The sequence below is a fragment of the Hemitrygon akajei genome, unplaced genomic scaffold, assembly GCF_048418815.1.
Source record: "Hemitrygon akajei unplaced genomic scaffold, sHemAka1.3 Scf000166, whole genome shotgun sequence".
NCBI classification, from domain to species: domain Eukaryota; kingdom Metazoa; phylum Chordata; class Chondrichthyes; order Myliobatiformes; family Dasyatidae; genus Hemitrygon; species Hemitrygon akajei.
In genome coordinates, this window is record NW_027332052.1 from 1 (window position 1) to 72089 (window position 72089).

The 72089-nt window shown below is 45.0% G+C and overlaps 1 protein-coding gene, 1 non-coding gene and 1 pseudogene across 3 annotated transcripts; 2 read left to right on the forward strand and 1 right to left on the reverse strand.

Moving 5' to 3' along the window:
• The first annotated feature begins 208 nt into the window (after positions 1 to 208).
• Positions 209 to 27177, forward strand: LOC140724135 (uncharacterized; annotated as a pseudogene).
• A 9686-nt stretch (positions 27178 to 36863) lies between these two features.
• On the reverse strand, positions 36864 to 36977 carry trnal-caa (transfer RNA leucine (anticodon CAA)). Its single transcript has 2 exons — positions 36940 to 36977; positions 36864 to 36898 (listed from the first exon to the last, which is right to left on the reverse strand). It is a non-coding gene; the product is annotated as a tRNA-Leu (tRNA).
• Positions 36978 to 50299: 13322 nt separating this feature from the next.
• On the forward strand, positions 50300 to 69973 carry LOC140724136 (NACHT, LRR and PYD domains-containing protein 3-like). Of its 2 annotated transcripts, none has more exons than XM_073038612.1 (12): positions 50300 to 50641; positions 51326 to 51515; positions 56468 to 56550; positions 56903 to 57069; positions 62279 to 62450; positions 62550 to 62615; positions 64173 to 65940; positions 68026 to 68112; positions 68268 to 68438; positions 68592 to 68762; positions 68917 to 69084; positions 69260 to 69973. In XM_073038612.1, the coding sequence occupies exons 3-12, from the start codon at positions 56541 to 56543 to the stop codon at positions 69360 to 69362; spliced, it is 2883 nt and encodes a 960-aa protein (XP_072894713.1). In that variant the 5' UTR covers positions 50300 to 50641; positions 51326 to 51515; positions 56468 to 56540; the 3' UTR covers positions 69363 to 69973. The 2 variants fall into 2 exon arrangements, with proteins under 2 accessions (XP_072894713.1, XP_072894714.1); XM_073038613.1 differs by having other exon boundaries at positions 51329 to 51515.
• The last annotated feature ends 2116 nt before the right edge of the window (positions 69974 to 72089 follow it).

Here is a 72089-nt window from a genome sequence, read left to right on the forward strand (position 1 = left end):
GGTCACGTGAGGCTGTGCGCCGCAGATCTGCCCCGCCCTCCGCTTTGTGACAGACGATCACGTGGTGTGTTGCTAACAAGGTTTACAAGAATAATCTCAGGAATGATCGGCTTTATGTTTGAGGAGTATTTGATGGTTCTGGACCTGTGCTCAATGGAGTTCAGAGGGACGGAGGGGGTGGTGGAGGGATGTATGGTTAAGTAAACCTACCGAATGCTGAAAAGCCTGGATACAGTGGACATGGAGAGGATGTTTCCATTAGACAGAGAGTCTGTGATCTGACAGCACTGTCTCAGAATAAAGATGCTTCCCTTTAAAATTGAGGTGAGAAAATTTCTTCAGCCAAAGGATGTCTGATCTGTGGAATTTGTTGCCGCAGAGGGTGGTTGAGGCTGCCATTTGAGTATGTTTATGGCAGATTAATATATTGATGATTGCTAAATCGCTTCAGGGTTACTGGAGGAAGGCAGGAATATGGTGTTGGAATAAAAAATCAGCCATGGTTGAGTGGTGGGGCAGACCAGATTGATCGAATCACCTAATTCTGTTCCTGTGTCTTATGTCTTACCATACTGAATGATGGCTCCTTCGTATCCCATATCGTTTTGTGATGTGTGAGGGACAATAAAAGATTGTTCACTGAGATCATTATATCTGCCTCTAACATTTAAATTTCAGTGAGTTTTGCTCTTAGTAACATTAAGCAGAAATGTTTGGTTCTCCTTTCTATTGTCAATGTGCTTCATTATCTTTCATGTTAAAGTTCGACCTGCGGTGAGAGATTTATTGGAAGAAAAACCCAACTGGAAGCAAACCACAACTGAAGACAGTGGAACATCAACAAGTGAACCTGCCCGAGGATTGAGAGCATCAACTGGAGAGAACCCATCTGACTCAGAGAATCCAGTGATTCAGTCAGGAGAAAGTTTGGTGAGTCTCATTTACTGAAACACTGGTCCTTTAGACATTACATACCTGTAAAAGGAAGGTAGGAAATAGTTGGAGTGAGACTGAATGTGCCCAGAGGAACCAGTTATGCCTCTGTCAGATCCAGTTGCAATCACTCCAGGTCTGGTAATGTGCTTCCAGCAGCCCAGCCCTTTAAAACCTCTCCCATTCTGTGGAAGTCGAATCTGGAAAAAGTCACTCAGAGACCATATAAATACAAACTCTTTATTCCAAGCGCCCGGGGCTTACTCAGTTAGTCGCTCAAACAGGAACAGTCTATGACTGTTCCCGCCCAATCCACTAACTGATTAACAATTCCCCTTACACCACAGATATATCTGTCCAGATACCCACCACACAAGGCAGGCTGGAGCCAAAGTTATTTGCTATATTACAGCCCCTTAAGATAAATTACAAAATAGTCATAATGGCTTACACACAAAGAACAGACTGAAGCTGTCCTATCTCTACGCATGAGAGCACAATTCAGATAAACATCCAGAAACCCTAGCTAGCTACCCTCAAGAAGAAATATGCCTCAGCATGGCTTAGTACATTGGCTGATCATCAGCAATTTCTTTCAGAAGAACAGGCGGCTATTGTTTAAGGAAGTGTTAACCCTTTTACATACTTTACCACTCCCTCCTTTTGATCATTACATGATCAACAAAGCAGTAATTTTTGAAAGCAACCGTGTACAGCATTTCTCTCCTATGGAGTAGCCAGGAATCCACCAGAGATAATCAATTTGGCTACAGCACTTGAGGAGCTGGCCACAATACTGCAGGGGCCCTGACAGAAACAAAGGCCCAAGTAACAGAAATCCACTGAATAACCTGTACCCGATCTGAGATGTCTCGGGCACCGGCACCAGGGAAGCAACATACCATCCGAGACTCCCGATCTTCCCCACAAAATCTCCTGTCCACCCCCCTGACTATAGAATCCCCTATCATTACTGCTCTCTTCTCTTCCCTCCTCCCCTTCCTAGTCGCGGGTCCAACCTCAGTGCCAGAGACAGGACCACTGCAGCTTGTTCCTGGTAGGACATCCCCACCAACAGTATCCAAAACGGTATACTTATTTCTGATGGGAATGGCCACTGGGGTGCTCTTCACTCTCTGTCTGCTCCCCCTGCCTCTCTTGACTGTCACCCATTTGCCTACCTCCTGTCCTTTTGGTGTGACTGCCTCCCGATAACTCTTATCTATCTCTGCCTCTGCCTCCCGAATGATCCGTAGTTCATCCAGCTCCTGCTCCAATTCCCTAACTCGATCTGATAGGAGCTGCAGCTGGATGCACCTATTGCAGGTGTGGTCATCAGGGACAACTGTGTTGACCCTGACCTCCCACATACTGCATACGGAGCACACCACTGCTCGAACCGTCTCCCCCATTACCTGATCCCAGATTAGTCAGAATAAATGAAGAGCAGGCTTCTTGCCAAAGTCCTCTTGTGCCGAAGCCCGCTGAGCCAAAGCCCAGCACTCTGCTCCTGCGCACTCCGCTGCCCGCTTCTGAAAGTGGGTCGCTTTTTAAAGCCCGCGCTCGCGCAACTTTACCTTCCTCCTCAGGTATTTTCCAGGTATTTGCTGGATCAATAATCAACCCACCCTTGTGGGCACAGGAGAGTTCAAACACCGAACTTCGGCAACTAGGTCCTTTGTTTCGAACCTTCCATCTTCTTTCTTTCTCTCCATCTGACTGTCTGTCTCTGACTGTCCTTGCTTAAATAAAGCAAACTGTGAGCTATGTAAACACAAGCTGTGAGCAAGTGTAAGCAAATAGTTCCACCCCTCCCTCTCTCTCAGTAAGAATCAAACAGGAGCCGAGAAAGCCAGCGGCTGACGTCACTCAGGCACTCTCTCTTAAAATGACAGTCCATGGCAAGAAACCTAGAGGTTTGTCACACCACTATCAACCAATACTTTTTCCTTTCGTTTGAGAGAGTCCTTCTACTCAGTTACTTCAGTAACACGTTTGTAGTCTGTTCGATGTATCCACCGAGATTGCCCCTTCAGTCTCAGAGCCGTGGGAGTGGTCAGTAACACCTAATATGGTCCTCTCCACCAAGGTCTGAGTTTCCCTCAATCCCAGTTCTTGGTCAGGACAAAATTCCCAGGTTCTAGGGTGGGATAGTCACTCCTCTCTGTGGGGTGGTTCTCTTCCTTGTAAGCCTGTCGTACCTGTGAATGTAATGCTTGGAGAATTTTGGTTGGCTGGCATATATATTTCCCCATCACTTCCCCTAGGGTATGCAAATCCAATTTTGCTGGTAGACTTTCTGGGAGCAATGGTACACAAGTCCCCAGGGTGTCCTCATGTGCCATCAATACATGATTTCAGCTGGTGACAGCCCTCTTTTCCCCTGTGGGGTAACCCTCATGTAGAATAGGCTAGCAATACGACCTTCAACCGAGTGAGTCCAGTCTCCGCTGTTAGTTTGGCCAATTTACTCTTCAGAGTGCCATTGACACGTTCCACTAAGCCAGCGGCCCGTGGGTGGTATACACAATGGAATTGTTGCTTGATAGCTAGTTTGTTACACACCCCTTCGCTTGCTTTTGCCACAAAGTGTGGGCCATTGTCAGAGCTCAGCATCTCTGGCAGGCTGTACCTGGGAATTATATCCCGTAATAATACCTTCACAACAGTAATAACAGTATTATTGGTAGTTGGAATAGCTTCAATCCATCTATTAAATGCATCTATAATAACTAAGCAGTATCTATAGCAATGTACTCTAGGCAATTCAGTAACATCAAATTGTAGACACGAAAATGGTCAAGGGAGTCGTACCCGGTGTGCAGGTTAACAACCATTCCCTCCTTTTCCAGGTGTGTGCATAATTGACCAATATAGGTAAAAACTGTGTAGGAACACAAACCTGTCCCGCTGGGGTGATCCAAAAACCTAGGTCGGGGTCTTTCTGGCACCCCATCTGGAACTACAGCTTGCACTCCTCCTCAGAGGCGTCCCCCTGAAAAGTACGTACCTCCCACATGTCTGGCAAACTCGTTCTGCTTGAGTCATGGAGGATTGCTTGATGGGAACCCGAGGAGACTACAACTATCGAGGATTGTGCAGCACTTTTCGCTGTCTAATCTGCTGAAGCATTGAGTTTAGTGACCTGGTTAGCCATGCGGGTGTGGGCCGCACATTTAATAATAGCCAAAACTCGAGGTAGCTGTTGAGCGGTGAGTAAGTTGTTTACAAAGGAGGCATTACTAATGGGGTGGCCAGAGGAAGTCAGGAATCCCCATGTTCCCAGAGAGCCCGGTAGTCATGTACAACTCCAAATGCATAACGGGAGTCCGTGTAATTGTTCGCACTTTTAACTGTTGCTAGGATACAGGCACAAGTCAGAGCAAACAGCTCAGCCTTCTGGACGAGACAGCTGCTTCAAAAGAGGCCTGCTCAATTACTTCACTGTCCGTTACTATCGCATCGCCAGAATATTGTTTCCCTGCTGGATCCACAAAAGGGCTTCCATTCTCATAAAACATTGCCTCGGGCTTGAGGGGATATTGCAGAGTGGATGGGAATGTCTGTCCTTCTTTCATGGTGATCCAGGCGGGGAGCAGTTTTAGAAATTAACAAGCAAGGCCAATTTCATGGCCTGAAATTGCCCAGAGATGGGGTACAGCCTCTTGGGTTCGGTCAATATTAAAAGAGTGTCTTACCAGATGTCCTGTCTTCACCTGAGTCCTTCCAGTATCAGAGTTGGCATGCGGCCAAGTCTGGCCAGCCTCCCTTGGTGCTGGAGGCTTGTTTCATCAGGGTGTAGGCAAGGAACCCTAGGCTCTTTGGCTTGAACCCAAGGCAAACCCTCACGGTGGTATGGGGAACCACCTGTCCTGTCTGTCGCCAAAGGAAATCCGGAACTTCGGCCAGTAATGCACTGTTCTCTCTTCCTTTAACCTCTCTAATGTGACTGGGAACTTTGTCCCTAGAGGGGTGCGTAATACTGGCTTCTCAATCCCCCTGGAATTGCACCTGTAGTGGCTGTGTATGTGGATACGTGCGTTCTGTGCCTTCGAACCCAGACAGAGTGATTGTAGTGTTTGATAGCTGGAATCCATTTTCCGATATAATTTCCTGATTGAGAGTGGTTGTGGTTGCTGGCATATCAATCATAAATGGAATTGGAATTCCAGCAACTTGCAATGTTCCATTGGGCTCTTCCTGAGGGGTGGTACTCACGGCAGGAAGCATCCTTGCTTGTTAATTTGAAAACGGGTTGTTGTCCCCACCTGTCCTTTGGTAGGTTTTTGTTCCCATCTCTGATCCCCAGATATCGCCCTCTTGCGTCCTTCTTCCCACTGAACATCTTCACCTTTAATATTAATTCCCTTCAGGGTTGATTGGGATTTGAAAGTCAGGTCCCAACAATATGTCAAAGCTTGTCACATTCGATTTTGGTCATTGTTAGGCCAATCCATATTATTTGTTTTAATCATGTTGGCTAATTTAGTTGGTAAGTATTGGAGCAGTAGGGAGTTAAACTGGGGGGACAGATTCCCATCTTTACAGGCTTGGTCAGAAGTTGTTCAGACCTCAGATGGGGTCAGCAATCAAATGGCTGAGCATGGTGCGATGAATGTGCTGAGCTGTGTATATCACAATGCAAGAAGCATCGTAGGAAAGCCAGATGAGCTCAGGGCAGGGAATTATGATATTGTAGCCATGATTGGGACTTTGTTGCACCCAACAGTCTGAGGGATTGAGAGGAACAAATTTGTAGAGAGATCGCAGACCATGCCAAGAAACAAAACTTGATGCAGTAAGTGATTTTAACTTTCCATATATTGACTGGGACTCCCATAATGTAAAAGGACTAAATGGGGTAAAGTTTGTCAAATGTGCCCTTAATCAGTGCGTAGGAATCCCGACGTAGAAGTGTGCAATAAGCTGTTAGGAAATTATCCAGGGCTGATGACAGAAATTAGTGATCATAATGCCATGAGATTCAAAAGTAAATATGGAAAAAGAGAGGTCTGGACCACGGGTTGATATTCTCAATTGGAGAAAGGTCAATTTTGATGTTATCAGAAAGGATCTGACAAGTGTGGTTTGCGACAGGCTGTTTTCTGGCCAAGGAGTACTTGGTAAGTGTGAGGCCTTCAGAAGTGAAATTTTGAGGGTGTTGAGTTTGTATGTGCCTGTAAAAATAAAAGTTGAAAGGTAAATGGTGCAGGGAACCTTGGTTCTCAAGAGATATTGAGGCCCCGGATATTTTATTCTTCTGAATGCCTCAGACAGTTGGGTGCTACCAAGACTCATTAATGACTACAAATCATAAATCCATGCGAGCTCATCTGACTTTTTTTTTGTCATCTTCTGTTGGTTTCTAAAAGCTTCCCAATAGTTTTTGCTCTTTTGTTTGCTCTCTCTTTGGTCTTTATGTTGGTTTTGGCTTCTCATTTCAGCCATGGTTGTGTCATTCTGCCTTTCCAATGCTTCCGCTTCTTTGGGATGTATCGATCACTCAGCTCCCGAATTGCTCCCAGAAACTCCAGCCATTGCTGCTCCGTTGTCACTCCTACCTTTCCCCTTACAAGTTTGGCCAGCTTCTCTGTCATAGAAACATGGAGAAGTTCAGTACAGAAACAGGCTGTTTAGCCCACCTAGAACACATTTAAGCTGTCTAATGCAACTACTTGCACTTGGTCAATCACCCTTCATGGCCCTACCATCCAAGTACCTATCAAACTTCTCTTATTGTTGAAACTGGGCTTATATTCACCACTTTTGCTGGCATCTCATTCCACACTCTCACGACCATTTCATTAAAGAGCTTTCCCAAATGTTCCCATTAAATTTTCACCTTCCCTACTTACCCATGACCTCTGGTTGTCATCCTACCCAACCTCAGTGGAAAAAGCTGTTTGCATTTACCCTATCTATACCCTCATAATTCTAACAGATCCTCAAAGCAATGTATAATTTACTTTCTGATGTTTAGACCCTTTTTTAGGGCTATAAAGTGATGAGGGGCATTGATCGTGTGGATAGCCAGAGGTTTTACCCTCAGGGTTGAAATGACTAACACGAGGGGGCATAGTTTTAAGGTGCTTGGAAATAGTTACCGAGGGGTTGGCAAGGGTAAGTTTTTTACTTAGAAAATAGTGTGTGTGTGCAAACCACTGCCAGCAGTGGTGGTTGAGGCAGATACAATAGGGTTTTTTAACAGCCTCTTACATAGGCACATGGAGCTTAGAGAAATAGAGGGCTATGTGCTAGGGAAATTCTAGGCACTTTCTGGAGTAAGTTACGTGGTTGGCACAACATTGTAGGCTGAATGGCCTGGAATATGATGTAGATTTCTATGCTCAATGTTCTATGTTGAACAGTGAAATAACATCTCTTCTTTAATCTGTACAGGGTCCACGATTTTAATGTGGCTTTTTCACACTCCAATAGAACCTTTGTCCATCTCCTGAGTAAATAGAGATGAAAACATATTTAAGATCTCCCCCATCTGCTTTGGTTCCATACGTGGATTGCCATTCTGGCCTTACAGAGAACCAACTTTGTGCCTTAAAATCCTTTTGCTCTTAATATATCTCTGGAATCCCTGATGATTAATCTTTTCTGCAATGGCAACCTCATGCCTGCTTTTAGCCATCTTGATTTATCTCTTATGTGTTCTCTTGTATATTTTATACTTCATAAGAACCTGCCTGCCTATCCCTGTTATGAAACTCCATTTTGTTCTTCACCAGGGTCTCAATATCTCTTGAAATCCAAGGTTCCCTACAGTTTCTATCTTTACCTTTTATTCTGACAAGCACATACCCGCTTTGTACTTTCAAAATTTCGCTTTGAAGGCCTCCCACTTACCAAGCACACCTTTGCCATAAAGCAGCCTGTCCCAATCCACAGTTGACAGATCCTAGTATCTTAATTCCAGGTGTTGATCCATTCCCTGAACACGTCCACCTTTCTTATCATGTTCCTTGCATTGAGATATACAGGGCTCAGCATATACACTGCACCATGCTCAACGTTTTTCATTCCTGACCTTGTCTGAGGTCTGAACAACACCTGTCTCCACAACACCTCCACTATCTGTTCTGTTATTCAGGCATCCATTCCCCCTGAGACGTTAGTTTAACCCCCCCCTTACCACCACCCCCCACCATGCAGCTCTATCACCCCTTTAGTTTTCATCTCCCAGATCAATAAAAAGGAGGTGCATACAGGCAGATAGGAACAAATGGGCTACTTATGAGATACAGGAAATTCAAGTGAACACTGATGAAAGAAGGCATGAGGTTGCCCCAGCAGACAAGGTGAAGGAGAATCCTCATGGATTCTGCAGATATGTTAAGTGCAAAAAGATTGCAAGGGAAAAAATTAATCCTTTACAAAATCAGAATGGTAATCTGTATGAGGAGACAAAATAGATGGGGGAGATTTTTTCTGCATTCGTATTTACTCAGGAGGTGGACACAGAGTCTATAGAAGTGAGGCAAAGCGGCATCAACTTCATGGACACTGTACATGGAGGTGGAGGTGTTTGCCGTCTGAAGGCAAATCGCCATGGATAAATCCCCAGGGCCTGACAAATTGTTCCCTCGGACCCTTTGGAAGACAAGTGCAGAAGTTGTCGGGGCCCAAGCACAGATGTTTAAATCATCCTTAGTGACAGGTGAGGTACTGGAGGATTGGAGGACAACCAATGTTGTTCTGCTGTTCAAGAAAGGCTCTAAAAATAAACTAAGAAATTGTACATTGGTGTGCTTGACATCAGTAGGGGGAAAGTTATTGGAACTTATGTGCAGGAACTGGATATATAAGTATTTGGATAGATGTGAATTGATTAAGGATAGACAACATGACTTTGTGCTTGGTAGTTCATGGCTCACCAATCTTATAGAGTTTCTCGAGGAAGTTATCAGGAAATTGGACGAAGGCAAGGCAGTGGATGTTGTCTACATGGACTTCAGCAAGGCACTTGACAAAGTCTCATATGGGAGGTGGGTCAAGAAGGTTCAGTCACTCAGCATTCAAGATGAGGTAGTAAATGGGATGAGACACTGGCTTTGGGAGAAGCCAGAGTGTGGTAGCAGATGGTTGCCTCTCTGACTGGAGGCCTGTGACTAGTTGTGTGTCATACGGATCAGTGCTTGACCTGTTGTTGTTAGTCATCTATATCAGTAGTCTGGATGATAGTGTGGTTAACTGGATCAGTAAATTTGTGGATGACACCAAGATTGGGGTGTAGTGGACAGCGAGGAAGACTATCATGGCTTACAGTGCGATCCGGACCAGCTGGAAAAATGGTTTGAGAAATGGAAAATGGAATTTAATGCAGACAAGTGTGAGGTGTTGCACTTTGGTAGGACCTACCAGTGTAGGTCTTATACAGTGACTGGTTGGGCACTGAGGAGTGTTGTAGAGGAAAGGGACCTGGGAATACAAGTCTGTAATTCACTGAAAGTGGTATCACAGTTAGGTAGAGATGGAAAGAAAGATTTCAGCCCATTGGCCTTCATGAACCAAAGCACTGACAACAGTAGATAGATGAAAGTTGTAAAAGAGGTTCCGAGAGTTCAGAGAAAATTCACAAGGATTTTGCCAGGTCTGGAGGACTTGGGTTACAAGGAAAAATTGAACAGGTTAGGACTTTATTCCTTGGAATGTAGAAGATTGAGGGGAGATTTGATTGTGATAGAGGGGCATAGATAAAATGCAAGCTGGCTTTTACCACGGAGATGGTGTGGAACTACAACCAGAGGCCATGGGTTAAGGGTGAAAGGTGAAATGTTAAGAGGAACATGAGGGGAAACTTCTTCACACAGATGGTCATCTGGGTGCGGAATGAGCAGCCAACACAAATGGTGAATGCGAGCTGGATTTCAACATTTAAGGAGTTTTGTTTAGGTACCTGAATGGTAGGGGTGTGGGAGTGGGGAGTTTAAATAGTTTAGCACAAGCTAGATAGCCCAAAGGGCCTGTTTCTTTGTTGGTACTTTTCTGCAAGAGCCTTTAACAGCTTTGCGGACCAACCATTGATCTCAGCAAGAAATTTTTATAAGGCATTAAAACTGTGGCACTTTAAGTTAATAATACATATAAGAAAATCCCAGCGGCACATCAAGAAAGACTATTTGTGTGAGAATTTTTCAGTTACTGTGTGGCCAGGCACCCATGCAGCTCAGCAGGAACAGGGAATAATACAAATGGAGGGAGCCAAACTGAGCCAAGGCACAAATTGGAGACTGCAGAAATGCCCCATTCCTATAGAAACAAGAAGAGCATCAGGGAATTGATGGTTATTTCAGATACCAGCACTGTGCCCAGTTAGAAGATGATTTCTCGTGCAACTTGGGTGGAACCTCACTGTAACAGTATGATGCTGGATCAGACCTTGGCAACTCAAGTAATCTCATCCGAAGTGTTGTCCTACACCCAGTGATGGATTTTGTAAATCTTTTTACAGGTTAAAAACGAAAAGGAATTTGTCTCCCGGAAGCTCAGACATGGCACACCAGTTTTGCTGTCTCTGTCTAGATAATTAAGAAGTGAAGCAAGGGATTCAATCGACCATCCTACCTGATCAGACTACGGGGCAGGATTCACTCAGTCATTTGACCAACTGGCACGCCCGTCATTTTACACAGGGGAGAGCCCATTCTTCTGCTCAGACATTGGGAATGGATTCAGTCAGTCATCTCAACTGAAGGTACATCAGCAAGTTCACACTGGGCAAGGTCATTCACCTGTTCTGTGTGTAAGAAAGCACTTAGTCTGTCAACCCACCTGTGGACACACCAGTCAGAAGCTGGTCATCTGCTGAATTTCTGGGAAAGGATTCACTCGGTCATCTGACCTGATGGCACACCAGCGAGTACAGACCGGGGTGCGGCCATTCACTTGCTCGGACTGTGGGATGAGATTCACTCGGTCATCCACCCTACAGAGTCACCAGCGAGTTCACACTGGGGAGAAGCCATTCACCTGCTCAGACTGTGGGAAGGGATTCACACAGTCATCCCACCTACAGATACATCAGCGAGTTCACACTGGGGAGAAGCCGTTCACCTGCTCGGTCTGTGGGAAGGGATTCATTGATTCATCCACCCTACAGAGACACCAGCAAGTTCACACTGGAGAGAGGCCGTTCACCTGCTCAGTCTGTGGGATCGGATTCACTCAGTCATCCAACCTGAAGAGTCATCAGCGAGTTCACACTGGGGAGAAGCCATTCATCTGCTCAGACTGTGGGAAGAAATTCACTCGGTTATCCAGCCTGCAGAGTCATCAGCATGTTCACACTGGGGAGAAGCTGTTCATCTGCTCAGACTGTGGGAAGGGATTCACTCGGTCATTTGACCTAATGGCTCACCAGCGAGTTCACACCGGGGAGCGGCCGTTTATCTGCTCAGACTGTGGGAAGGGATTCCCTTTGGCATCGAAACTAGTGAGACACCAGCGAGTTCACACTGGGGAGAAGCCATTCAACTGCTCAGTCTGTGAGAAGAGATTCATCAACTCTTCCAGCCTACTGACACACCAGCGAGTTCACACTGGGGAGAAGCCATTCACCTGCTCAGTCTGCGGGAAGGGATTTACTCAGTCATCCCACCTACAGAGACACCAGCATGTTCACACTGGAGAGAAGCCATTCACCTGCTCAGAATGTGGGAAGAGATTCACTGATTCATCCACCCTACAGAGTCACCAGAAAGTTCACACTGGGGAGAAGCCATTCACCTGCTCAGAATGTGGGAAGAGATTCACTGATTCATCCACCCTACAGAGTCACCAGAAAGTTCACACTGGGGAGAAGCCATTCACCTGCTCAGTCTGTGGGAAGGGATTCACTCGGTCATTTCACCTACTGACACACCAGCGAGTTCACACTGGGGAGAAGCCATTCACCTGCTCAGTCTGTGGGAAGAGATTCACTGATTCATCCAACCTGCAGAGACATCAGTCAGTTCACACCGGGGAGAAACCGTTCACCTGCTCAGTCTGTGGGAAGGGATTCACTTTCTCATCTAAACTGAAGGTACATCAGGTGGTTCACACTGGGGAGTGGCCATTCACCTGCTCAGTCTGTGGGAAGGGATTCACTCAGTCATTTCACCTACTGACACACCAGCGAGTTCACACTGGGGAGAAGCCATTCACCTGCTCAGAATGTGGGAAGAGATTCACTGATTCATCCAACCTGCAGAGACATCAGTCAGTTCACACCGGGGAGAAACCGTTCACCTGCTCAGTCTGTGGGAAGGGATTCACTCAATCATCTAAGCTGAAGGTACATCAGCGAGTTCACACTGGGGAGAAACTGTTCACCTGCTCAGTCTGTGGGAAGGGATTCACTCAATCATCTAAACTGAAGGTACATCAGCGAGTTCACACTGGGGAGAAACCGTTCACCTGCTCAGTCTGTGGGAAGGGATTCACTCAGTCCTCCACCCTACAGAAACACCAGTCAGTTCACACATTTTGAACTATTCACCTGCTCAGAATGTTGGAAAGGATTCATTCAGTCATCCCAACTACTGGCACACCAGTCAGTTCACATTCTTATTAATTCCTTGCTTTTGCTTGCTGAGGACATTCATTTTAAGAGAGAGAGTGATTAAGAAGGCAAATCAGTCAGGCTTGCAGCTTGTTTACATCGCTCACAGTTTGTTTAGTTTTAACCGAGGACTCAGACACTCAGAGTCAGACGGAGATGAAGGAGGAAAAATGGAAGGATCGAAACCAGGGAACTAGTGGCCAAGGGTCACTGTTTAGAGCTTTCCTATGCCCACAAGGGTGGGTTAAGTGTTGATTCACCATACATCGAATGTGTGGTTATCACCTCATTTGATCCATAGGTGTGGATCGGATTTGGGGTATCCTGTGAAGACTACTTATGTGTTAACGCTTGGCTGGGTGTGGTGTGATAATTCACTTGAAGGCGATACCCTTTGTGACAAGTCACTTTCGGTGATAATTCGTATGTGGATTTGAAACAATGAAGCATAAAATCTACAGCAACTGTTCTCTTGTTTCACCACAATGGAACCTTTGGAAATCGACGTAATTGCCTTCTCTCGACATTTACCCTGGATTACAAATATCTCTCTCTCATCACCTATTCCGTGGATGAACTGAACTTCCATACTTTACCATCTCAAGACTCTAAGCCTTGTTTCCCCCGAGCTCCATAGTTTGGGAGTTATATTTTGTTACGCCTGTGCCCCAACTCTGAGGGGCTGAAGGGTACAAAGTAGCCCCCTCCTTTTTGAGAATCGCAAGATCGCTATTAATTCAGGTCAGGAGACGCAGGAAATGAGAGAAAGACATGCAGAATTCACATGGGGTTTGGAATGTCCTGGCCCCTCAGCGATACAAAGCCACGGGAAACGGCCATTGTCTCTTGGAGACGGAATTGTGTATTGAGTACTGTACTATTTATTTGAAGCCCTCAGGGAATGAGCCGAGGGGGCTGGCTGAGGTATTGCATCATCCCAACCTGATTGACATCTGAGACCCCGTGAGTAAGGATAAAAGAGGGTCTGGGGAACAACCCCTTTAGACGCACCAGGAGAAACGATAGAAATTCCGTAACAGCATTTAATAGCGACTGCCGGTGGTGACTTGTGCGTGTGTCCATCCTTGCTCGGATGACGAGTTTTCCACGGAACGGCTTAGCTAAAGGACCGACTACAAAAACGGAACTCTCGAAGGATCGACATCATAAAAAGGAAAGCAGGCAAGTTTAAAACATCTGTCTCTCTTGACTCCAACAAAAGGCTGCAGCCTGCATGAACTTGAGTGACTTTTATATTTCCATCGGACAATACATTATCCCCTACACAACGATAGAGTTATTTCTTATTGATTATTATTATACCCGCGCTTTTAGATTTAGTATTGACGATGTATATTATCTGTATGTTTGCATTGATATTATTTTTGTGTATTTTTATCAATAAATACTGTTAAAAATAGTACCATCAGACTTCAATGGACCTCTCTATCTTTGCTGGTAAGTGACCCAGTTATGGGGTACGTAACAATTTACACACATATATACACATAACACTGTTAACTTTTGTTTATCTTGCTTAATTTACTTTATTATAAGTAGATACTAATAAAGATAGTGGTTTTAACATTAAAACTAGACTCCAGGAGTAGTCTATTGTTGCTGGTTAATTTCTAAAGCTTTAGTTTCTAAATATTTGTTCATAACAAAATTGGGGCCTGCATCTGGGATATGAACAAATTTGAGGGCGTGTTGATTAATTAATTATTGATTTCATTGGGGAAATCCCTTTTGATTTATTTGTGTGTGCAAAATCAGCAGCAATGGATGTTGATAAATCTCTGGAAGCACCAACCTCTGAGGCATTAGAGGACGCCAGAAGGATCGTGTTGTTGTGTATTGTGAAAAGGTTTAAACTTGCTAAGGTGAAATTGACAATGAGGAAGGCACAGATGCAGAGGATTATAGCTGAACATCATGTATCTGAGGTGTGTTTAAAGTGGAGGAGTTGGAGGTGTTTCCTGAAAGTAAACCTAGTGAGCTTGAGCTCCATTACAAGTTAGAAAAGTTAAAGATGGAGGCTGCGGAAAGGCAGAGGCAGTTTGAGGCTAGAGAGGCAGAAAAACAGAGGGAGGAAGCAGAAAGACAGAGGGTGTTCGAGCTGGAAAAGATAGAGAGATTGCAGCAAAGGGGTCTAGCGTTAGACTCTGGTGATAAGTTTGAGGACAGTTGGGAAGTTAAATTGGTACCTCCACTTGACGAGGCAGAGGTTGATAAATACTTTCAGTATTTTGAGATGGTTGCTCGGAGTTTAAAGTGGCCAGAAAAGGGTTGGCCTATTCTCTTACAATGTCTAATTAACGGGAAGGATCAGCAAGCATATTCTGCTTTGACAGTTGATGAAGCAGCTGATTATGACATAGTGAAACAGGCTGTGCTCAAAGCTTACGAGTTGGTCCCAGAATCGTACAGGCAAAAGTTTAGAAATTCAAGGAAATCTGTGAACCAGACTTATATGGAATTTTCTTGTGAGCAGTTTGTGTTTTGGCTGGTGCACATATAAAAATATAAATGTTGATTTTAACAGCTTGAAAGAGTTGGTTGTAATTGAAGAATTCAAAAGGTGCGTCCCTGATGACATAAAGACGTATTTAGATGAAAAGGATGCTGCTACATTGCAGGAGTCTGCTAGATTAGCAGATGAGTTCGCTTTAACTCATAATGTTAAATTTACCCAGAATAAGAGCTTCCAAAAGAGTAGCAGGGATCACCAGGGTAAACCAGAAATTAAAGCTGGGACTAGTGACACGAGTAAGAATGAAGGGAAGCAGTTGAAGGAGAAATATTCTGGTCTGTCTTGTTACTATTGTAAGAAGCTGCTCATATGATGGCTAACTGTTCTATCCTGAATAAGAAAAAGAAAAAGAAGGCAGTCCCAAATGCCTGTGTACAATATGTTGAAGCACCTATAAACCCACAGGGTTCTGAACATTCTGTTGAAGCTCAGTTAAGAACTGAGAGGACTGACCAAGTTAAGAAGGGATTCAATCATTTTATGTTAGATGGGTTTGTATAAGTAAAGGAACGGTCAACCCCAGTACCGGTGAAAATCTTTGAGATACTGGGGCTTCTCTGTCACTTATATTAGCGTTCTAAAGTTTGGTGATGAGACTAACACTGGTGAGGTAAATCTTATTAAAGGCATTGGGAGCGGCATTTTATTAAAGGCATTGGGGCTTCTGTGCCGTTGCACAAGGTAACTGTACAGTCAGGGTTGGTTTCCAGACCTGTTAAGATTGGATTGTGCTCCAGTTTACCAGTGGAAGATGTTACTTTGCTGTTAGGGAATGACCTGGCAGATGGTAAAGTAGTTCCGGCAGTGCAGTTGACAACTAAGCCAACCACTGGTGACCGACAGATGGATTTTAACATTTATCCTTCTTGTGCAGTAACTCCCAAGTGTGGCTAAAAAGTCTGCCGACGCAGATGGTTCTGTGCAGCATGATTCTGATACCCATGATAGCCAAAATCGGGATTCAGGTAATGCTGACCTGTCAGGGACTTTTCTGCCTTCAATGTTTCAACAGGATTCAGGTAGCAAGTCTGATGAGAAAGACTTATCCCTGTCTAGGAAGCAGTTTATAGCAGAACAGAACCGAGACACTGAGATTGAAGTTTTAAAAGAAACCACTCTTTGAGATGATGAGATTAAGAAAATGCAAGTCGGGTATTATCTCAAGGATGGAGTGTTAATCAGGAAGTGGAGGCCACCTGCTATACCTGTGAGTGAGGAACGGACAGTTGTTCACCGAATTGTAGTTCCTAAAGTTTATAGGATAAAAATGTTAACTTTGGCCCACAGTATGCCCTTAGGTGGCCATTTTGGAGTGAGTAAAACTAAACAGGATTATGAAGGAATTTTACTGCCTAATTTGAGGAAAGATGTTATGACCTTTTGCAGAACCTGTCACACTTGTCAAGTTGTGGATAAACCTAATCAGGTCACACCAGTGGCCCCACTCCAGCTTATACCTGCATTCAGTGAACCCTTTTCCAAAGTTATAGTGGATTGTATTGGCCCATTGCCAAAGACTAAAGCTGGCCATCGGTATTTGCTAACTATTATGAGTACCTCATCCAGATTCCCAGAGGCAATACCTCTCAGGAATATTAAAGCTCAAACTGTGACGAAGGCTCTTACCAAGTTTTTTACTCTATTTGGTTTGCCTAAAGCAATCCAGTCTGATCAAGGAAGTAATTTTACATCTGGTTTATTCCAGCAGGTGGTTTATGAACTGGGAGCTAAATGAATTACATCATCTGCATACCATCCGGAATCACAAGGGGCTTTGGATAGATTTCATTCTACCCTCAAAACAATGAATAAGACATACTGTGTTGAAAATGGAAAATACTGGGATGAAGGAATATATTTTTTTTGTTCACAGTAAGAGAGTCAGTAGAGGAATCACTGGGCTTTAGTCCATTTAAATTTGTATTTGGTCACTGCGTGAGGGGACCTTTGACCTTGTTAAAGGAACAGTGGATTGATGGGATGTACATGTTAACTTCTTAGACTATGTTTTGAAGTTCAAAAACAAACTACACTAGTCCTGTAGCCTAGCAAGACAAAACTTATAGATTTCTCAAAGCAAAATGAAGTTTTGGTTTGATAAGCAGGCTTGTGAAAGAAAATACCAGGTGGGGGGTAAGGTGCTTGCCTTATTTCCAATGTGGATGAATCCAGTTAAGGCGAAATTCAGTGGACCGTATGAAATAGTCTCTCAAGTTAATGACGTGAATTATGTTACTAAGACACCCGACCGACACAAACCAACACAGCTCGTACACATAAATACGATACAGACTTATTTTGACAAGCAGGCACCATCTGTGGGTGTTGTTATCAAATCATATGAATCTGGCAACCCTGAGAATGAAACAATTGACTCATCTGAGACTTTTCACAAGCTAAATATGGTCCCAGTTAGGCTAATGAACTCGGTTGTTCAAGAAAACATTGATAACAAGTTGGCTCATCTGCAGCCAAAGCAACAGTGGTACCGTTTCCTGGATGGTAGCAGCAGGATCAGTTTGTGGTTGTGGTGAATTGGGTCCTCAATATCCTCCGGGCCCTTTTATCACACCTGCCTCTGCAAATGTCCTGAATAGTGGGAAGTTCACATCTTGAGATGTGCTGGGCTGTGTGCACCCCTCTCTGTAGGTTCCTGCAATTAAGGAAAGTGCAGTTTACCAGGCAGTGATTCAGCCAGTCAGGATGCTCTCATTTGTGTTCCTGTAGAAAGTCCTTAGGATTTGGGTCCCCATCCCAAACTTCAACCGTCTGAGGTGAAAGAGGTGCTGTTGTGTTTTTATCACAACACAGCTAGTATATACAGACCATGTCAGATCCTTGGTGACCCTCTCAACCCCAGATCCATTGATGCTAATAGGGGTTAGCCTGTCTCCATTCCTTTTGTTATCGACAATTAGCTCCTTTGGTTTTGTGACAATGATTGAGAGGTTGTTTTCTGGACACCAGTCAGATGTTGTTCATACCTCAGATAGAGTCAGCAATCAAATGGTTGAGCATGGTGCGATGAAAGTGCTGAGCTGTGTATATCACAATGCAAGAAGCATCGTAGGAAAGCCAGATGAGCTCAGGACAGGGAATTATGATGTTGTAGCCATCACTGGAACTTGGTTACACCCAACAGTCTGAGAGATTTAGAGGAACAAATTTGTAGAGAGATCACAGACCATGCCAAGAAACAAAGGTTGATTCAGTTGGTGATTTTAACTTCCCAGATATTGACTGGGATTCCCACACTGTGAAAGGACTGGATGGGGTAGAGTTTGTCAAATGTCCCCATAATCAGGACGTAGAATTCCTGATGTAAAGTGTGCAATAAGCTGTTAGGAAATGATCCAGGGCTGATGACAGAAATTAGTGATCATAATGCCATGAGATTCAAAAGTAAATATGGAAAAAAAGAGGTCTGGACCACGGGTTGATATTCTCAATTGGAGAAAGGTGAATGTTGATGGTATCAGAAAGGATCTGACAAGTGTGGTTTGGGACAGGCTGTTTTCTGGCAAAGGAGTACTTGATAAGTGGGAGGCCTTTAGAAGTGAAATTTTGAGGGTGTGGAGTTTGTATGTGCCAGTCAAAATAAAAGTTGGAAGGTAACTGGTGCAGGGAACCTTGGTTCTCAAGAGATATTGAGGCCCCGGATATTTTGTTCCTCTAAATGCCTCAGACTGTTGGGTGCTGCCAAGACTCATTAACGACTGACTCATTAATCATCATTCCAATTCCTGAGCTCATCTGACTTTTTTTTTAGTTGTCTTCTGTTGGTTCCTAAAAGCTTCCCAATAGTTTTTGCTCTTTTGTTTGCCCTCTCTTTGGCTTCTCATTTCAGCCATGGTTGTGTCCTCCTGCCTTTCCAATGCTTCCACTTCTTTCGTAAGTATCGATCACTCAACTCCCGAGTTGCTTCCAGAAACTCCAGCCATTGCTGTTCCATTGTCACTCCTACTGGTTTTCCCTTCGAAGCAAGTTAGACCAGCTTCTCCATCATAGAAACGTGGAGAAGTTCAGCACAGAAACAGGCTATTTGGCCCATATAGTCAATGCCAAAAAAAACATTTAAGCTGTCTAATGCATCCACCTGCACTGGGACCATTGTCCTCCATACTCCTACCATCCAGGCTCCCATCCAAACTTCTTTTAAATGGTGAAACCGAGCTCACATTCATCACTTGTGCTGGCATCTCATTCCACACTCTTGCGACCATTTCAGTGAACGTCTTTTCCACATGTTCCTGTTAAATTTTCACCTTCCCCACTGACCCACGAGCTCTGGTTGTCGTCCCACACAACCTCAGTGGAAAGAGCTGCTGGCATTTAACCTATCATTTTCCTCAAAGTTTTGTACACTTCTAATAAATCCTCAAAGCAATGTATAATTTCCTTGTTTATGTTTAGAGCCTCTTTTTTAGGTGGATAAGATGATGAGGGGCATTGATCATGTGGATAGTCAGAGGTTTCTTTCCCAGGGCTGAAATGGCTAACACAAGAGGGCAGAGTTTAATGGTGCTTTGAAATAGATACCGAGGGGATGTCAGGGGTAAGTATTTTTACACAGAGAGTGGTGGGTGCGTAGAGAGTGTTTCAGTTCCTGTGGGACCAGGCATCCATGCAGCTCATTGGGAACAGGGAATAATACCAATGGAGAGAGACAACTGAGCCAGATCACAGGTTGGAGATGGCAGAACTGCCCCTATGTTATAGAGACAGGAAGAGCATCAGAGAGTCTGATTGACATTCCAGATACCAGCACTGTGCCCAGTTAGAAGATGATTTCTCTCTCCAACTTGGGTTGAACTTCACTGTAACAGTGTGATGTCAGCTCACACCTTGCCAACTCAAGTGATCTCATCTGAAATGTCCCACACCTATTGATTGATTTTGTAAATCTTTTTACAGGTTAAATATGACAAGGAATTTGTCTATGGGAATCTCGAACACAACACACCAGTTTTGCTGTCTCTGTCCAGATATTTAAGAAGAGGAGCAAGGGATTCACTCGGTCATCAGACCAACTGGCGTGCCCGTCATTTTACACGGGGGGAACGCATTCACCTGCTCAGACAGTGGGAACGGATTCACTCGGTCATTTCAACTGAAGGTACATCAGCAAGTTCACACTGGACAAGGCCATTCACCTGTTGTAAGTGTGAGAAGGGATTCGGTCAGTTATCCCACTTGTGGACACACCAGTCAGTTCACACTGTGCAGAGGCTGGTCATTTGCTGAATTTGTGGGGAAGGATTCACTCGATCATCTGACCGAATGGCACACCAGCAAGCTCACAGTGGAGAGAGGCTGTTCACCTGCTCAGACTGTGGGAAGGGATTCACTCGCTCATCTAAACTGAAGGTACATCAGCGAGTTCACACTGGGGAGAGACCGTTTACCTGCTCAGACTGTGGGAAGGGATTCACTGGATCATCCCACCTACAGTTGCACAGGTCTGTTCACACTGGGGAGAGGCCGTTCACTTGCTCAGACTGTGGGAAGGGATTCACGTTTTTATCCCAACTGAAGGTACATCAGCGAGTTCACACTGGAGAGAGGCCATTCACCTGCTCAGACTTTGGGAAGGGATTCACTCAGTCATCTGAACTGAAGGTACATCAGCGAGTTCACACTGGGGAGAGGCCGTTCATCTGCTCGGACTGTGGGAAGGGATACACTTCTTCGTACCAACTGAAGGTACATCAGCGAGTTCACACTGGAGAGAGGCCATTCACCTGCTCAGTGTGTGGGAAGGGTTTCACTCAGTCATCTGTACTGAAGGTACATCAGCGAGTTCACACTGGAGAGAGGCCATTCACCTGCTCAGTGTGTGGGAAGGGATTCACTCAGTCATCTGAACTGAAGGTACATCAGAGAGTTCACACTGGGGAGAGGCCGTTCACCTGCTCAGTCTGTGGGAAGGGATTCACACAGTCATCTGTACTGAAGGTACATCAGCGAGTTCACACCGGAGAGAGGCCGTTCACCTGCTCAGACTGTGGGAAGGGATTCACTTGCTCATCTAAACTGACGGTACATCAGCTAGTTCACACTGGAGAGAGGCCATTCACCTGCTCAGTGTGTGGGAAGGGATTCACTCAGTCATCTGAACTGAAGGTACATCAGCGAGTCCACACCGGGGAGAGGCCATTCACCTGCTCAGACTGCGGGAAGGGATTCACTCGCTCATCTGATCTGAAGGCACACCAGCGAGTTCACACTGGGGAGAGGCCGTTCAGCTGCTCAGACTGTGGGAAGGGATTCACTTGCTCATCCCAACTGAGGGTACATCAGCGAGTTCACACTGGAGAGAGGCCGTTCACCTGCTCAGTGTGTGGGAAGGGATTCACTCAGTCATCTCAGCTGATGATGCACCAGTCAGTTCACACTGGCGAGAGGCCATTCGCTTGCTCAGACTGTGGGAAGCTATTCACTTCTTCGTCCCAACTGAAGGTACATCAGCGAGTTCACAGTGGGGAGAGGCCATTCACTTGCTCAGACTGTGGGAAGGGATTCACTTCTTCGTCCCAACTGAAGGTACATCAGCGAGTTCACACTGGTGAGTGGCCGTTCACCTGCTCAGACTGTGGGAAGGGATTTGCTCTGTCATCTCACCTACTAACACATCGGAGAGTTCACACTAGGGAGAAGCCGTTCACCTGCTCAGACTGTGGGAAGGGATTTTCTCAGTCATCTAAACTGAAGGTACATCAGCGAGTTCACACTGGGGAGAGACCGTTCACCTGCTCATATTGTGGGAAGGGATTCACTCAGTCATCCATCCTAATGACACACCAGCAAGTTCACAGTGGCGAGCGGCCATTCACCTGCTCAAACTGTGGGAAGGGATTCACTCGGTCATCTCATCTACAGAGTCATCAGTCAGTTCACACTGGGGAGTGGCCCTTCACCTGCTCAGACTGTGGGAAGGGATTCACTTGCTCATCTAAACTGAAGGTACATCAGCGAGTTCACACTGGGGAGAGACCGTTCACCTGCTCATATTGTGGGAAGGGATTCACTCAGTCATCCATCCTAATGACACACCAGCAAGTTCACAGTGGCGAGCGGCCCTTCACCTGCTCAGACTGTGGGAAGGGATTCACTTGCTCATCTAAACTGAAGGTACATCAGCGAGTTCACACTGGAGAGAGGCCGTTTACCTGCTCAGTGTGTGGGTAGGGATTGACTCAGTCATCTCATCTACAGACACACAGGCGAGTTCACAAAGGAGAGAGGCCGATCAGCTGCTGAGACTTTGGGAAGTAATTCTGTCAGCAAAATCAACCAAATGTGCATCATTGAGTTCACAGTGGGGAGAGGCCGTTCACCTGCTGTGAATGTGGGGAGCGATTCACTCAGGTCATTTAACCTTATGTAACTCTTGCTTCAGCTAGCAACTTAATATAGGGGGTGATAGCCCCTGAGCTTGGCCAAACCTAAGAAATCTCATTTGTGTGAATGCTGCATGATGTGTCCCCTGTTACAAATCAGTACCCCAAAAATAACAAATGGTACACAATATGCGATTAAACAATTGAGCTATTTAATTCTTACTTTGACTATAGGATTAGTAAAGGAAACAAAAAAATAGAAAACGGGCCCTTTCTCTTTACTCATGTCTTCTCATCTCTCCCTGACAAAAGACCGTGAAAATCTACCTTCCAGACTCACAGGAAAGAACAATATCTCTCTCATTGGGTAGCTAGGCACTCCAAAACCCTGTTATTTCTAGTCATAAGCTAAACATTGCTGCTGCAGAGAATCCATTAGCTCAGCAGTGAAACATAACAGAGAGACCATTACGTTAGCAGTGAAATCTCACACTTGTGACACACTACCGGGTTCACACAGGGGAGAAAGTTTCAATAAGTTGCATCTGAATATTTGTCCATCACTGTTGCTAAAGCTATTTTGAGAGTGACTATCGGTGCTGAACTCTGCAATTATTGCTGCTGCTCACCACATCCAGTTCTGGGCATGGGAGGAGTTTCTTCTACTGCATATTCACCTTTAATGGGACTGGAGTTTAATATTGACTGGGGTGGAGTGTGGCCAGTGAAGAAGTGGAGCTTTGAGGCTTTGGCTAAAGTAGTTTTGGCAGATGGATTGTGCAATCAAGTCAATCAAGATTTGAATAGCTCCTGGAGGCTGCGCCTCTCTGTGAATGGAGTTACAGCAGTTTCTGAGCTGCTCCTAGTTTTGTCCCTTTCCCCCTAGTTTAAACCAAATTTAATATCTTCAGTTGCTGATTCTTGAAGGGGAACAATATATCTTTGAGGAGTGGGAAATACTTGTCTGAACCTAGTGATAAAGGCAACAGGAAAGGAAAGATGCAAAAGGAAGGATCTGATGAAATGCCATTGTGGGCTGAAGATATGGCTTGGACAGTTCATTTAAAGACTAACTTGAAAAGAATAGTAATGAAATGATGTCATTTCTGGGGAAACTTAAGGATCTGGAAGCTCAAGTCACTACACACAAAGAGGAATTGAAGATAATTAAGCAAAAATTGCTTGAAAGTAAAATAAAGTAAAACTCGTTTGGAATTATATCAAAATAAGATTATAGACCTGGAAACTAGGTCTCGCCGAAGGAATATACAAATTGTTGGGCTGCAGGAAGGAGTTGAAAATGGAGATTTAACTGCTTACATGGGTAAGCTTTTTCATACCTTATTTCCTTCTATATTATCACAGCCGCCTACTGTAGAAAGAGCAGACAGAACTTTTACTTCGAGATCCAAATAAACCAAGGGCTGTTCTGGTTTGTTCTCATTATTTTAGGATTAAAGGTCAAATAATGCGACAGGCAAGAAAACAGAGTTTTTAGATTTGAGACATCTGAGCTCGGTTTTTATGAAGATTTTTCTAAGGAGGTAATGGAACAAAGATTAAAATTTGCTCTGGTAATGAAACAGGCATATGATAAGAAATTGTTTCCTTCCTTGCATCACCCAACAAGGATTAAAGTTTTTCCTCCTGATTCTCCTCCTCGTACATTTTGTGATCCTAAAGTTGCACTGGCATTTGTTTAAACTATACCTGCTGTGACTGCGGATTGAACTGTTTGGCATATTATCTGCATAATAGCATTTCAGAAAGAAGATTTATGAAGGCTACTTGGACATTTCATTGAGAGACTATTAAAAGAACATTAGGGGACTTGTTTATTATTGCATATCATTGTTGTTTTTGGTAAGAAGATTTATGGTTCAAGTATGACTGTTTAAATGGTTATTTTGACATTCAATGGAGAAAAAGAACATAAAAGGACTTACTCCTTTAACCTAATATCTGGTTTGATATTGTTTGAGTTTTTTTCTTAATTAACTAACTGGTAGTTCTTCCAACTAATGGGGCTATTTCCTTCTCTTATATATACTTAGCGGAGGTTTCAATTATTTGTATAATATTAGTTTTAAAGATTGTGTTGATCTGTTATTAAACACTATGCTTAGTTTCTCTAGGTAATATGTTTTAGATTTTAATAACTGCTTATTTTTTAAATTCTTTTCAATATATTAATATGTTTTTAATATAATGAATATTATTGCATCTTATAGCTGAATTTAAAGCTTTTTTCGAGGATTTAATATTAAGTTTAAGATGGAGCTGTTTTTTACTTTTTAAGAGATAACAATTTTTTGGATTCCTCTTTGTTTTAAAAAAGATTAAATATAAACATGGGATAGTTTGTAGATGCTGGAATGTAAACATTTTCCTTTGTTGAGACTTTGTCGTTCCTCTTACAAGGTCAGTGGGTTTCATTTTTTAACTGGGGAGGGATAGAGAACCTTTTTTAATCTTTTTTTTCGGACAGACAGAGCAGTCTTGGCTGTGTTTTCTATCATAGGGTGCCTGCTTTTTCTGGGCTGTGGGGGGAGTGGGATGGAGTTAGAATGAGGGTTTTTTTCCCATTTGGTGGTTCTGGAGCATGTGTGTTTTCTGTGTGGTTGTATTCTCCATCGCCACCATTTTTGATCATCCCATATTGGTATGTGCTCGGCACATGTGTAAAGTAGAATAAAATTATAGTATGGAATCTAAACAGATTAATGTAATAAGTTAGAATGTACATGGTTGGAATCATCCTATCAAATGAAAAAAGACTTTTAAAATCATGAATCGATTTCAAACTGATACAGTTTTTGCCCAGTAGACGCATATCAAGGAGGGAGATCAAAATAGGTTTTTTGGATCGTGGAAGAGTTTGCAATTTCACTTCACTTCTCAAAGTAAAACTAAAGGAGTGTCTATTTTTATTAAATCCAGTATTTTGTTCATTCAAGAGGATATTAAGTCAGATTCTTTAGTGGATTTGCTGTACTGCCTCATTTAAATGAATATATGTTGATAATGGGCGGGGATTTAAACTGTTGTTTAAATCCTTTGATTGACAGGAGCTCAACCAACCAGCAACTTCCAAATCACTCCGCATTACTTATTAATTCCTTTTTGACTGATTTTTGGATTGATGGGATTATGCAGATATTTACACCCTGATGATAGAGAATATTCTTTTTTGTCACATGTTTATAGAAAATATTCAAGGATCGATTATATTATAGTTGACCCTTACTTCTTGCCTCGTGTTAAATTGTGAATATGACACTATCGCTGTATCTGCTCATGCAGCTTTCAGTTTGTCTTTCGAATTTGAAGATGCCATCCTTGCCCACCCACCTTGGCGCCTGTCTCAGACGTCATTGCAGAATTCAGACTTTGTTAGCTTCATTGAAAACCAGGTAAAATATGTTTTTTCTTTTTAATGTTATAGGGGGTACATCTAAATGAATCAAATGGGATACATTTAGAGCATTTTAAAGTGCTCAGATCATTTCTTATTCTGCTAACCTGAAAAAACAGACTAAAGTAGAATTAGATAAGATTACCAAACAAGTTAAAGACTTCAATAATATGTATGCGATTTCCCCTAATATTGACTTATTTAAACAAGGATGGAACTTCAATCACAATATAATTTATTATTAACTCATCCTATTGAAGGCTATTTGCTTAAGCTAAAAAGTCAACTTTATATGTCTTGAGATAAAAATAACAAACTGCTTGCATCTCAATTAAAAACGGCCAGAGCCAAAAGGCAAATTTTGAAAATCTGTAGGAAAGATGGTACCCTGACTTGGGAATATGAAGATATTAATAAGATTTTTCAAGATTTTTATACTGAACTTTTATGAATCTAAATTTCCAGTAGATTCTTCTAAAATGATTTTTTTTTACGAGAGATTGTTTTTCCTCGAATTTCTTTTAAGGATCAAAAAACTCTTGATGCCCTAATTACCAAAGCCAAAATTCATAAAGCTATTTTTTCAATGCCATCTGGTAAGGCCCCTGGACTTGATGGGTACCCTGTAGAATTTTATTAAAAAATTGGAAAATTGCTGTCTCAGTATATGTAGGAAATGTTTAAGGACTCTTTTGTGAAAGGCGATTTACACTTTACTTTTTAATACACTTCTATTGCTTTAATTCTTAAAAAGAATAAAGGTCCTTCTGATTGTGCCTCATATAGACCTATTTCATTATTGAATGTTGATACTCAGATCCTGTCAAAGATAACGGCCAATTGGTTGGGAAATTTTTGGGTAAAGTTATTTTTAAAGATCAAACAGGCTTTATAAACGGCCGTTATTCCTTTTCAAATGTTTGGAGATTATTTAACATTATATACCCATCTTCTTTTAAAACTCTATAATGTGTCATCTCTTTCGATGCTGAAAAAGCGTTCGATCGCTTATTGCATGGAAATACTTATTTAATGTTTTAGAGAAATTTGGTTTTGGTGTTAATTTAAATAATTGGATTAGAATGATATATAAAACTCCTATTGCCTTTGTTATTACTAATAATTGTAGATCTCTCTTTTCAGCTTTCACGGAGGACAAGACAAGGTTGTCTATTAAGTCCTTTGGTATTTAACTTAAAATTAGAATCCCTTGGTATCACTCTTCATGAAGCTAAAGATATTCATGGGATTCTTGTGAATGAGATTTCTCTACGCTGACGATTTTCTGGTTTATGTATCCAATCCCGAGGAATCTCCCTGCCTTGCTAAATTTATTTCATGAATTTGGAGATTTTTCAGGATATAAAATAAATTTTAATAAAAATGAATTGTTTCCTTTAAATGAATCTGTTTCTATATTTGGTAATACTCCTTTCAACATTACGGATTCTTTTAGATATTTATGTGTTATAATCTCTAAAAGAAAAAGGATCTTTACAAAGCTAATTTTGTTCCCTGAGTAGATTCTATGAAGTATTTATTTAGTGGATGGATCCCACTTACATTTTCACTTGTTGGTCACATCCATATAGTCAAAATGCTGATTTTACCAAAATTGTTATATTTATTTCAGAGTATCCCTGTTTTTTTAACGAAGATGTGTTTTTGATCGGATTGATTCTATTATCTCATCTTTTATATGGAATGATAAAAGACCAAGAATGAGTAAATGTCACTTACAAAAATTGAAAAAGGATGGAGGTCTTACTTCGCCTAATTTAAGAATGTATTACTGGGCTGTTAATGTGCAATATATGTCCTTTTGGTTACACTGGGTTGATAAGAACGAACGGCTAATTTGGGTCGATTTGGAATTGAAAGCTGTGAAACAGTTTTATTTAACCTCGTTATTGGGATCTGCTTTACAATTAGCTAAAGTTGCTAATTTAAATTGATACCCTGTGATTAAGTATTCTTTACAAATTTGGCTCCAGTTCTGTAATTTTTTAATATTAAAAAAATTAAATTTTGTAGTTTAATTTATTATATTTTTTAAGCATTATTTGAATGATCCAATATTTTTACTTTGGAAAATAAAGGTATCAATTCTTTTTTGGATCTATTTAAAGAAGATAGACTGATTCCTTTTGAACAAGTCGTTGATAACTATTCTTTTTCGTACTCACACTTTTTACAATACCTTCAAGTTAGACATTTCTTACAAAAACATTTAACTAATTTTCCTTACATATTGAATGCTGGCTTGTTAGGTATTCCATTGGAAGAATTTATAAATTACTATCACAATGGGATAAGTGTCCTTTATTTAACATTAAACAAGATTGGAACTTAATTTGACTTTTATGACGGAGGACTGGACACAGATTCTGAAGTTGGTTAACTCTTCTTCGATTTGTGCTAGTCACGCACTGATTCCATTTAAAGTTGTACATCATTACTATTTGATGAAGGAGAGATTGTCTAAAATGTTTCCTGATGTTGATAGTTATTCTGATAGATGTAAAACTGAGACAGCTACACTGACACACATGTTTTGGCCTTGTTCTACACTGGAACAGTTCTGGAAGTCAGTTTTTTTTCTACAATTTCTAAAGCACTTAAAATTAATTTACAACCTAACAAATTAGCTGTACTTTTTGGAATAATTCCTCAAAATATCCAAGCTATTTCTTTGTCTGACCAACATGCTATTGTGTTTGTTACATTGATAGCTAGGAGGGCAATTCTGTTGAAGTGGAAAGATACGTCGGCCCCACTCTGTTACAATGGTTCTTCCAAGTGATGCTATGTCTTAGTTTGGAGAAAATTAGAAGTTGAACCTTTGAAACTGTGTTTGATTTTGAGAAAAGAAGGGGTTCATTTTCTCGTTATTACCATTTGAGTTAATTGATAATTTTCTCCACGATCTAATTGTATTTTTTTTTCTTTGCTGGCGGTTTGATGGTTATCTTTAGAAGCTTTTTGTATGACGCATGGCTCCGGGGTTGAGTTCTTAATTTTTTTTTCCTCACTTTTCTTTGCTTTAGTTTTTTTTTTTCCTTTTTTTGTGTTACCATATTTTTCAATCTTTAAAACAATGTTTTTTTTCCCTTGACACATTGTAAGTGTTATTTACTTCGATGTACTCTTGTTATTTTGGACAATAATAATGAAAAGATTTGAATAGATCAGACTCAGCAGAAAGCAGCTGATTGGGCAATCGAGGTCAGGTGACCAAGCAGTCTGATTGGGCAATCGGAAATTGAATAGCTCAACAAACAAATAAAAAGAGGGGTAGCTCAAGCGGAGCGGCCAGTGAGTGAGTGGGGCCAGAGCAGCAGTGGAGCTTTGAGGCTTTGACTCGAGAGGTTTTGGCGAGCAGAGGCGGAGGACAAACTTGCTCCCAGTGGGTAAGGCCGGGTAAGGTTCTTTAATTAATTTAATTAACTTAGGAGTTGGTGATGGCGGCAGTAGATAGGGCAGTCCAGTGCTCCAATTGTAGGATGTAGAAGTCAGGGACAGCACAATTGTCTCTGATGACTACACCAACAAGAGAAGCATCCAGTTTCAGCTCTTGTCAAACCGAGTTAGGGAACTGGAGCTGGATGAACTTCGGATCATTCGGGAAGCAGAGGCAGTAATAGATCGAAGTTTCAGGGAGGCAGTCTCCCCTAAAAGTCAGGAGACAGGTAACTAACTGGGTGACTGTCCGGAGAGGGAGGGGGAATAGACAGAGAGAGCAGAGCACCCCTGTGGCCGTTCCCATCAACAATAAGTTTACTGTTTTGGATATTGTTGGTGGGGATGACCTACCTGGGACAAGTTGTAGTGGTCGTGTCTCTGGCACAGTGACTGGCCCCTTTGCTGAGAAAGGAAGGAGGGAAAAGAGGAGAGCAGTAGTGATTGGAGATTCGATAGTTAGGGGGACAGATAAGAGGTTCTGTGGGAAAGATCGAGATTCCTGGATGGTGTGTTGCCTCCCTGGTGCCAGGGTCCGTGATATCTTGGATCGAGTTCTTGGTATTCTCAGGAAAGAGGGTGAGCAGTCAGCTGTGGTCCAAGTGGGGACCAATGACATAGATAGGAGTAGGGATGAGGTCCTGAAGAAGGAATATAGAGAGTTAATATTAAAGTTAAAAAGCAAGGGTGGGAATCTCAGGATTGCTGCCTGTGCCACGAGGCAGAGAGGGGAGGAACTGGAAGTCTTGTCAGTTGAATGGGTGGCTGAAGAGTTAGTGCAGGGGACAGGGGTTCAGACTTCTGGAACATTGGGATCTCTTCTGGGAAAGGTCTGACCTGCACAAAGTGGACCGGCTGCACCTGAACTGGAAAGGGACCAATATCCTGGCGGCCAGGTTTGTTAGAGCTGTTGGAGAGGGTTTAAATTAGTTTGGCAGGGGGTGGGAGTCAGAATGTGAGAGCAGAGATTAGGGTACAAGGACAAGGGCATGATGCTATGTGTTCTGAGATGGTGAGGAAGGACAGGCAGGCGATAAAACATAAATGTAGCCACAAAGAGGTTGAAATGTGTCTATTTCAATGCTAAGAGTATTAGGAATAAAGTGGATGAACTTAGAGCATGGATCAGTATGTAGAGTTATGATACTGGCCGTTACTGAAACCTGGCTGGAGGAAGGACAGCATTGGCTGATGGAGGTACCGAGGTTGAGGTGTTTTAAAAGGAATAGGATGGGAGGTAGAAAGGGGGGGGGGAGAGTAGCATTACTGGTCAGGGATAGTTTCACGTCTATAGAAAAGGGAGGACACTGCAGAGGGAGTGTCCATTGAGTCGGTGTGTGTTTAAGTCAGAAATAGGAAGGGAACAATCGCGTGTGCTGGGAGTAGTCTATATGCCCCCAAATAGCCCTCGGGACACCGAAGAGCAGATAAGCAGGCAGATTTTAGAATGGTGCAAGAAATACAGGGTTGTAGTTATGGGTGATTTCAACTTCCCTCATATTGATTGACACCACCTGACTGCAAGGGGGATAGATGAGGCTGAATTTGTCAGGTGTGTTCAAGAAGGATTCCCGATACAGTATGTGGACCGGCAGATGAGAGGAAAAGCCATACTAGGTCTAGTTCTAGGTAATGATCCTGATCAGGTGGCAGAGCATTTTGGTGAGAGTGACCTCAACTCCCTTAGCTTCAGCATTGCTATGGAAAAGGATAAAAACAGGCAATGGGAAAGTGCTTAACTGGGGAATGGCTAACTGAAGGAATGAGGCAGGAACTAGCGGGAGTAAATTGGAAACAGATGTTCAAAGGTGAAAGCACAGAAGTCATGTGGAGGAAGTTTCGGGAACACTTGTGCTGGGTTCAGGATAGGTTTGTCCCACTGAGGCAAGGAAAAAATGGTAGGAAAAGGGAACCGTGGCTGACAAAACATGTGAGGCAACTCGTCAAGAGAAAGAAGAAAGCATATGTTAGATATAAGAAGCAGGAAGCAGGAGAGGCTCATGAGAAATATAGGATAGCCAGGAAGGAGCTTAAGAAAGGATTTAGGAGAGCTTGAAGGGGGCATAAAAAGGCCTTGGCATCTAGGATTAAGGAAAACCCCAAGGTGTTCTATGCGAATGTGAAGAGCAACGATGACAAGAATGAAGATGGGGCCGCAAAAGGATAAAGAGGTCAACATGTGCCTGGAGGTGCAGGAGGTTGGAGAGTTCCTCAATGGATACTTTGCTTCAGTATTCATAAGTGAAAAGGATCTTGATCAGGGTGAGGTCGAAATAGAACAGGCCTGTGTGCTGGAGAATGTGGAGATTAAGGAAGAGGAAGTGTTGGATCTTCTTAAAAACCACAAATCCCCAGGTCCGGACGAGATATACCCCAGGTTGCTGTGGCAAGTAAGAGAAGAGATCGCTGGAGCAGTAGCTATGATCTTTGAATCCTCTTTGGCTGCACGGGAGGTGCTGGAGGATTGGAAAACGGCTAATGTAGTTTCCTTGTCAAAAAAGGTAACAAGAGAAACCTGGTGAGACCTGGTATAGACCGGAGAGTCTTACGTCGGTGGTCTGCAAACTATTGGAAAGGATTCTTAAGGATAGGATCTACGAGCATTTGGAGAAGTACAGTCTACTCAAGGAGAGTCAACATAGCTTTATGAAGGGAAGATCGTGCCTCACGGGCCCAATTGAGTTTTTTGAAGAGGTAACAAAATAAATTGATGAGGGTAGGGCGGTAGATGTCGTCTACATCGATTTTAACAAGGCATTTGACAAGGTACCCCGCGAAAGACTCATCCAGAAAGTCATGAGGCATGGGATCCGTGGATCCTTGCTGTTTGGATAAAAAAATGGTTACTGGAGGAAAGCAGGGGTTATTTGTGGAAGGAAAGTATTCTGCTGGAGGTCTGTGACTAGTGGAGTGCTGCAAGGATCAGTCCTGGGACCCCTGCTCTTTGTGATGTTTATAAATGACCTGGATGAAGACGCAGGAGGATGGGTGAGTAAGTTTGTGGATGACACGAAGATTGGAGGAGTTGTGGATGGAGCTGTAGGTTGTCGAAGGTTACAAGAGGGTATGTACAGGATGCAGAGTTGGCCAGAATAGTGGCAGATGGAGTTCAATCCGATTAAGTGTGCGGTGATGCATTTTAGAAGGACAAACCAGAAGGCTGAGTACAGGGTTAATGGTCAGTTACTTAAGAGTGTGTATGAACAGAGGGACATTGGCGTTCAAATCTATTCATCCCTCACGGTTGCTGCACAGATTAATAGAATAGTTAAGAAGGCCTATGGGATGCTCGGCTTCTTTAATAGGGGGATTGAGTTCAAGAGTAGAGAGGTCATGTTGCAACTCTACTAAACTTTGGTGAGACTACACTTAAGGTATTATTTTCCATTCTGGTCACCTCATTATAGGAGGATGTGGAAGCTATGGAGAGGGTGCAGAGGAGATTTACAAGGACATTGCCTGGATTGGAAAACAAGTGTTATGAGGCATGGTTAGCAGAGCTGGAACATTTTTCTTTGGAGCATAGAAGGATGAGAGGGGTCTTTATAGAGGTCTACATGATTATGAGAGGCATAGATAAGGTGCTAGCCAGTACCTGTTTCCCAGGGCACGAATAGCAAACACCAGAGGGCAGACATACACAGTTAAGTTAAGGGAGAGACGTTTATGGGCGACATCAGGGGTAATTTTTTTTTACACAGAGGGTTGTGAGTGCCTGGAATGACTTGCCAGGGATTGTGGTGGAGGCTAAAACATTAGGGGTATTTAAGAGCCTCTTGCACAGGCAAATGAATGAAAGAGATATATGGCTTGGCTTAAAATCGAGTGCCGAAGGGTCTGTATTGTGCTGTCATATCCTGGTGTCTAGTGTCTTCTAGTGTCATTTACAATCGGTGTCCACGTACTTGCCATTGGTGCCTGTTAGTGCCCTTGGAATTCCGGGGCTTAGTACTGATAAATACCCATACAATGGCTACTTTTCGTTGAAGCTGGCATTTATGGAAGCAGATGTTGGGGTAACTGAGACTATGGAAACGGATGGAACTCTTTTTATTCTTGTGAGAAAGTTCCAAGGAGCATGCAAAGAGAGAAGTAGAGAGAACTTTTTGAACACCTTGTCCATTCACCATGTGTTCAGAGCTGCTTTTGAGAAGGTGCAAGTTCCTGCTAAGTAGGATGATGAGCGGAAAGGGGGAACAGTGCGGTGCATCCTGTCTCAACCTGTCATGTAACATTCTGGGAGCAGCTAGAGCGACCGGAAACCCTAAAGTTGCTGAAATGTTCGAGGAATGGAAATGGAGATTAACTGATAACGTGTTGGAACGTGAAGACGCCTTTTCCACTGGCAGTTCTGAGTTTGATTTCTTAAAGAGTACTTGCCACGGTATTAGAGCAACCGAGGGCATCCCTTTCCGAAAGAGGTCTCGCCGATTGGTTCCAGCGGGGGTTCCTGACATTCATCCGCAGCTGATGAAACAGAGGGAAGCTGAGTTTAGTCATGGAGCAGGAGCGCCTAAGACGCCGGGAGACCCGAGTGATAGACACGGGGAGAGACGGTCCAGTAGTCAGCTGGGTGACACGAGTGATAGAGACTGTCCAGGGGGTGATTTGATGCGCGAACCATTCAATCTCCTGAATTCCCCTGAGTAGAGACCCAGAACCAGCACATGCTTCTCGCATGACAAAGCTTTCAACCCAGGAATAATTTTCTAAACCACCTCTGAACCGTCTCCAGTGACAACACAACCTGTCTCAGACAAGGGGCTCCAAACTGCTCACAGTACTCAAGGTAAGGCCTCATCAGTGCATTTCAAACCCTGAAAATTCCATCGCTGCATCCATACTCCATTCCTCTGGAAATGATCGCCAACATCGCATTGGCCTTTCTCACCACTTTCGCAACATGCATATTCACCTTCAGGGAATGCTGGACGAATAACGTTGAGTCCTTTTGCACCTCAGATTTTCCAATTTTCTCTATGATCAGAAAATAGTCTTCCATTTTATTTCTTCTGCTCAAGTGTAGCACCATGCATTTCGTGCCTGTGTTTCATGTCTGGCACTTCTTTGCCCATTTTCCTCATCTTCCTCTGTCATTTTGTAGACTTTCTACTTACACCAGATTTCCTGCACCTCCACCTATCTTCATCTGGACCGCAAACCTGTCCGTATGATCGTCAATTCCAGCATCCAAGTCATTAACATATAAAATAAGAGTATTCATCCATCAGTTGTACTGTATCCTGCAGTTCTGTTACATATTATGCTACCTCAATTGCAACTCTCTTTACGTTTAATCTAATACGCTGATTTTGTCCAGATTTTATTTTTATAACTTTTGAAATCATATTTACTATCTGTATTAAGTATTTCAGCTTTACGTGAATAATTTCAAATCGTGCATATTCGATCCTCTGTCAATGTGTAATTCATCTGGTTGTCTCTGTGAGAGGTTAAATCTAAACAAACTCCAGTGAGCTTCATAGTTGCCCTGGATTATTGCGTAAAATAACGATTAATATTGCTATTATCATTATTCTTTCACTTGACTTGCACAGATTGCTGTATTGTACACATTGAGTGTTTTGACCGTCCTGTTAGTGCGGTCCTTCATGGATTTTATTGTGTTTCTTGGATGCCCGCAGGAATGTCAATCCCATTGCTTCAAATGGTGATATATGTATATAGATATGCTGTGATGCAACATTTACTTTCTGCTTTAAACTTTGAACCAATTGGGCCGAAGGCTATTTTCCATGCTGTACGACTTAAAATATCTGCATTGCAACGGAAAGTGAATATAATCCAGTCCGGAATGATCAATCCGATATTCCCAAATCCAGAAAGGTGTTCAACGCACGTTACTGATCTCCGCGGATTAAGAACGACTATGTAAAATGTCGTTTCAATATAGAAACCAACAACGTGTTTGAATGGCCCCAATGTCATTCTGTCCAAACAACAGCCACGGTTAAGAAGGTGACACAAACACTCTTCAACGAGGCCTCTTTCTCATCAAACGCTGCAGCCTGAATCCCATGTAACCCGTTGTTCTGCACTCTGTTGTGACTAAAACAAAATCTTTATCTTAATTGAGACTTTCTCATACTCCCAAACAGACTAGGCTTTGATCGCTGCAGTAAAATTACAGTGATTGCATTATAAATAACAGCACGTGAAAAACAGAGTATTTACCAGGAGTGGGGTTCGAACCCACGCGTTGGAGACCAGAACACTCGCGTTTACTAGGAAGTGACTTACTCGCCTTAAGTCTGGCGCCTCAGACCACTCGGCCACCCTGACAGCACCTGCACTACTGTCTCCACATGCCAGATAAACATCTGTATTTCGGAATATTCTGAATGACTGCTTTGATGACAGGGTCTCAGATTGCCGAGCATGTGCGGAATCAGCGCGTACAGCATCACAGCACTGGAATTGTGCTGCACTCCGTTCAGGTCATCCTCCAGAGAAAGGATGACGCGGATTTGGAGAGTGTGCAGAAGAGCATCACCAAGATGCTACCTGAATTAGACGGTTTGTGCAATAGCGAAAGTTTGGGTAAACTTGTTCTCTTTCTCTGGAGCATCAGAAGTGAGGGGGAATCTAATAGACGTTTCTTAGATTTTGAGGCATAGAGAATGGTAGAGTACGCAGAAGTTATCTCCATTCCAGGGTTTACATGTCTTTAAACGATCCCCTCTTAGGGCATACAATTCAACTAAGAGGGGATCGTTTTAAACAAGATATGCCAACACCCTACCACTCTATGTCGGCAAGACCAAGGACTGATTGTTGTCCTCAGCAGAGGGAAAACCAGAGGTCCTTGAGCCAGTTCTCCTTGGAGGATCAGAGGTGGGACATGTCAGTAACATTAAATTGTTGGTATGACTCTTTCCTCTACTTTCTTAGGAGACTGCGGAGATTCAGCATGACATCAAAAACCTTGATGAGCTTCTATAGATGTGTCGTAGAGAGTATATTGTCTGTCTGCATCAAGACGTGGTACGGAAATACCGTACCTTTGAAGGAAAATCTTTAAAAAGTTAGTGAATTCGGCCCAGTCCATCACGGGAAATGCACTCCCAAACATTAAGCAGATCCACATAAAATGATGTGATCGGAAAACAGCATCCACCGTCAGAGGTCGTCACCATCCTGCCATGCTCTTTTTGCGCTGCTGTCATCGTGTAGATGGTACAGGAGCCTCAGGACTCGCACGGCCACGTTCAAGAACAGTTACTACCCATCAGCAATCAGACCTTTGATCAACAGGTGATAATGTACGCTCACATACCCATCCATTAAATAATCTGACAACCAATGATTTCACTTCAGAAACCTTTCTATATTGAATAGCTGAGTATGCCAGGAGGAGCTCAGCAGACCAGACAGCATCTGTGGAAAAGCGTAAGCAGTCGGCGTTTCGGGACGAGATGCTTCACCGTGATTTTGTTTTCTGAATAAATCACTCACTCAGAATTCGGTGTACGGTGACCTGTTGCAATACGATGAACAGTGACAAAAAACATAATCTTATCCTCCAACAGTTTTTCTAATCCACCTCAAAAACCCAGGGTTTGTTTGCAGAAATAACGTCGCCTCGATTGAATGCTTAAAGACAAATTTTGTCAGGAGTGGGATTCGAACCCACGACCCCAGATGGAGACCAGAACACTCCCGTTTGTCGGATGGACTTTCATTCCTTGAGTCTGGCGCCTTAGACCACTCGGCCACCCTGACAACTTTTGATGTGTGTTTGAGAACGGAATAAATGCCTGATTTGTAAGGAAAGTCATATCCACACAAACACATATATCATCCTGTCAATCGGAAATGAAAGCGAGAGTGTTACAGTTTGCTCAGATTAGGCAGTTTCTGTGGAGAGTGAAGCTGTAAAATATTACAATTCAAAGACTCGTGAGACGCGTCTCGGCAAGAATTTGGGAAGGACGTTTGTTGAGATGGATGAGAACGCTTGGAAGTCTCATCGCTTTCACATTTAGGGAAGCGGAGAAATAAACGTTTATAGACAGGACTGAATCTAAAAACTGGGTGGGAGTTGATCGCAACAATGTCAACAGAAACTGAACGCAGGAGGTTTTAATTATACCCGGCAACGCTGCTTTACAGATGGATGTTGGTAAGTAGACTACAAGGCTCAGTAATCTCATGATTTTGGGATAAAGCGAAGATGTGACAAGGTTCACAAGGAAATGAGACATCGTGCGGAAAGGCCGTTCGGTCTCCTGTGTCTGTTTCATCATTCCATCATGGATGAGTTATGACAGTCAGAATGTTGTTCAGGCTTGTATGTCAATGGAGGTGGAGAAATGGGGATTGTTTGTACTGTGGCCAGCCAGGACATTTCTAGGATACCTGCCCTCAGCGACCAAAAGGGAGTGCTCAGCAGCGAAAATGGAGGTGGAGAAATGGGGCTTGTTTGTATTGTGGCCAGCCAGGACATTTTCTAGGATGCCTGCCCTCAGCGACCAAAAGGGAGTGCTCAGCAGCGAAAATGGAGGTCCTGGTGAGCCGGACGATACTCCCTTCAGCTCGCAAGACACGGATTCAGAACCCCGCTACCGTGAATTACCAGCGACTGTCTCTATCCCTATCCGCTTTGGTGGATTCTTGTACCGAGTGCAATCTGCTGGACGCTGATATAGCCGCCCAGGCTGGAATACCTCGCGAGCCGCTAAGTACCCACCTGGAGGTCCGGGCTCTGGACGGAAAACTGCTGGCTCGGCTGACCCACAGTACGCCACCCCTGACCTTGATGCGATCCGGCAACCGTCGGGAGGAGGTACGATTCAGTCTCATTCGTTCACCTCAAGCCCCGGGAGTTCTAGGGTATCCATAGCTGACCCAACACAATCCCCACATCGACTGGTCTACCGGGAGGATAGCCAAATGGAGCCAGTCTGACACGCCATCTGTCTGCGGTCAGCCCCATCTCCCAGCGACCCCACCTGTCCCGGAACACTTCGATTTGCCGCGAGTCTCCACAGAATACCATGGCCTGGGACCGGTATTCAGTAAACAACGGGCCCTTTCCTGCTTCCTCAGCGTCTATATGATTGTGACATCGAACTTCTCCCCGGGGCTTCGCTACCTACCACTCACCTTTTTAATCTATCCCGACCGGAGAGAGAGGCAATGGAGAAGAGCATCAGCGAGTCCCTCATGGCGGGCATTTTCAGACCTTCATCTTCCCCTGCAGGCGTGGGTTTCTTTTTTGTAGAAAAGAAGAGCTGGTCGTTTCATCCTTGTATTGATTACAGAGGCCTAAACAGTATAACAGTTAAGAACAAGTACACTCTACCCCACGTTAGTTCAGATTTGAGCCACTGCGCGGAGCCACCATTTTCTCAAAGCTGGACCTTCGTAACGCCTACCATCTCGTCAGGGTGAGGGAGGGAGACGAGTGGAAGACGGCCATTAATAAACCTCTGGACACTTCGAATATGTGGTCAGGCCGTTTGGCCTCACCAATGCTTCCGCCGTTTTTCAAGCCCTCATTAATGACGGACTGAGGGACTTTATCAATCGGTTTGTATGCGTTTACCTGGATGATATCCTGATATTTTCTGGCACCCCCCCCCCCTCAAGAACACGTTCACCTTCTCCGTCAAGTCCTCCAGAGACTGTGGGAGAACAAGTTATCTGTGAAGACGGAGAAATGTGAGTTCCACGTTCCTTCGGTCAGCTTCCTGGGAAGCATTGAGAGCGGGCAGGTGAGAGCAGACCCCGAGAAGATCCGGGCAGTGGAAGAATGGCCTAGGCCCACGATCCACGAACAACGTCAACAATTCCTGGGGTTTGCTAACTTCTACCGCCGATTTATCAGAGACTACAGTCGAGTGGCAGCCCCCTTTACCTCGCCTACTACCCCCTACTGTTGGGACTCCGAAGCTGACGGCGTTCACCGACATGAAGAGGCTCCCATCGTGGTCCATCCGGACCCAGCCAGTCAATTCACTGCCGAGGTGGACGCCTCTAACTCCGGGATAGGAGCGGTCCTGTCCCAAGGAGCAAGGTCGGACGAAAAGCTTCACCCCTGCACCTTCTATTCTCGCCGACTCCCCACGCCTTGCGGAATTACGACGTGGGGAATTGGGAACTCCTGGCGGTCAAACTAGCCTTGGGAAGAATGGAGACACCGGCTGGAGGGGGCAGAACAGCCGTTTGTGGTTCATAAAAACCTGGGGTATGTTCAGACTGCCGAACGTTTGAACTTCGACATTTGGGCCGAATAATGCCGTTTGACTCCAATATGTCTCCAAGGAGGACACTTCCAGCGCAAGAAGTATCCTCCCATCATCCTGCGTGGTTGCCCCCCTCACTTGGGAGATCGAGTCGAAAGTAAAAGAAGCCCAACGGGATGACTTCGACCCCGGCAATGGACTCGGTGATCGCCTGTATGTGCCCGTTTCAGTCAGGTCTCAGGTTCTGCAATGGGGGCACACGTCTCGGTTCGCCCGCCACCCCGGAGTAATCGGACCCAAGTTCAAGGGAGATGTCAGAGGTATATTTTTATACACAGAGAGTGGTGGGTGTGTGGAATGCACTACCAGGGACGGTGGTAGAGACGGGTACAATAGGGTCTTTTAAGAGAATCGTAGGTATATGGAGCTTAGGAAAATAGAGGACTATGTGGTAGGGTACTTGCAGGCAGTTACTAGAGTAGGTTACATGGTCGGAACAATGTATAATGAACGGTATTTTGCTGCAGATTTCTATGATTCTACGAAATTCACAGGAAATCTCTTCTCCCACCGAGTGGCGACAAATTGCAACAAAGAGAGTGAGAGGTAAACGGCAAGAAATAAATTTTTAAATACTGATATGGAACAGAACCATGGGCAGGGACCAGATGGGCCGAGTGTCCTGTCTAGTGTATATTGTGAGTGTGTTAGAGACACAGAATTTGATACAGAACCTTCACGGATCCACAGTATTAAACACCAGTCTAGTTCAAGGCTAACATCAGCAGAACAGACTCCTCCAATGCTCAGCGACCAGGGTTCAGTCCTGGATGCGATGAGCAGCTGCAAGAACTGCAGAATCTGACAGTAACAGTACCTCATGAACCTGCAGCTGCCTTCAGTCACCGTGATGGTTAAACATTTAACACTGAGCTGATTTCAACTTCCTCCCTGATGTGAAGTTGCTGGTGCTGCAGCAGCTGGGATGATTGAGTAAAACTCTTTGCTCACTCCGGACAGAAATGTGGCCTCTATTTATTGTGAACTCACCGGAGCATCACAAGGTGGGTTAACTGAATGAGTCTCCGCGCACACACGGAGCAGGTGAACGGCCGCTTCCCAGTGCGAAGCTGCTGGTGTATCTGCGATGGCCGACTGATTCCCTTCCAAAATGAGAGACAGTGAATGACGTCACATTGCTGTTATCGTCATGGCAATGTATCCAATCAGATCACGGACATGAACACGTGATCGGGCTCTCCTCGTAGCGAGTGGGCGCTGTCTTCTCCAGCATCTCGGCCTCCACATTCAAGGATCGATGGCATTCACACGCTGGTGAACTGACAGATACAGCGGAGATATCGTTCTGTTGTGTTTGTGATTCCCACACACACATCTTTTGACATTTCTACACTGTTAAATGTTTACAGACCACGTCAGTGGGCGGAAGACAACATTTCAACTCAGATAATTTTAGTCTCCATGGTGCCTTCAGAAAAAAGCACTGTCACAGCTCAAAACCATTTGGAGGAACAAGATTTCATCTTCTAACTGGCTACAGTTCCGGCATCAGGGTCAATATCAAACTCTCTGCTTCCCTCTCTGTATCAAAATGGATCATTCCTCCCCTTCATCAGTCTGTGACTTGGCTCAGTTTGTTTATCGCCTTCGCATTCTGAGCATACACCACACACTCACTAAGATCACATTTTATTTACACGGCTGCGACTAGAGACGTTCTGATTATTGTGTCCCTCATGGCATCTGACTGTGGTAAACTCAGAGTCAGCAATGGTATTGATCCTCAGGAGTAGGTGATTAGGCTTTTTCATTGGAGATCGATAAACTGCCGGTAGTGTGTGGCTGGATGAGTAGCCCATTTTCAGACTGGGAGAAGGGAGCGTTTGGAGTTCCCCAGAGATCAGTCCCTGACCACAGTTGTTCACAGTTTAATGGCCTGGCAGAGGCAGCGAGATGTGAGATGTCCCAGTCTGCTGATGACAAAGGAAGACTGGAGTTGGGGGAGGGGAGGCTATTCAGATGCAATTTCGTAGCTTTGCAATCAGTACATAGTGCACTGTGGGGCTGCAGTGGCGGGTTCCATTGCTGGGATCAGTGTTCAGTCACTGTGGGCTATGAGGCTTTTGTGAATAAAGCACCGTTCTCCAATTTAGAATCTCAAGCCGCAGAGCAAGCTTATCGTGTGTATATATGCAGGTCTGTCGTTTCTATATTTACGTTGTAATTTATGGCATTGTGACAACTAGATGTAGCCGTCCACGACCACTCGATCCATGCCTTTTAATATTCTTTGTAAATTCTTTGTAAATTTGTCGCATCTAAAACAACGGAACCCCGAATATGGAGGTGAGGATGGGGTTCAAACGGAGAATTAGAGTGTTGTGCAATGGTCTCTGTCTCCCCTCGCAACACACACACACAGAAAGACACACACATAAACACATACGGTGCCTAAGATCTGTATGTGGTGAAACCTCTTTATCACCGGTGAGGCCGGACGTGCTTCGGGAGTCGGTTTGTTGAGTAGTTTTGCTCCATCTACAACAGGAACTTTTTCCGTAACTAACCTTTTTAAATGCACTTCTTGTTCCCAATTAGACATATCCGTACACGGACATTTGTACTACCACAATAAGGCCAACATCCGGTTGGGGAAGCAACACCTCACATCTCAGATCCTGACAACATTTGCATCGACTTCTCGAAACTCTAGTAATTTCTGCTCTCTACTACTACTCTCCTTTTTCCATTCCCCCTTTTGCCTAGCCGAAGACCCTCTTCCTTCTCTTTCTCCTATGGTCCACTCTCCAATCCTCACCTATCAGAATCCTTCTTCTTATCAGTTCTCCTTTTCCCCATCACCTCCTAGCTTCTCACTTCACCCTCACTCCCACACCACAGAAATTCCTCCACTCACCTGGCTTGACAAATCACTTTCCTGTTTATACTCCTTCATCACCCCTCAGCTTCTCTTTCTGCCTCATTCCCCCTTCTTTTCCAGTGCTGATGAAGTGTTTCTGCTGGAAACGTCGACACTTTACCCCTCTCCGGAGATGGTCACTCTCCTGAGGCGCTTATCCAGCATTTTGCGTGTCACTCCGGATCTCCAGCATCTTCAGGATCTCTGCGTTGGGACCTGGAAGTGCACATGAAAGAAATGCATATTCACTATTGACATCGCTTATATTTTATTGAGTGGGGCTAATAAAAAAAAATCGACAAAACCATCGGAGATAAATTGAAATCAATTAAAGTGGGGACCATTTACCCCTGAGGTTTAATCGAGTTTATCAGGGAGTGAGCGTTCGGTGGGGGGAGGTGTCTGTGGGTGGAACGCCTTCTTGACGAATCTCGTATTCCTATTGGTTGGTAGCCTAGATTGACATTATCTGATGCCAATAGAAGCAAAATATCGCGCAAGTCATTTGACGAGAGGTTCTCGTTGTCTGGGAGATGACAGGAGTACCGCTTGCCCCACGGAACGCGATGCTGCGGAAGCTCCGTGAGAGGGCACGTGTGCAGTAGGCGGGGCAGTGTAGTAGCGCAAAGAGCGATGGGGAGTCTGCAGGATGAGTGAATAGGAGCGAGAAACGCGTCTCCTCTTCCAGACCGTGTTGCCCAGCAACCGTTCGATTTCCCAGTCACTGCTGGGGTCCAGAATTCACACTGAAAACGGGATACAAATACACAATTAGTGCAATATTAATGTTATGCATGGCAAACTAAAAGCTTACATGTGCCTTCGCAAGCACTCATGCGATTGGTTTCCTCCAAATCAGTTGTCACCGATGCTCTTGTGAACAGAGAAATGTGCATTCGTAAGTCAGCGAGCCCCTCAAAACGGCTACTTCAGGGAGTAATCTGATTTGAACCCGAGGGCCAATAAGAATAATTCAAGTGTAAGCGGAGAGACTGCTCTTTTTGCGTGTGCCACTGTTTAGAATGGCTTTGGCTCATCAGATTTAGGCGAGATCAGGTTTGGGAGAGGCACATTGTCTTATAGGTTACTCTCTCTGTGCCCTCAGTGGTTCATTCCTCATTTGTTATGGCGGTGCAGATTAGAGCGAATGGCTCCTGGGAAGGGTTCTGTACTGTGTGTGGGATGTGGGAAGTCTGGGAGAACTCCAGTTCCCCAGATAAACACATCTGTATCAGGTGCACAGAGTAGCGCCTCCTGAGAGAAGGTATTAAGAAACCGGAGCTGCAGCTCGATGACCTTCGACTCACACGGGATAATGAGTGGGTGATAGACTGGAGCTAAAATGAGGTAGTGACCCCTAGGTTGCAGGACACAGGCAACTGGGTGGCTGTCAGGAGAAGGAGGGGAATTGCTCAGCCACTGTGGCCGTCCCTCTTATTAATAATACACAACTTTTGATACTATTGAGGGCGACGACCTACCCGGGAGGAGCCATAGTGACCGGCTCTCTGGCACTGAGTCTGGTTCTGTGGCTCAGAAGCGCAGAGAGATGAAGATAATTGCGGTGTTGATAGGAGATTCCTTATTCGGAGGGACGATGTTCTGTTGGAGCGATAGTGAGATCCACGTGGTATGTTGCCTCCCCGGTGCCCAGATCAGGGGTGTCTCGGATCGGGTCATGTTATTCTCAAGGACGAGGATTCGGGGCCTCCTACTCCGGAGATTTATCGATCGCACAGGAGCAGCGGAAGCGAAACAGGCATGTCAGAAATTTCACCAGATGTTCCTCCGTGCTTCTCACGTCCGTCTCCATCAAATCAGGATTGTGCACGGCCCCTACTTACAGATAACAGATATTCATTGCTGGAGTAGCCGCTGGGCCCTGCCGTCGCGCTGCCATCTTCTCACGAAATTCTCACTTGGAGCGTTGTCAGCAATTCTTGTCCCTGATCGTTGAAAGGATGCGCTGAAACTGGAGAGGGTTCAAAGGAGTTTCACGAAAATTATTCTAGGACTGAAAGGCTTGTTATATGAAGCGCGTTTTGTGGCCCTGGGCATGTATTCAGCAGAATTCAGAAGAATAAGGGGTGACCTAATCGAAACCTATCGAATGGTGAAATAGAGTGGATGGGGAGCATGTTTCCTATGGTGGGAGAGTCTAAGACCAGAGGATACAGATAGAGTGGATGTGGAGATGATGTTTTCTATGGTGGGAGAGTCTAAGACCAGAGGACACAGCCTCAGAATAGAGGGACGTCCTTTCAGTACGAAGATGCGGAGGAATTTCTTTAGCCAGTGAGTGGTAACTGTGCAGTTCAAGTCTGTATGTATTTTTAAGGCAGGGGTTTATAGATTCTTGATTAATGAATCTATAAATTAATGAAGGGATACGGGGAGAAGGCGGGTGTTTGGGGCTGAGGTGCAAATATCACTGAGCTATGAAGAAACGTCGGAACATTCTCGACGGGTTGTTTGCAAATAAAGATACAAAATACATATCAGAAAATGAATTATTCTCATCTTAATTCCCCAGGAATATTCTAAGCGAGTGAGTGTTTTGAAGTAGTTTCTTTCAGCTAGCTCCGCCCACGGCCCCCGCCCGCGCCCTCTCGCCGATCTTTCGTAACCAGGGCAACACACACAATGCTGGAGAAACGCTGCAGGCCAGGCAGCATCTATGGATGGGAAGAAAGATTTGCCGTTTCGATTCAAGACCCTTCAGCAGGACTGGAATGGAAGGAGAAGAGGCCAGATCATTGATTGATTGGGAAGGTACGAGCTGTTGTTCTGTGAAACTCGTAGTCCAGGGTCTGTGTGCGAGAAGCTGCTTGTCCGGTCACATTCCTGAGAACAGGGAACCGCCTTTGGGCTGAAATCAAATCGAGCCGGTTCCGCAAATCACTCTCATTCGGGTGTGTGGAAAGCCGCTTTAATATTGTATTTAACCCTTCCTGCAGCAGGGGAGAGCGATAGAATCTATATCTATATTCTGAGGGAAATGAGGGGAAACGTTTTCACTCACTGCATGGTGAGAATGTGGGACGAGCTACTCCCGCATTGGTGCATGTGAGCTCGTTTTCAACGTTTCAGAGAAGGTTGGATAGACACATGGATGGGCTGGGCATGGACGGCTGTGGTCCGAGGGCAGGTCGATGAGAATAGGCAGTTCTTTTCACAGAATAGATGGGCCGAAGAACTGTTTCTGTGTTGTACATCTCTATGACTGTGAACCTATGTCTCGTTATTGGAAATCAAACCCACGTCCAACTTCCATTAGTTCCCACTCTCACTGCCCTCTGAGCGAAGAAGTTTCCCCTGATGTTCACCTTAAATAGTTCACCTTTCGCTTCACACTTAACCCATGACCTCTAGTTCCAGTCATACCCAACCTAACCGGAAAAAGCCTGCATGCATTAACCCTATCTATACCCCTCAGAATTTTATGTACCTCTGCACTGTTCCCTACGCCACAACGGGGGCTTCCTACGCACAGGACAGATCCCCGTATCCCACGTTGCAAACTCTTTCCTTCAAGCTAACTGTTTTGCAATCTCTTGCTCTCTCTCTCCCCCGCTTTCTCTCCCTCCCTCCCTCTCCCTTTCTATTTCATCTACTCCCTCTCTCGCTTTCTGTCACATATTTCTGTCGCTAATACGGGTGTTTCTCACTCTCCATCATATTCAGACTTTCTCTCTGTTTTTCTGTCATTCCTTTCTGACTCTATCCCTCTCAATCTTTCCCCTTCTCCATGCCACCATCTCCATCTGCCTCACTCTCTCTCCTCCTATCTCTCTTCCTCTCTGCCACCACCTATAACAACTCTCTCCCACTTTCACTGACCTCATCCCCTTCAACGCTTTCCCTCTCACTCACTCTTTTCCTCCTTCCCTCCACCCTCTCCCACTTCCACTCATCAATCTCACTACCTATTTTCCTGTTTCCTCTCTTACTATCCAAATCTCTCTCCTCTCTCTCTTTAACTCCGATCCCTTTAGCTCTCTTTCCCCCAACTTCTTTATTCACTGCACTCTCTGTCTTCTCCACTCACTCTCTCCGTTCTCTTTCTGCAGTTTGCCGAAGTGCTGAGCTTTGGTCTGCACTGCCGTGAACATTTTAAAAATAGGGGATCATTCTTTTCCTGGCTACCATTATGAATGGTATAACACCCGGACTTGTTATAATTTTCAATCAATGCGTCATTCCCTTCCAGTCAGCCGGGTTAACTGCGGTGAAGGTTGTCAGTTTCTCCGACTCTCCCTCCCCGACGGCCATTCCAATAACAGTGAGGACGGCCATCGCAAGTTCGTGCGTCACTCCCTCAATAGCGCCCATTTCCAAACAACCTATCACTCCCTTTTAGAACTGGCGTCTTTTAAGAAAGATAAATTTCTCAAATCTTTCTGGCGCAGTGTTAACCGAGGGCGAAGGTGTTTCTTGAAAGAATTTGCCAGGATGGAAATACAATAATCGGTTGGTGCTGGTGTCAATAAATGAATAGTCATAAACATCCCTGAATCGTACATCGGCGAACGGATTTGGTTTGTTCCCAGAAGAAAGGGTGAAATTACGTGTCCCGGAACAGAGAGTCATATAAAACGACAGCACAGAAACAGGCCCTTCAGCCCATCGAGGCAATACCGAAGCCAGTTAAAATGCCTACACCCACCTACCTAAACCGGGCTCATAACCCTCCATATCCCTGCTATCCATGTATCCATGCAAATTTCGACTGAACTTTGAACTCAAGCTCGCCCGCACCCCTTGTTTCACGATGCTGTCACGACCCTCTGAGTGAAGACGAATTACTTAAATGCAACCCTAGGTAATTTCTAGAGTAAGTACATGTTCGGCACAGCATTCTGGGCCGAAAGGCCTGTATTGTGTTGTAGGTTATATAAGTTTCTGTGTTTCCTCTCACCTTCCCCATAAACTTCTCACATTTCACCCCGATTGTAGCCGTATGCAACCTAAGTAGAAAAAAAGCCTGCTTGCACCAACTCCATCTACACCCCTTGTAATTGTGTGCACCTCTATCAAATCACCTCTCAGTCTTCCACTTTCTGAGGAATCCATTCTTACCCTGCTCAAACTTCCCTTATAACTGAGGTCCCCCCCGACCCGGCAACATCCTGTTTTTTTTTTTCTGTCCTCCTCCAACCTTGTTTACACCTTTCCTGCAGATTGGTGAACGAAGCTGCACATAATTCTTCAGATCAGACTTCGCCGCCGTATGACCGTGGTTGGTCCGACAGAAGTGCAAAACCTTGCTCTTTTCTGCATTAAATTCCATCGGGCCATTTTCAGCCGATCTTTACAATTGGTGCAGATCCTTCTGCAAGCCACGATACAGTCCTCATTGTCCACCACAGCCCCAAACCTGGTGCTATCCGTAAATGTGCTCATCAGTGAACCAGATTATCCTATAAATCATTATAGATGACAAACAGCAAACGACAAAGCACCTGTGATCCCTGTGGCTCTCCATCCTGAAGCTGCGTCTTCTTGTCCTGGACGCTCTCACGTTCTTTCCACATCTACTCTGTCTAGGCCTTTCAACATTCAAAAGGATTCAATGAGACCCCCCCCCCCCCCACACTTATACTTCTGAATTCCAGCGAGTGCTGACCCAGAGTCATCACACCTTCCTCATGTGATATCCCTTTCTTTCCTGGAATCGTCCCTCCTCTCGACCCTTTTAAATACCAGCACATCCTTTCTAAGCTGAGGGACTGAAACTGTTCACAATACTCAAGGTGATGCCTCACCCGGGCCTTGTTAAGCCTCAGCATCACATCCTCGTTCTTGTATTCTAGACCTCTTGAAATAAATGCAAACATCGTATTTGCCTTCCTCACCACCGACTGAACATGCAAGATAAACTTCTGGGTGTTCTGCAAGGAGTCCCATGCCCATCTGCAAATAGTACGAACATTTATTTCTACTACCAAAATGCATAACCATGCATCCGTATCATCTGCAACCTTGGCGACAAACCCATCGATTCTACCATCTAAATTTTTAATATACAGCAGGAAAAGAAATGCTCCCAACACCGACCCCTGCGGAACACCACCAGTCACTGGCAGCGACCATAAAAAGGACACTTTTATTCCCACTCGCAGTCTCCTACCATTCGGCCAAGGCTCTAACCACCTTAGAAACTCTGTACTACCATGGGTTCTTAACTTGGTGAGCAGCCTCATATGTGGCACCTTGTTAAAGGCCCTCTGAAAGTCCAAATATACAACATCCACAGCATCCCCTTTATCTATCCTACTTGTCACCTCCTCAAAGAATTACAACAGGTCCGTCGGGCAAGATTATCTTGTCCTGTGTCACCAATTACACTATCATTTCTCTTTTATTTTTTTAATATACTTGAAAAAGAACTTTTACTATCTACCTTGATATTATTTGCGAGCTTTCTTTCATGTTTCTTTCCCGAATGATGTTTTTAGTTGCTCTCTGTAGGCTTTTTTCAAACTTCCCATTCCGCTATCTTCCCACTATTTTTTGCTTTGTTGTATACCCTTCCATTTGCTCTTACAAAGGCTTTGACTTCCCTTATCAGCCACGGCTGTACTATTTTTCCTTATGCGTATTTCTTCATTGTTGGAATACTGTAAACATGCCCTGCAGCTTCCTCATTTTTTTTTTCCAGAAAAGCACGCCTTTGCTCCTCTGCTGTCATCCCTGCCAGCAGCTCCTTCCAATTTACTTTGGCCAACTCCTCTCTCATAACACTTTAATTTCCCTTACTCCACTGAAATACTGCTACCTCAGACTTCCACAGATTATCGTTTTGGTCTTTCAGAGGTCCAACTTTATCCAGTGCAATCCTTTTGCTCGGATCATGTTTGTGGAATCCTCAGAAATTCCCTTCACCTAGTCTATTAGATGAACTTCATGCCTTTTTTAGCCTCCCGGATTTCCTTCTTGTGTGCTTTCTTGCACGCGTTACACTCCGTAAGGGTCTCATCTGATCCTACTTGCCAGTATCTGTAATGCACCTCCTTTCTTCTTTTAACCTGAGCCTCAAAATCCCTTGGTTATCAAGGTTCTTACACTTGCTATTCTTACCTTTCATTCTGCGAAGCACTTGCAAGCTTATAGTCTCAAAATTTCGTTTTTGAAGGCCTTACAGTTTCCAAGTATACTTTTGACAGAAAGCAGCCTTTCTCAATCCACACTTGCCAGATCGATTCTGATACCATCAAAATTGCGCTCTCTCCAATTCAGAATTTCAACCCAAGTGTCAGACCTAACGTTTTGAATTTTTTCGTGGACATTATGGCATCGTGGTCAGTGGATGAAAAGTATCCCCACACACAAACTTCTGTCCCCTGCCCTGCCCCATTGCTTAATTACTGATTCAGTATCTCACGCTCTGTAATTGGGATTTCTGCCTACCGATGAAGAAAACGATTGAAAAACTCTATGCCACCTAGTCCATTTACAATACGGGATTCCCAGTCATTATGTGGAAAATTAAGATCACCTACTATAGCAGCTATAAGGTTCTTGCAACAGTCTGAGATCTTTCAAATGTGTTCCTCTAAATCTCTAGGACTGTTGGGCTTTCTTTAATATAGTCCCACCAACGTGGCCATACAGTTCTTAATTCTCATTTCCACACAGAACGCCTCACTTGTCGAGTTCTACGATTTCTTCTGACGGAACACTGCCGTAACATTTTCTCTGACTGGTAACGCCACTTCCCGCTGTCACGCCTTATGTAATTTGACCCTGAAATAGCTGTGACTGGTTTGGAGTGTTTGAGCTGAAACGCGCCCTGCGCCGGACAGCCCCGTTCATACAGAGGGTGGAACCTCATCCCGCTGGATCAACTTGACAGCCTGGCACTGGCTGAATAAAACGGAGATTCTCCGCCTTGCTGGTTGCGTCACAGGAATAAGGAGGAAAAGAGAGATCTACACGGAAATCCAGACAGAAACTACTTGCGACGGCGGGGGAAGACTCTCACAGCCTCTGTAATTCTATCTGTGTTGGCTACATTTTTCCTAGTCCCCTCTCCTCCCGCTGACAGACCTGTACCAGTCCGGTGAGGAGGTGTGGAACCAGAACTGCGGACTGCCTCATTAACCCCGGCTCATCCGGACCTGTCTACCTGTGATCAGCGACTGACTCTCTATAACCGAATAGCTTCGGAAGCAGCAGCGCAGACCGAATTCTTGGTGCATGGTCGGCACATTCATCATCCAGACAGCACTGAACACCGTCCGGTTTCAAAATCAGAGGTAAATGTTGTTTTCGATTTTGCAAATCAGTGTGCGTTTACAGCGGGGCTCGGCTTTTGACGGGATCGGGGGGGAGGGGATACAAGGGGAGAAGGGAGCTCTGACACTTTCAACGAAGTAATTATTGACCAAATGCATTAAAAGCAACGACGTCGTCACCTTCAGTTATACCCATTTTCTGCGGCAGGTTCTACTGAGTCAGTGCAGATGAACCTTGCGCACGGATAGTGATATTTAAAATGTCCCCCGGGGCAGGGCAAGGTCCCTACTCCGATCTCTCTCTCTCTCACAGTCAGACACAGGGACACACACACACGTACACAAAATAAAAACTAACTACTCAGAATAACAGAGCGACCGTGAGATTCTACTGTTTTACTGTTCGGAACGTCGCAGTAGAGAATGCCTAAGATCAATTTATTGAGTTAAATCGCAAAAAAAAAACAATGACATTAAAACTACAAATGATGGGAGTGGGGGTAAAATTAAATACAGAACTCTCACAAAGTCTGGTAGCAATTGTAACAAGTAATCATTCTGATTGCAGACACTGGGGATCTTTCTTTTCTATATCGACGGGTGTTCATTGTTTTATTTTTCTGTAAAAGAAATACTTAAGTACAACATTAAACTACCTTTGTGCACAGTTAAAGTGGAGTATCGAACTGGTTTGTTCGGTTTCAGCAGAGAATCCGCCCTGTGGACAGGCAGCAGCTTGTACACGGAAAATCGCGCTGTGAGTCACCCAGGACAGCAACACCGGCCCCTCCCCGCAGATACTAAATATCTGTCGCTGGACTGGTTGCAATGAAGTTAGCAGAAAACGACTTGAAAACATATTGACACGGAAACAGAACATTCTTGGTGAACTGAGGTGAGAATAATTCAGCTTCTGAGATTTATTTCGAAACTTTATTACCAATCATCACGTTATCTGTGTTTTGAAGCAGTATTCAAGAAGTCATCATTTCTATTGTAACCCGCCTCTGGCGGTGATGCTGTTAGTCATCCTGCAGTTTTCTGTCTGCATGTGTGAGATTTTCCACAATTTATGTCCAGGTTAAAAACAGTTCTCAAACTAAAGCTTAAGGGTTACGATTTCAAGGCCAGCCTGCGATAAGCTGCTTCGCCAGCACGGGTTCCATTTCCAAATTTGTCACTGCAGATCAATGCATGCTTTTCCTCTTTGTGACTGTGTTGATTGTCGGTGTTTCGAGCTGGGGGTGGGGTGGGGAAATAGTTACAAAAAGCGGCAGGTGGTATTTCAAAACAAAAACCATGATTTTACTGTGTGGGGCAGAAAGCTCGATGGGCTGAATGGTCAATTTCAGCCTGGTATGTTCACAAGAAACGATATGACTACAATTACCGTAAATCAATTTAGTGCGAACGGGCCAACAAACGTGTAAATTACCTGTCGATGAACCGAAGCCAAACATTGCTGCAATTATATCATCCAGGCCGTTAACATAGATGATAAGCCACAATGGATCCAGAACCGATCCCTGGGGCATCCCACTACCCACTGGTCTCCAGTCAGAGGTTTAAACTATCTTTTAGCATTGGCTGGCTTCTCCAGCGAAGCCAATTTATAACCACATCCAGCATTTCCAAGCCCCTGAACCTCAGACCATGAGACAGAGGAGCAGCATCAGGCCATTCTGCCCATCGAATCCACTCCGCTATCCCATCATGGCTGATCCCAGATCCCACACAACCCCATACACCTCGCCATATCGTTTAATGTCCAGAACGATCTGGAAACGGACAACTTCCCCCTTAAATATACACACGGACTTGGCCTTCTCTGCAGTCCGTGGCAGAGCATACCACAGATTCACTACACTCTTCAAAAAAAAATCTTCCTTACCTCTGTTCTGAAGGGTTGCCCCTCAATGTTGAGGCTGTGCCCTCTAGTTCAGAATACCGCCACCATCGGAAACATCTGCTCCATATCCATGCTATCTAGTCCGTTCAGCATTCCGTAGGTTTCAGTCAGATCCCCACGCATGCTTCTGAATTCCACTAAGTACAGGCTCAATGCTGCCAAACGCTCCTCATATGTTAACCCGTTCTCCAATGACAACACATCCATTCTGAGAGATGGAGTCCAAACCTGTTGGCAATACTGCAAGTGCGGCCTAACTAGTGTCTTATAAAGTCTCAGCACAACCTCCTTGCTTTTATGTTCTATACGGACAAACAAGCTGGATGAACTCAGCAGGTCGGGCAGCATCCGTTGAAAGGAGCAGTCAACGTTTCGGGCCGAGACAGTTCGTCAGGACTGAAGGAAGAGGTGGCAGGGGCCCTATAAAGAAGGTTGGGGGAGGGGAAGGTGCAGCGAAAAACCAATCAGAGGAAAGGTCAAGGGTTGGGGAAGGGGAATCAGGGAGGGGATAGGCAGGAAAGGTGAAGAAGGAATGTAAGGGAAAAGCACTATGCGTAGTAGAAGAAGGCAGAATCATGAGAGAGGTGATAGGCAGCTAGAAGAGGAGCCAGAGTGAAAGTGTGATAGAGGAAGGGAGAGGGAGGGAATTACCAGAAGTTGGAGAATGCAGTGTTCATACCAAGGGGCTGGAGACTACCCAGACGGTATGTGACGTGTTGCTCCTCCAACCTGAGTTTGGCCTCATCATGGCAGCAGAGGAGGCCATGTATGGACATATCCTAATGGGAATGTGAAGCAGAGTTGAAGTGGGTGGCAAACGGGAGATCCTGTCTGTTGTGGCGGACGGAGCGGAGGTGCTCGACGAAGCAGTCCCCCAAACTGTCTCGGGTCTCGGCGATGTAGAGGAGGCCGCACCGGGAGAAATGCCTGAGAAATTAGACTGTCGAGTCAACTGACTCTGTCTGGCCTTGCGCTTATTGATTAATTTTACCCTTTAATGACGTTTGCATTAAAGTCTGTGAAATATCAATCCATTTGAGTGTCTCTCATTCCGCAGTTGGGCCATATCCCCACCGTTGTGACAGACGCTGCTTGAGCCAGCAGGCTTTCTCAATGGATGTTGGAAGGGCAGGTGCTTCGAGGTGGACAGATAGATGAAGCCTTTCTTTTCCCAATCTGTATTAACAACTTCTCTGAAGGAACAAATACATCATTTAGAAGTCCCTTGGTGATACAAAACATTGGAATTTATACTATATTTTGTTTATGAAAAACAAATTGTCTTATTTCTGTTCAATTTGAAATTTAATTGTCATTCAACCGGACAGGAAACAGTCAAAAGAAACATGGTTACTCCGGGGTCAAGATGCAAGACGTAGTAACAGTAGTCACACACAGCACAGCGCACATATCGCACATTGAAGGAGGCAAACACATATGCGATGTCACTAACAAACAGTCACAAAAAACACGTATAGTCGGACACCATGAGCTCAAGAATGCTGTAGGAGCAGACAGTCGGAGACAGTAGATGTTGGCTTCTACCGAACGGACACCGGGGTGCGGGTGGCTTCACCGGCTACAGCGTGGACGTAACGCCACATTGCCTCAGGTGGAGTGTAACGAATCTGACCCCTCTCACTGGGTGTCAGCAAACAGGAGATGCCTCAGCTTGAGCCCGAGTCCTTGCTACGACGAGGCCACGCAGCTACCCCGCCGTTTGCTAATAGATCATTGATTCAGAGTTAGACCACTCCGCACTGACAGCGTCCAAGAGCGTCTTGTTATCGCAATAAACGGGTTTAAGACGATTCCTCGCTGTTAGTCTACACACAACCTGGCACAGCGACACTTCCAATACCTCTCTGACGCAGGTAGCAGCTCGATGCACACCAAGTCCAGCTCCTTCGCTTTCTTCCCCAACTAGAAACTCACCGATGCGGTAACCCAACAATATTTAAAGTTCTTAATGTTCAGGGGGAACATTATTACAAACCTTTACAAAGAACAATAGCACCCAAGGGGAGGGAGATGGTGCAGAAGTGTTGGAAAGTAGCAAGTGTATCCGGGTGAGTTGGTGTGATAGTCAGATGGACGCTGGCGTGGTCTAGTGCTCGGTGGTCGGACGTTTTTTTTCTGTTATTTATATCAACGGTTATTAAAGGTCTTGATCAATACGTTTGCTGGTGAATCATTATTGGCAAGACTCGTTCATACTCAAGAAGATTAGCTTATATAATGGGAGATCCAGATCAGTTAGGAAAGAGGACGGAGGCGTGCCAAATAGACTTCAATACAATTGAGTGTGAGCTGGTGCATTTCGGAAATCAAACCTACACAGAATTTGTTCTGGGTCGCCAGCGAGTGAAATGGAGCAGAGGGACCGAGGACTGTAATGAATTGTTCGCAGGGTCACAGGGTGGTGAAGACGGCGTTTATCCCGCCGGCTTTCATTAGGACACTATGAGTGCAGGAGTTGGGATATTATATTGCAGTTGTATATGTCGTAGGTGAGTCTATTTTTGCCGTACTAAGCATAGTTATGGCCGTTGCATTCTGGAAATTCCTTCTCTAAACTCCAGATAATGCAAAGAAGATTTCCGATGATGTTTTGAGTACCAAAAGGCTTGAGTTAGAAGGAGACGATGATCACGCTTTGTCTTCACTCCTTGAATGTAGGAGAATGAACAACGACATTACAGAAGTGTTTTAAATTTTGAATGGCAGAGATTTAGTGGACATTAACAGCCATTGTCCGAAGTCAAGGGAAACCAAACGACATAGATTAGCTATGAGAGGTAAAGGTTTAAAAAGGGCATGAACAGCAAATGTCTCACGCAGGGCTATGAAGCAACTTCGGCCTTACGCAGGAAATCCGGATAAGCTGCCTTGGTACACAAGTCGGCATGGATTCGTTGGGCCGAAGAGTCTTTATACATGGTGCATTTATCTCTGTATCTATCGGCGAGATGCGGCAGATGCTACTGGACAAGCAATACGTAGAATTTACTAGTAATTCGTCATACTTGGGTCTGAAGCTCTGATGCATCTATTCCATTTCTCTCACACCCGATCCTCCCGCCGCAAAACCAGGGATAGGCTTCTTCTTGTCCTCACCTGCCACCCCATTAGCCTTCGCATCCAGCATATAAATTTCCATGACTTCCGCCATCTCCAATGGGATCTCACCTCCTCCCCCTCCAATCCCCGCCACTTTCGGCTTCGCAGCGATTCCCACGCGAATCCCATATCCATTCGTCCCTCCCCACTGATCTCCCTGCTTGCACTCATTCCTGCCAACTACACCTGCCCGTGCACCTCCACCTTTTCTGCCAATCGGAACCCCAAGCAGAGCTTCCAGGTGATGCGACACTTCAGCTGAGAGTTCATTGGGGTCATCTACGGCATCTGCTGTTCCAGGTGGGGCGTCCTGTGTATTGGTGAGATTCGACGTAGATTTGTAGACCATTTCACCTCTCCAGAAAAAGCGGGATCTCCCTGCAGTCACCGATTTTAATACAACTTCCCATTCATATTCCGACATGTCAGTCCATGGCCTCCTCTACTGGCACGATGAGTTCACACTCAGCTTAGAGGAACAACACCTTATATTCCATCTGGGTAGCCTCCAACCTAATGGCATGAACATCGATTTCTCGAAGTTCTGGAAATACGATTCTTCAACATTCTTCGACCGTCTCCGATCAGATTCACATTTCTCCAGCCCTTTACCCTTTCACCAATCAAATTCTTAGCCTTTCACTTCGCCCCCTACTTATTCTGACCTCGTTTTCTTTCAGGTCCTACTGAAGCGTCTCGATCTGAAACGTCGACTGTTTATTCCTTTCCATGGATGCTGCATGACCACCAGAGTTCCTCCAGCATTTTGTGTTTAAATCCCTGCTACTTATTCGCTCTCTTTTATTTCTGTTATTCAGAGCAGTTGGGGCGTTCTTCCACAGAGACCAAATTCAAGAAGACAGCAATCAACCATCATCAGTCAGAGTCAGAATGGACGCAGGTATGCTCAGTGTTTCTTTTTTTGTCCATTGAACCTCCGTCCGTATGGTGCACATACAACATTGAACTTTGACTATAGACATAGAAATCTACAGCACATTGCAGGCCCCTGGCCCAATGTTGTTCTGATCATGTAACCTACTCTAGATTCTGCTTACAATTTCCTGAGCGCATAGAGGAAATAGGTTAAAGGTGAAAGTTTAAAGGGGATTGAGGATGCATGGCTTACACTGAAACGGAGCGCTTGAGTAAGCAGGAAACGGAGGGATATTGACCATGTGCCTGTAGATGAGATTGGTTTAAATTCACACCGTGGTCGGCACAGTCATGCTGTGATTTTCAATTGTCCACAGATCGGAGCTCTGAAATCTCCGCCTTCCTGTCACACTGTGTCGATCACCAACTGTTCCAGTTGACGAAATTCTATCGGGACCGACTGGAGCAGGCGATTGAGGAGGGTGTGGAGGAACTCGGCCTCATGTTAACAGGCGAGGATCATTTCACGGGACGGGAGCATCACGTAAGTCGAAAGGACACAGACTGAGTGCAGATTCTTCTAAAGCTATTACAGACCCACAGTATTGGTGCACAAGAAATGTCGGTCATTGAAAGGCCAAGATACTTATGGTCAATAATAACAAAAGTGTCCCCAGATGCAGCTACACTGAGCCTTTATTAAACCAATAGCAGCCTCTATCAGGTTTAGACTGGTTAATGTATAGCCAATCACTGACATGAGACTTTAGTACTGTGCCAACCTGATGGAACTTGCAAGTGTACAGGAAACCACTTCACACCAATCTGTCTCATTTCCCATTACATTCGCAAAGCTCAATCGTTATTGCCACACACCAGTTTGCGTTCGCTTCATAACCCATGTATAGTGACTGGTTTTGCAGATCATCTGTCGAGTCTACCCTCACCCCCAGCAACTATTGACCAGACACTACTGAATATCGTCTCTCTTGTGAACGGCTGAAACTCTTGTATTTGAGCAACTATCCCATTATACCTCGTGGTTCAGTGAACTTCTGTTGCTTGTGTCTGTTATATTTACAGGTTTGAAAAAAAATCCTACCGTATATACTGTTAAGATTACAAGACATATGATCGCCATGCCATCATTGCTCTCAACCCCAATTTCCTGCCTTTCCCCATATCCTTTAGAACGAACATAGAACATAGAATAGTACAGCACATTACAGGCCATTCGGCACTCAAAGCCTGACTGCCATATAACCCCCACCTTAAATACATCCATATACCTGTCTATGTAGTCTATGTCTATATACCTGTCATAGTAGTCTCTTAAACTTCCCTAGTGTTGCTGCCTCCACCACTGACTCAGGCAGTGCATGCCACGCACCAACCACTCTCTGAGTGAAAATCCTTCCTCTAATATCCCCCTTGAACTTCCCTCCCCTTATCTTAAAGCCATGTCCTCTTGTATTGAGCAGTGGTGCCCTGGGGTAGAGGCGATGGCTGTCCACTCTGTATATTCCTCTTAATATCATGTAGACCTCCACCATGTCTCCTCTCATCCTCCTTTTCTCCAAAGAGTAAAGCCCTAGCCCCCTTAATCTCTGATCGTAATCCATAATCTCTAAACCAAGCAGCATCCTGGTAAATCTCCTCTGTACCCTTTCCAATGCTTCCACATCCTCCCTATAGTGAGGCGACCAGAAAATACACAGTACTCCAAGAGTGGCCTAACCAGAGTTTTATAGAGCTACATCATTACATCCCGTCTCTTAAACTATATCTCTCGACTTATGAAAGCTAACACCCCATAAGCTTTCTTAACTAACCTATCTAACAGTGAGGTAACTTTCAGGGATCTGTGGACATGTACCCCTAGATCCCTCTGCTCCTCCACACTTCCAAATAGCCTGCCATTTACTTTGTACTCTGCCTTGGAGGTTGTCCTTCCACAGAGTACCACCTCATCCTTCTCCGGGTTGAACTCCAGCTGCCACTTCTCAGCCCACTTCTGCATCATATCAATGGCTCTCTGTAATCTTCGACAATCCTCTACACTATCTACAACACCACCAACCTTTGTGTATTCTGCAAACTTGCCAACCCACCCTTCTACCCTCACATCCAGGTCGTTAATAAAAATCACGAAAAGTAGAGGTGCCAGAACAGATCCTTGTGGGACACCACTAGTCACAACCCTCCAATCTGAATGTACTCCCTCCACTACGACACTCTGCCTTCTGCAGGCAAGTCAATTCTGAATCCACCTGGCCAAACCTCCCTGGATCCCATGCCTTCTGACTTTCTGAATAAGCTTACTGTTTGGAATCTTGTCAAATGCCTTACTAAAATCCATGTAGATCACATCCATTGCACTACCCTCATCTATATACCTGGTCACCTCCTCAAAGAACTCTATCAGGCTTGTTAGACACGATCTACCCTTCAGAAAGCCATGCTGACAGACCCTGATCAGACCATGATTCTCTAAATGCCCATAGATCCTATCTCTAAGAATCTTTTCCAACAGCTTTCCCACCACAGACGTAAGGCTCACTGGTCTATAATTACCCGGACTATCCCTACTACCTTTTTTGAACAATGGGACAATATTCGCCTGCCTGCAATCCTCCGGTACCATTCCCGTGGACAATGAGGACATAAAGATCCAAGTCAGAGGCTCTTCCCTCGTCTCGTGGATCAGCCTGGGGAATATTCTGTCAGGCCCCGAGGACTTATCCGTCCTAATGTACTTTAACAAATCCAACACCTCCTCTCCCTTAATATCAACATACTCCAGAACATCAACCTCACTCATATTGTCCTCACCGTCATCAAGTTCCCTCTCATTGGTGAATACCTAAGAGAAGTTTTCATTGAGGAACTCGCTCACTTCCACAGCCTCCAGGCACATCTTCCCCTTTTTATCTCTAATCGGTCCTACCATCACTCCTGTCATCCTTTTGTTCTTCACATAATTGAAGAATGTCTTGGGCTTTTCCTTTACCCTACTCGCCAACGCCTTCTCATGCCCCCTTCTTGCTCTTCTCAGCCTCTTCTTAAGCTCCTTTCTTGCTACCCTATATTCCTCAATAGACACAGCTAATCCATGCTTCCTAAACCTCACGCATGTTGTCTTCTTCCACCTGACGAGATTTTCCACCTCACTTGTCACACATGGTTCCTTCACACTATCCATTCTTTATCTTCTTCACCGGGACAAATTTATCCCTAACATCCAGCAAGAGATCCTTAAACATCGAAAACATGTCCATAGTATATTTCCCTGCAGAAATATCATCCCATTTCACACCCGCAAGTTCTAGCCTTAGAGCCTCATCATTTGTCCTTCCCCAATTAAAAATTTTCTGTTCTTCCTTATTATTATGCAAAAGGACAAGGAGCGGTAATCATTTTCCCCCAGATGCTCAGCCACTGACAGATCTGTGAGCTTACCCGGTTCGTAAGCATTCCCCTTAGTCGGCCTGTCAACATATTGTGACAGGAATCCATCCTGGACACAGTTAACAAACTCTGCCCCATCGAAACCCTTGGAACTAATCAAGTGCCAATCAATATCAGGGAAGTTAAAGTCACCCATGATAACAACCTCGTTATTTTTGCACCTTTCCAAAATCGGCCTCTCAATCTGCTCCTCGGTATCTCTGCTGCTACCAGAGGGCCTATAGAATATCCCTAGTAGAGTAACTGCTCCATTCCTGTTCCTGACCTCCACCTATACTGACTCAAAAGAGGATCCCGCTACATTCCCCACCCTTTCTGTAGCTGTAATAGTATCCCTGACCAGTAATGCCACCCTCCTCCACTTCCCCCCCCCCTCTATCCCTTTTAAAGCACTGAATCCAGGAATATTGAGAATCCATTCCTGCCTTGGTGCCAGCCAAGTCTCTGTAATGGCCACAACATCATAATTCCACGTATGTATCCAAGCTCTCAGTTCATCACCTTTGTCCCTGATGCTTCTTGCATTGAAGTACACGCAATTTAGCCCTTCCACCTTACTAACTTTACACCCTTTATTCTGCTTCGCGTTCTTCAAAGTCTCTCTATATGTTAGATCTGGATTTACTCCATGCTCTTCTTTCACTGCTCTATCGTTCCGGGTCCCATCCCCCTTAAAAATCAGTTTAAACCCTTCCGAACCATGCTAGCAAATAGCTTTGAATACCTTAATAATCAGGAACCTATCAGACTCCTGTTTAAATAGATGGATGCATTGTATATGGATTTCAGTAAGGCATTTGACAACTTTCTCTTACAAGGCTCTTTCAGTAAGTAAGGAAGCATGGTATCGAAGGAGAACTTGCTGGGATCCAACCTCGGCTTGACCACAGAAGGCCAAGGGTGGTTGTAGCTGGTTGGTATTTTGAAAAGAGGTCGGTGACTCCTCCTGTTTGTGATTTTTATATATGACCTGAATGAAGAAGTAAAAGGGTGGGTTAGTAAGTTTTGCGGTGTGGTGTATAGTCTGCAGGGTTGTCAGAGGTTACAGCGGGTCATCGAGAGGATGCAGAACTGGGCAGGAAAGTGTCAGATGGAGTTCAACCCAGACAAGTGTGAAGTGGTTCATTTTGAAAGTTCAAATTTGAAGACAAAATACCATATTAACAGTAAGACGCTTGGCAGTGTGGAGGATTAAGGAGATCTTGACGTCCGTGTTCAAAGGACGCTCAAAGCTGCTGCGCAGGTTGACAGTGTTTTTAAGAAGGTGTGTGGTGTGTTGGTATTTATCAACCGTGAGATAGAGTTCAGGAGCCGTGCGGTAATGTTACAGCTATATTGGACCGTAGTTAGACCCCCTTAAGGTACTGTGTTCAGTTCTGGTCACTTTACAACAGAAAAGAAGTGGATACTATAGAGAGAGCGCAGAGGAGAATTGCTGGATGAGAGAGCGTTTCTTATGAGAACCGGTTGAGTGATCTTGGCGGACAATGTTTTTTTAAGAGATAGGTACTTGGAGTTTAGAAACATAGATGGATGTGGTAGGGAAATTCTAGGCAGTTTCTAGAGTAGGCTATATGGTCGACACAACATTGTGGGCCGAATGGCCATAAATACACTATGTTCTAAAAATACCTCATGGCTTGGCTTCCACGGTTTACTGTGGCAATCAATTCCACAGATTCGCCACCCTCTGGATAAAGAAATGTTCGCACATATATTGCTGAATGACTATCAATAAAACCACGATATGCTAAGTATGCGTACGTGAACAAAATATTATCTAGAGACCGCCTTCTAATTACCATTACGTACCGGGGCACATTCAATTATTCCCACCCAGACTGAATGGTATCGAAGGGCCACACATGATATCTAACCATAACATTCCCCATTTGATGTCTGATAATCCCAGGCCAAACTCCTTTTCGCCATTACTACCAGTTGCATTGATATTCTTGACATGCTCAGAACTCTTAAAGTTGCTGGCTGCTCCTCGGTGCAAGTTCCCAGCTGTAGGCTGAAACCGGAGCACTCATGTTACCAGGCAGTTAAGCCTGAGTCTGCCACAGTCCATCATGTGAGCCTGCTTGGTTTTAACCAGCAGTTTACCCCGGGGAAACCCGACAGTGACACTGTCATTGCTGGATCTGGTGATTTCTCTGTCTGTGTTCAGGATGGACCCGTACCCATCCAGTGTCCGCACTCCCTGTTCCTGCAGATCCTTTCCTCCTGCCTGCAGCCCGCCTCTCTCCGTCTCTCAGTATACTCCCCATTGCTCATTACAGAGCGTGACTGAGCTCGCAGAGAAGGGAAACCGAGCGGGCGCTTCCGAACTCCTCCTGGATCTGGTGATGGAGAAGGGCTCCGGGGCCCGGAGGGTGATGTGGGAATCCTTTGTGAAACTACACCACCATTTACCGAAGCTTAACAGAATATTGAAGGAAATACAGGAACGTGGTATGTTGAACAATACACTGTGTGTTACAGATGTAAATGCTGCCGAATTTATAGTGTTGCAGAGAGCAGACGTCATGCAAGTTATTCTGTTTTAAACAGGTGATGCGCAGTTCGCCTACATGGACACCGAGCGGGGTTTATCTGAAGTGCCCACACACCTAAAAGGTAAGTTGAAATACCAACCTTTTTATTTCGCTCTGAGAATATTTACCCCTGTTTAGCTCGTGTTGGAATCTGGGCGCCTGGAGGACTGAAAGCCATTTAGATTTGCCATAGTCCTCAGACAGCCTGCCAACTTTCGAGCTTTTGAGCAGAAACCTCCAATACGAGTCCAGTATTCGGCCAAGAAGCTGCCCTGAAGCTCTTTCGATTCTTTTTCATCTGATCTGAACGCTATACTCTCTTGTTGTTCGCACCACATCTCCAGGGTAAAGACGTTGAGCACCCTGTCTGTGTCCGTCATGACAAGGTACCTCTATCCGCCCACCCCTCAACCTCCTAGATTTCATCGAATAATATCCAGTTCTATGCAATCTTTCCTTGTAACTGTGGTCGTCGAGTTCTGACAACATCTTGGTGAACCGTTTTTACACTTTCTCTAATTTACTAACATTTTATCATGACAAGGTGACAAAATCTGTACAATGACTCCTCGTGAGTCAGTAACATCTTACAACTGCAACGTGTACTCAAAACGCTGACTGACATGCTTCAGTCTGCCGAAAGCCTTCTTCACCATCCAATCTACCTGAGATTCTGCTTTCAGTGACATCTGCACTGGCACGTCCACATCCCTCTGTTCAATATCAGAACCGCAGGGCTCTACAATTTGTTTTATACTACAGGCATTAAAAGAGATATCAGAGGTAGTTTTCTTTATCCTTTACCCAGAGAGTGGTGTCTGGAATGCGGTTCCGGGGTTAATGGCTAAAGCTGATAAATTAGGGTCATTCAAGCGACGCTGAAATAGGTACATGGATGAATGCAATATTGAACGTTATGGACTACTAAGGAGTGGAGGATTTGTGTGATCGTAGTGTTTGTTAAAAAGTTGGTACAAAAGCCTAGTTCGGCAGAATTTAAACTGTAAAGGGAGTACGTATTTCTGTAAAAGTGGAACATTGAAATATCCAGGACTGTGCGTTGACCTCGTGTTCATCAGAGCTTTGTGAAACTGCAATTATTAACAAAGTGGCAAACGCCACCATCAGGGAAGACATGATCCCATGGGACGCGGGAACTAGGAAGTTTAAATGATTTTGCTATGGTATTCATTTTCAGCACTGTATGTAGGCCGGATCCCCACCGGCAGACAAACATTGTCTGAACTTCTGCAAAACCTTTCGCAGCGAAAATGCGTTGGGGGACTCGTGACAATTACATATTGTTTTCATAATGTCCTCAGGCGTTCAGAGGAATCACAAAGAGACTCTGCGCGCACAGACACTTTTCCCTGACGTTGTGATGGATGCACAGTGTCATAGACTATTACAACATGGAATCGGGCCTTTCGGTCAAACACATCCACGCGAATAATGTTACCCAGCGAGTTAGTCCCATCTTCCCCCGTTTGGCCCATAACCCTCTAAAGTTCTCCTGCCAATGTGCCTTAAACCTTGATAATATGCCCAGATCACCCACTTTATCTGTCAGGTCATTCCAAATGAGAAAATGTGTTGGGGGACTCGTGACCATTACATTTTTTGTTCATAATGTCCTCAGGCGTTCAGAGGAAACACAAGGAGACTCTGCGCGCACAGACGGAAGAACTGAGAGTGAACACGATCCTGATGAGCGAGAAGGAGAACGTTTTCCAGCTGGTTGATCGATACGCTGAGCTCACGGTCATTTCCACTGTTCGAGATCGGAGACTAGTGGAACATGAACTGCTGGCAAGAGGCAGAGTCCACGAGGAATGGAGGGAGAAACATCTCCGCAGAGAGCTGGAGAAAATCCGCATTGCTCATTTGTTTCAGAGCAATGACTCACATCGTTTTCGAGACAAAATGAAGAAATTATTTACACCACCGAGGTCCGGGTGTTCTGCAGCTGTGGCCGGAGTCCCAGGGATCGGAAAAACAACAATGGTACAAAAGATTGTTTATGACTGGGCTACGGGAAAAATATACGAACAATTCCAATTTGTCTTTAGTTTCAAATTCCGGGATTTAAACTCCATTAATTGCAGAATAAACCTGAGGGAACTGATTCTGGATCACTATCCTTACTTTAGGAATATCCTGAGAAAGGTCTGGAAGAACCCAGAGGGATTGCTGTTTATATTTGATGGTTTGGATGAATTCAAACACAGAATCGATTTTGCTGACAGTCGGAGAGACACAGAACCCAAGCACCAGTGCCCAGATCCCGAGTGCTGGTGTGAAGTGTCGGATATTGTGTACAGTTTAATCCAGGGCAAGCTGCTCCCAGGGTGTTCAGTGCTGGTGACCACCCGCCCCACTGCGTTACATTTATTGGAAAAGGCCGAGATCAGAGTCCGGGCTGAAATCCTGGGATTTGTTGGTGAGGAACGGAAGGAATATTTCTTCAGGCATTTTGAAGATCAGACGGTGTCAGCAGCTGTTTTCAAACACGTGAAAGAGAACGAGATTCTGTACACTATGACCTACAACCCCTCCTACTGCTGGATCCTTGCTCTAGTACTGGGACCCTTCTTCACACAAAATGTCAGGGGCACGCAGCGAATTCCCAACACCATCACCCAACTATATTCCTACTATATATACAGCATCCTGAAAAACCACGGCCGTGAGATTGAGAACCCTCGTGATGTGTTACTCAGAGTTGGTCTGATGGCCTTTAGAGGAGTGTCCGAAAAGAAAATTGTGTTTACAGGTGGAGATTTGATCAACTACGACCTGCAGCCTTCCCAATTCCTGTCCGGGTTCCTAATGGAGCTTTTGGAGAGAGAAGATTCTGCCCGGAGCGTGGTGTACACATTCCCACACCTCACCATCCAAGAGTTTGTAGCTGCAGTCGCACAATTCCTGAATCCACATCCCGGGGATATCCTGAAATCCCTCAGTGAAGCCCACAACACGACAGATGGGCGATTCGAGGTATTTCTCCGTTTTGTTGCTGGTCTCTCCTCCCCAATGACAGCTCGGGGCCTGGAGGACTTTCTGGGTCCATTTCCTCATGAAACAACCTGCCAGGTGATTGACTGGGTGAAGGAGGAGTTTCAACGCCAGAGTGGAAACACAGAGAGTGAAGCTGGTAAAAGGAGCCTCCTGAACACATTGCACTACCTGTTTGAGTCTCAGAATAGTGGACTGGCTCAGGCCACCCTGGGATCTGTGGAAACACTTTCATTCAGTGGATTGACACTGACCCCGATTGACTGCGCTGTCCTGTCTCATGTCATCGGACTCTGTGATACAATAAAACACCTGGACCTGGAGAAATGCAACATTCAGTGTGAAGAAATCCAGCGGCTGGGACCCGGGCTGCACAAGTGCCACGAGTTGAGGTAACTTGATGTATCTCTCATTATGAACTGTGAAACTTTTCCATTGTGTTTTTCAATATAAAAGAATTTGGCTAAAATTGTAGTAAATCGGATTGTGAAGAACTGTGACGAATGCCCAGGGGGTCGGTCAGTAAATCTCCAAGGACGGGAGGGTTCTGTTGTTCCTTGTGAAGAGACATTGAAGACCATCAGATTAGTGACAACGGCCATTGGTTTAATGGTAGTAAATCACAGGAGTGGCCGTGTTTCTCGCTGCCTGTGACACGTCCATTGAGGATGTTTCTTCTCACTGTCAATGACACCCAGACCGACACTGCCTGCACCGTGTGGGTCAGAGATTCACACCATCTTCCTGGTGAGGGACTAGTGAGGGCCAGTAGACTCTCCTAGTGAGAGGGTGAGGCAGAACTCTGTGAGATTGTCCTGTCCTTGTACTTCCCTGTGCGTGATTATCATCATCGCTCCACTTGTGCGTATTTGCTCACTATCAGATACACAGTCCAATGTGAGCACCTCCTCTCCAGATTGTGGGCCTAACCCCTATCGCTTCCTCTTGCGGGATCATCGTTTCTTATCGCTAGCCTTCTGTGGGATATGTCTGCTTCATCCCCGCCCCACCACCGTCCTCCTGTTGGATCCCTCTTTCCCATCCCCTTCGTCCTGTGGATCTCTGTGCACCAATCCCCTTCCTCCTGTCTGAACTCTCTCCCAGTCTCCCCCCCCCCCCGCTGGATCGCTCCTCCACACCCCTTCCATCCTGTGGAATCTCTCTTCACCACTCCACATCCTACTGACGGACAACTCTTCCCCATCCTCCTTCATCCTGTTGGGTCTCTCTTCTCCCATTCCTCTTCCTCGTGGCGTCTCTCCTCTCCATTCCCCTTCATCCTCTTTTATGTCCCTTCCACATCCTCCTTCCACGTGCCTGTTCTCTTTTCCACACCCGCCTTATTCCTGTGGGAACACTCTTCCCTATTCTCTTCATCCTCCGAGATCTCTCTGTCGTAATTCCCTTTCTTCCGACGTTACTTTCTTCGCCACCACCCTCCATCCTGCCGGATCAACTTCCCTCGTCCGCTTTCTCCAGGCGGATGTCTGTTCCCCAGCCCCGTTCAGCAGTAGAGTCTCTCTGCCGCATCCTTATCTTTCTGTGGGATCTCTTTCCAAGTCCACTTCCTCCTTTTGGATAACCTCTTCCACATCCTCCTTACTACTGCGGAATGTTCATTCGCATCCCACTTCCTCCTGTGGTATCTTTCATGACTTCTTCTTGTGGGACCACCCTTCGTATTCCCCTTCCGACGGTCGGATACCTCTTCCACAAGCTCTTAAACTGAGAATCTCTTTTTGCGCATTCCCTTGCACCTGTCCGATCACATTTCCACGTCCCATTTCCCCTGTGGGATCTCTCTTCCTCCCGTCGGATCTCTGTTCCCATTCCCCTTCATCCTGAGGAAATATCTCCTACATTCCCCTTCTCACAGTTGGAACTCACTTCTGCTGGGGATCTGTCTTGCGCGGTCCCCTGCCAACTCACCAATCTCTCTTCCCCATCCCAACCCCGTGTGGCATTACTCTTCACTATTCCCTTCCTCCTGAGGGAATCAATCGTCCTACCTCTTCCTCCTGAGGGATTCTCCTTGCTATCTCCCTTTTTCCTGTCGGATTTCCCTTCCCCATGCCCCTTTTTGCCGCTGGAGTCTCTCCGCCTATTTATCTTCTTCTGTTGTGGGGGACTCTTCCACAATCGCCTTTGAACATCTTCCCATCCAACATGATCTTCACCATGGGAATGTATCTAAACTTCAATCCTGCTCCTTCCGACGCCCATGAAACAGGAATATCTTTCTGACCACCGGGATTGAGACAGAATAAGTGGAGTTTGCAGGGTCACACCGACAGAATAAATTACCTCCATTCGGTGAATACCCTGGGGCTGGTCAGCGAGGGACATTGACAATGATGGGAACTCTGTTCCGTGGTTTACTGAAGGGTTTAATGTTTCCTGAAATATCAGAGTGAGATAAATTCCCTCAGACCCACGTTTTGAATCACTTTGTTCATCAATTTTCCGTTTGTGTTTAGAGTTGGGCGCAATGAACTGGGAGATGCAGGAGTGAAACTGGTGTCTGCGGCTCTGAGGAACCCAGAGTGTAAAATACAGAAACTGTGGTAAGTACCAGACTGTGGGAGATTGTGTTTACAGTCACTGGGTGTCTGACACTGAACATTAATGTGATCAGTAATTCTGTCACTGATAAACACTGGGGATTTGTACCGTCTCCTGTCTCTCTGTGTCCTTCACCCTCACTCTCTCTCATCTCCAGGCTGAACAATGTCGGTCTCACAGATTCTGGTGCCGAGGATCTCGTCTCTGCTCTCAGTACAATCCCATCACTGACGGAGCTGAACCTGAGTGAAAATGAACTGGGAAATTCAGGAGTGAAACTGGTGTCAGCGGTTCTAAGGAACACAGAGTGTAAAATACAGACAGTGCGGTAAGTACCAGACTATGGGAGATAGTGTTTACATTCACTGTGTGTCTGACAGTGAACATTAAAGTGATCAGTAATTGTTTTACTGATAAACACTGGGGCTTTGTACCGTCTCCTGTCTCTCTGTGTTCTTCACTCCCTATCTCTCATCTCCAGGCTATTCAGTGTCGGTCTCACAGATTCTGGTGCCGAGGATCTCGTCTCCGCTCTCATTACAACGCGATCACTCACGGATTTGGACTTGAGTGTTAATAAACTGGGAGATTCAGGGGTGAAACTGGTATCTGAGGCACTGAAGAACCCAGAGTGTAAAATACAGAAACTGTGGTAAGTACCAGATTGTGGGAGATTGTGTTTACAGTCACTGGGTGTCTGACACTGAACATTAATGTGGTCAGTAAGTGTGTCACTGATGAACACTGGGGATTTGTACCGTCTCCTGTCTCTCTGTGTCCTTCACCCTCACTTTCTCTATCTCCAGGCTGAGTGGTGTCCGTCTCACAGATTCTGGTGTCGAGGATCTCGTCTCAGCTATCATTACAAACGGATTACTAACGCGGGCGAACCTGGGATCAAACTGGCTCACAGATCGATCTGTCCCCGCTCTTCGTCGCCTTATACTGGCAGTCCCGAGTCTGGAGCGGATTGTGTAAGTGTTAAGATTCAATATGATAAAAAGAAACAGCAGATCCGTAGGTTTTCTGGTGATATTTGTCTGTGAGTGTTGTTGAAACCTTAACTCCAGTCCTCCAGTCCCCTGTTACTGACATTGGTGGGTAATCTGTAATCTGAATATTTTATCTTTTTTCTTCCATCTGTTTCAGGCTGGTGAAGAATCGGTTCAGTCAAACCGGGGTGAAGGAACTGAGGTCTCTCCAAGAAACCAGACCAGGACTGAGCGTGATATTTGACCATCGGAATATGTGAAAATTTTCCCCCGAGGGATGAGGACATTTAAGCAGAATTCCCGGTTTTATCTTGAACGGTCGCCTTTAATTGCCTCGACCCAGAATTAATTCCAATAGACTCCGGCTCCAGCCGAGTGTGCTCTGACGTCAGAACCAGTCCCATAGTCGAGTGTTTCCATCTGCAGTGCAGCGGCCCTGCTTCCGCCGGATGTCCTGGTGCAGGTTTCGCCAAGGGGAACCGGGGACTTACACAGACAGGAATTGCAAAGCGGGCCATTGTTACTCGGGGACACCCGTGTCCCGGGTTGGATTATTCGGGAAGGGGATCGTTTTTCTCACTTTGGGCTGAGGACGGTAATTCGTCAGTCTTGCCACTATAGTGATGTTAAATTAACAAATACCTCGGCAGCGATCTCGGACACTGCCCTGAGGTGTGATTTTATAATCATCGATTCCCCGATTCAGAGTAACGGTGAGAAACGGGATTGATTATTCAACCTGTCTCTCGTTGTCGTCGGTCAGTTAATTGTGTGTTACTGTGTATGAATCGGGAGCAGCTTATTTATTTCCGTATGTTAGCAACTCATAGGTACTTTAATTTACATTTGTCATGATGAAATCAATAAAACACCGTAAATTCCTGTTCTGGTATCAGATGCGTCTTACTATGGGTAAAAAAAAAACACAGACCTCAGATTACTGCTGCCCCGCGCACCCAGCGCACTGTAACAGTGGTTTATATCTCTTCACAGAAAGACCGAATCTCATTTGCAGCCTGATGAAAGTCAGTCTCACAGAGTCTGGTGACCTCCCGCGCTCTCCTCGCTCGATGAATCTCTCATTCTCTCCTCGCTCCCTAACCCGCACAATCTTCCCACCCCGCTCTCATCGCTACCCTCCCCAAACCATCCCGCTCCCATCCGCGTGCTCAACCTGCGTGCCTATCCGCCTGGGGTCACTCTTTTCAACGACCACCGGCCTACCGTCCTTGTTTTCGCATCCCGCGGTCATCTTGCGTCGGCCACATTCTCGCTCTCTCGCTGCCATCCGTACCACACAGCCGAATACACTCCATTGTCGCATCATTCCCGTGCTTATGAAAGTCTGTTAAAAAGCTGGAGTATATCTACTTCAGGAGCAATGTCCAGGATCTCGTCCTCCACCTCCGCCGATTCTGCGCTCTCCTCGCTTCCCACCAGCACCCGGCACTCTGCATGCTCGAACCACACTCTTCAACTCCCCAGTTGCGCTTTCCTCACTCGGCTCCCTGCCAGAACTCACCTCGTTGACGCCCGCACTCTCCCTACGCCAGACCTCTAAATCGCTCCCCTGCGCCCCAACTACCTCGAACATCTCCCCACTCACAGCCTATAACCCTGCATATTTCTGAAGTCCTCATGCATTAGCCTCTATAACTACCCTCGGCAGGACATTCCTGTCTTCCCGCCTGTCTGTGAATATAAAAACTTCCCCTAAATCTTCTCCCATTTAATGGAAAATGTTGTGCCTATATTAATATCTCTTTAAATTCCCTAATATATCTGCTTCTACCACCATCCCAGGCAGCTCATTCCAGGCGCCATCCATAGAGTGTGTTAAAAAAAAACCTGCCCCACCCCCACATCTCCATTGGAATTGCTACGTCTCACTTTAAATGTATGCTCTCTATTGTTTGACATTTCACTCTGGTAGAAATATCCTGTCTGTCAACTTTATTCAAGCTTCTCATAAACTTTTAAATCTCTATCCGCAGTCTCCTGCCCTCCAGAGGAAAAAAAAAAAAAGTTTATCCAACTTCTTGTTATAGCCCATGCCCGGGTAAAAGTCTTCTGCACCCACTTCAAAGCCTCGGCATTCCAGTTCAAATTTCAAAGTAACATCTATTAACAGATTGCCTACTTGTCACCACACATAACACTGGGATTTTTTTTTGTGTGGATATAATGAGCAGATCTATAGAACAGTAACTATATACTGTATACACCAGGAACGATGGACTGGACACAGATGTGCAAAAGCAGATATAACTTTCAGTCGGTCACGTCGTTGTTGGTCTGCAACAGACCGGGCCGTAGGTTTACGCAGCTGAACATCCCGAGTGAAATAAACTAAAAACGTACAACCAGATGTCTCTGATAAAGTGGGAGAAGGGATTTTATTCTATTGATTTAGTCAGATTGAATTCAAATTTCCAGGTACAGAGGAGATCAGCAGGAACGTGCACCTTTCGCCCCGAAACGTTGACTGCTACTTTCCACAGATGCTGTCCGACCTGCTGAGCTCCTCCAGCTTGTTGTACGTGTTGCTTTGACCCCAGCATCTGCGGTGTACCTTGTGAGTACAGAGGAGATGTCAGGGGTAGGTTTTGGCACGCAGTGAGCGGCGAGTGCGTGGAATGGGCTGCCGGTGGCGCAGGTGGAGGCTGAAATGATAGGGTCTTTTAAGAACTACATGGAGCTCAGAAAAATGGAGGCCTGTGGGTAAAGCCTAGGTAGTTCTAAGGCAAGGACTTGTTCAGTACAGCTTTGTGTGCCGAAGGGCCTGTATTAAGCTCTAGATGTTCTATGTTTCTATGTAAGACGTACCTGTCACCTGTGATCTCATTGGACCAATAGAAAAAGCCTCACTCTAACTATTCCAGAAAGCGGTAGTGATGCGTCATTTATTGTTACGACGATGTCTGTATTTTTTTTTGTATTTTGCATTACTTTTGGCAGAACTAAAGTGCCTCTGCCCATTTGGCTTC

Excerpts from the sequence above, each read along its gene's own strand:
- LOC140724136 (XM_073038612.1), top strand. Across the intron at positions 65,941-68,025 it reads CACAAGTGCCACGAGTTGAG|AGTTGGGCGCAATGAACTGG; the intron begins GTAACTTGATGT and ends GTTTGTGTTTAG. Across the intron at positions 68,113-68,267 it reads TGTAAAATACAGAAACTGTG|GCTGAACAATGTCGGTCTCA; the intron begins GTAAGTACCAGA and ends TCTCATCTCCAG.